At 43.2% G+C, this 72089-nt stretch overlaps 4 protein-coding genes across 4 annotated transcripts; 1 reads left to right on the top strand and 3 right to left on the bottom strand.

Annotated features, from left to right (window-relative positions):
• Positions 1 to 1409: 1409 nt before the first annotated feature.
• Positions 1410 to 3469, bottom strand: LOC127349370 (AAA-ATPase At3g28580-like). Its single transcript, XM_051375109.2, has one exon. The coding sequence runs from the start codon at positions 3192 to 3194 to the stop codon at positions 1752 to 1754; it is 1443 nt and encodes a 480-aa protein (XP_051231069.1). The 5' UTR covers positions 3195 to 3469; the 3' UTR covers positions 1410 to 1751.
• A 20859-nt stretch (positions 3470 to 24328) lies between these two features.
• LOC127347996 (uncharacterized) lies at positions 24329 to 24682 on the bottom strand. Its single transcript, XM_051374117.2, has one exon. It carries the CDS (start codon positions 24628 to 24630, stop codon positions 24331 to 24333), a length of 300 nt encoding a protein of 99 aa, XP_051230077.2. The 5' UTR covers positions 24631 to 24682; the 3' UTR covers positions 24329 to 24330.
• Positions 24683 to 52366: 27684 nt separating this feature from the next.
• Positions 52367 to 55717, top strand: LOC139830817 (uncharacterized). The gene is made up of 4 exons (XM_071819630.1): positions 52367 to 52863; positions 52957 to 53246; positions 53664 to 54732; positions 55252 to 55717. Exons 1-4 carry the CDS (start codon positions 52367 to 52369, stop codon positions 55715 to 55717), a joined length of 2322 nt encoding a protein of 773 aa, XP_071675731.1.
• An 8790-nt stretch (positions 55718 to 64507) lies between these two features.
• Positions 64508 to 65445, bottom strand: LOC127297674 (uncharacterized). The gene is made up of 2 exons (XM_051327985.1): positions 65150 to 65445; positions 64508 to 64883 (listed from the first exon to the last, which is right to left on the bottom strand). Exons 1-2 carry the CDS (start codon positions 65443 to 65445, stop codon positions 64508 to 64510), a joined length of 672 nt encoding a protein of 223 aa, XP_051183945.1.
• Between the last annotated feature and the right edge of the window lie 6644 nt (positions 65446 to 72089).

Here is a 72089-nt window from a genome sequence, read left to right as displayed (position 1 = left end):
TACGTCTAATTGGGCACATACCATTGATACCCCTGGTGCATATTCGGGTGAAGTCCATGAAAAATTGAAGGTTTGGAAGCATCCAAAGCCCACGAACCAGATAAAGAAAGACTCACTTGGAAAACCGGCATAATCATAGCTGTTGTAATAGAACCCGACCAGAACTCTGGACCTAGCCTCTTATATAAAGGCTAGGAGGAGCCGGCAGACAAGATCATCGTAACTCTATTGTTTTGTCTCATACTCAATACAATCATCGGACCACCTTGTTTGTCTGATAGCCGACGAAATCAGCAGCGCAACTCTTTCCCCGAATCCCTAAGTCTGTATCCATGAGCATTGTCGAGGTTAACCCTCGTCAGCACCTATCCTAGATGATGGTCGCTGTGTCCGTGCATGTCTACCACGGAGCCGACGCGCACGCCAAGCTATTATAGTACGTACATGAACTACTAAACACTGACGGCCAAACAGGCTAGCACAATACCGCGCGTGCAGGGTCTATCCGTATGTATCGGCAGATGGCATGAAGAAGAGGCACGCAAGGAAACGTTTTTAGCAAGTAACATTCTCTTGAAGATATGACCGGATAGGGATGTGTAGAGATTTTTTAGTTTTAAGGGATACGGACGAAGTAGGTTCAACACAAAATCACGCTGCCACTTAAGTGTAGTTCTCTTGAGATATAGCTGGACATAAATGTCTAGAGATTTTTTCACAGGGATACACACGTATGGAGAGTCCCTTTCCACCGTGACACAGACCCCAAAGGGTACGCAACTTTTTTGGAGACAGCCTTTTTTTTTCTTTGAGATATATGTTCTCTCATTCTAAAATACCCATATGGTGTTTACGTGCCATAAGTCTATTTTTGTACACGTATAATGTTGTACGTAACACTTTTTATCTTTTAATCTGAGACGTCAAGATTAAAATCACCGGTTTATATTTTTTAAGCATATGTGGATTAACCTGTTGTCTCGAAAAACACCTTTATATTGCTTTTAGTATATAATAGATTTCACAGGGATACACACGTATATATGGGGAGTCCCTTTCCACCGTGACACATACCCCAAAGGGTAGGAAACTTTTTTGGAGATGGCCTTTTTCTTTTCTTTGAGATATATATGTTCTCTTATTCTAAAATACCCATATGGTGTTTACGTGCCATACGTCTATTTTTGTACACGTATAATGTTGTACGTAACACTTTTTATCTTTTAATCTCAGACGTCAAGATTAAAATCACCGGTTTATATCTTTTAAGCATATGTGGATTAACCAGGTGTCTCGAAAAACACTTATATTGCTTTTAGTATATAATAGAATAGATATAGTTAAACCTTAGTAAATTTTAACTTTTGATTAAATTATATGCCCTGTATTTTAAAATTACCGAGGGAATATTGCATATATATACTCATTTTCTCATCGTTTTTTGCCATGAGCATTTTTTATTAAAAATTCTTAGACTATGCACACCCGAGCTTGGAGTCCTAGACCTACACATATTACACAGACTCAACACCAAGCACGTACAGCTCGGACTAGCTCAACAGCACACGTACACGGACATGACCAAGAGACTAACTACTAGTCCTAACGTACCTGACTCAAACACGCGCGCAGAACACACACCTAGCTAGCTCGTACGCACATGCATGCATGCATCCACAGCTCTAACCGACTGCACTAATCAAGATTACCTCTAACACGCACAGTTCAGGTCAATCTCGTTCGCTCTCGGCTTACTCCATCGTCTCGGCTGCAGCTAGCGCGTCTACGGCCGGGGCAGGTGCGTGATCTCTCCTGCGGCGCAGCTCGCCGACGAGCTTCCTCAAGGCGGCGGAGGCGCCCGCGCCGTCGCATCCCATGAACACCTCGCCGATGTCGGCGGGCGTGATGCGCACGTCGTCATCAGCGGCGAGCAGGCCCTCGGCCTGGGCCATGAGGCCGTTCACTGCTTCGTCGTCGGTATCCTCGCCAACTCCGAGGTAGTTCTTGGCGAGCACGCGGAGCGCGGCGGGCGAGCAGTATCCGAGCTCGATCTTGCGGTCCATGCGGCCTGGGCGGACCAGCGCCGGGTCGAGCCGCTCCGGGTGGTTGGTGGTGAAGATTATCAGGCGCTCGCCGACGCAGGAAGACCAGAGCCCGTCCACGAAGTTGAGAACGCCGGAGAGGCTTATGGACTCCTCCCGCCCAATCGCCGCGTTGTTGTCGTCGTCGTCTTGGTCGACGATACTACCGCCGCCCTTCTTCCTGCGGTCGGAGAGGTCGAGGGAGCAGTCGATGTCCTCGACTACGACGACGGACTTGGGCGTGGTGGAGACGAGCAGGCGGCGGAGGTGGGAGTTGGTGGCCACGGTTGTGAGCTCTAGGTCGTAGACGTCGAACATGAGGAGGTTGGCGATCGCCGCGACGAGGCTGGTCTTGCCGGTGCCGGGAGGGCCGTGGAGCAGGTACCCGCGCTTCCACGCGCGGCCGACGCGCGCGTAGTGCTCCCGCCGGGACGCGAAGCGGAGCAGGTCGGCACGGATCTCCTCGCGGAGCGCCGGGTCCACGGCGAGTGTGTCGAACGTGGAGGGGTGGGAGAATGCGTGGGAGGTCCAGAGGCGCTGGTACTCCTCGCCGTTGGTGTAGAGCCTGCGCTCCCGCGACGTGAGCCGCACCCTGGTGGCCTCGTCCATGACGTGGGGGATGTAGCTGTCGTGGACGAAGTCGCGGTGCTGACGCACGAACTGGAGCTCGAGGCTGCGGTGGACGCCGCCACCGCCGGAGGGGCCCTGGCCGCCGCCATACACGTCGACGGGGCGCGCGGTGGAGGTCCACTTCACCGTGACGCCCTTCCAGGTGTCGTGGGCGGTGTGGTCGTCCGGGAGGGAGGCGACAGTGCTGCTCCCCCCGCGCGGCTTGTAGAGGCGCACGGAGTGGGCCGCGGCGAGGCAGCGCGTGCCGAGGTAGAGCTGCGCGGCGTCGTAGAGGTCGTTGGCTACGCCGGTTATGGCGGTACCGTCGGCCTCGTAGATGAGGATGGTGGCCGTGGGGGCCCGGAACGCGGCGGTGACCCGCGCGAGGAAGCGGCGTAGCCACTGCTCGGCCTCCGGCGGGACCAAGTCCCGCATGGCCGCCCGGAACACCATGACCGTCGCGATCAGCGAGCCCACGGAGCGCCAGTCCAGGACCATCTCCATGGCCGCGCGCCGCGTCTAGCTTGTTCACTGGCGTCGCCACGCTAGCTCGCTGCGTCTCTCAGCGGGAGAGTGGAGTGTGGTTTGTCTTTGTTGTTGGGGCCATTGGCCTTTTTTTTGGTGAAACGAGTCGGCCAATGGAGGTGAATGTGGGAAGTCGCCATTGGCTAGTTGGGGCTGCGAGCCAGGTCGAAAGGATGTGCACCGTCGGTCGGTCGTACCTCGGTACTCGCCATTGGCTAGTTGCGGCGACAGAGAGCTCTGCCTTTTGCTACTGTATGTGAAAAGGCACACTTTTTAGCTTACTACTATTACTAGTATTATTATAGGATCTTAAGGTTTTTTTTTTGCAAAGAAAGTCGCAGACCGTAAGGAAAGCAACTGAGGTGTCGATACCATGCACGCTGGAAGACGCTTTGAGCATAAATTGATTAGTTCTCTTTTGCGGGAATATGAATTGATTAGCTGGGATCTGATCTTATCGTTGATTTGAATAAGATATGCATGAAAGCTACACAGATCGATGTGTTTGTTGTCGTCCGTCGGTACGTAAACTACCGTGGCCGTCCGTTCTGATTAATTTGGATGTTTGCGCTAACCTGGTTAGTAGTTTGTTTCACTTTTGCTGGGCTGCTGTCATGTTGTGATATTTTTTAAACATTAGGCCGTAGCCCTGCCTTAAATTAATAAGGCCTTAACGGCAAGTACAAGATGCTGTGAACAGCTTACAACATCGCGAACAAACTGCAAACAAAAGGTAGAAACAAGAAAGAACAGCAAGTAGTTGACGACGCTCTCAGCCGCGAGTGGAGCACCAGGTTAGCGACGCCGCCAATCTTCGTGAGAAGCGGCCAGTGAGGTGAGAAGAGCCTACGTCTGCTCCAGGAGGCAACCATTGCCTGATCATCCTCTTCCATATCTGAAAAGGGCCCCTGCCCCCTCGCCCTGGCTCGGAGGGCGCCGAACCGTCGGCCATGGAGCCGCTCACCCTAGAGCAAAGAAGATGAACTAGGACCAGGCTACCACACGAACCGGAAGCCAACCTTGCCACTGCACTTCACCGCTCCCCAATAGAAGCTTTGCCACGAACACGGAATCACCCACGAAGAGATAAGCTGCTTGGTGTCGTCGTTGATGAAGAAGCTGCGAAGAAGAAGGGCCCCCAGCCATCACCAAGGCCCCCTCCTCAGCGCTGAACAACCATAGCTGGAACAAACCCTCACCCCTCTCACCCAAAAACGGCACCTTCTTCCGCTCAATCCAGAGGATTTGGGATTTGGGATTTCTCCCGGGTTAGTAGAGGGGCGGGAGGGAAGGGAAGAGTACCTCAACAGCGCCTCCAGGGAGGGGGGCGGCGCCCACAGGCGTCGCCGCCGTCGTGGCTGCCGAGACGAGCCAGGGATTTCTCCCGGTCCTTGTCCCACCTCCAACACCAAGCTGGGTGCTAGATCCGGCAGCAAGAAGCTACCGGGAGGCAGCACCAGCCTGCAGCGCCCGTCCAGGGAGGCGTCCACTTCAGATCTGGAGCCGGAGCTGACGAGCAGCCCAAGCTCCACGGCCAGCACCCGTCGTCTCCTCGCCGTCCCCACGGCCAAGGAGACGGCCAGCACCTGCGCGCTGCTTGCCGCAAAGCCAGCGCCGCCTCTCCACCCAGGGCCGCTGCCCCGGCGTCCGAAGAGCCCGCGGAGCCACCACGCCGCCGCAGAACGGCCGCGCCGCCACGCCCCCCGCCCAGCGTCACGCCTCCAAGCGCCGATGCCGCCCGCGCCGCCATCACCGCGAGAAGGGGAGAGGACGCCCCGCCGCCGCCGACGCCACCCAGGCTTCGCCCGGTGATGCCCTCTGGCGGCGGCGAGGCAGGGGAGGAGGAGGGAGGTCGCTGGCGGCGCGATTTAGGGTTTCGCCCTGGGACTCGCGGGAGCCCAGGACGAAACGACTCCAGTCCACCTCAATTAGTCTCGTCATGTTGTGATATGTGGTGTCCTTCAGAAAAGAAGTGCTTGACCACAATGTTTTCAAGGAATCAGCTCAATATGTAGTCCCTCTCCGGATATGTCCATGTCCCAACATCAGAACTCAGAAGCAACATATCAGTACGATGGCATAGCATCCGACAGGCTGCAATATAGTTCGAAAATATTTTTAATAGTATGTACATCACCAAGTACATCAGTCTAGTACCTTTTCTATTTCAGGTACCATGTACATCGCATAGGAAGGCTGTCATACCCAACCCTCCACAGGAAGTGGTGGACTTTGGGTGGGCACTTTGTCGTGTGTCTTGACTCTCTCTGTGTGTTGGTGGATTCGAGCCGCGAGCTGGGTGTCGATATCATGCACGCACGCTGGAAGACGCTTTGAGTGTGCTCTTTCTACACGCCCCGAAAGCATAAATTGATTAGTTTTCTTTTGCGGGAATATGAATTGATTAGCTGCAGGGGTCTCATCTTCTTGATTTGAGTAAGATATGCATGAAAGCTACACAGATTTGTTTGTTGTCGTCCGTCGGTACGTAAACTACCGTGGCCATCCGTTCTAATTTATCATATATTCATACGCCCGCTTTGGGTGTTTGCCTTGAGAAAACTAGTGCTTGACCTCAATTTTTTCAAGGAATCAGCTCAATATGTAGTCCCTCTCCGCATATGCCTCTGTCTCAACCTCACAACTTAGAAGCAATATCAGTACGATGGCATAGCATCCGGCAGGCTGCAATATAGTTCGAAAATATTTTTAATAGTATGTAAAATTGTCATTTTTCATACAAATCTTATTAAAATGCCTTATTTTTTTAAAAAAAAATGGATGCCATAGTGTGGTGACTTTACTTGTTTGTAGAACACAGTTTGCTTTGAAATTAAGGATAGATTGGTGCGTTGATTCTTGAAGAGTCGATTAGGTATCAGGTTTGCACTTGCTACAAAAATACAAGCTGCCGTTTAATCCTCACGGCCAGAAGGACGTGGATCCGCAATTCACGGCATGTGCACAGGACCGTCACTACAGGAAAACAGTCAGACGACGAAGCCGTCGTCACAGCTAAGAAGACGTCGGCGTATACCTGTGCCGACGGCCGCCGTCGGCGTAGCTTCGTCGACACAGATCGGGTCGGCACAGCAGAGGTGGCCGTCGGCACAGCAGAGGTGGCCGTCGGCACAGCAGAGGTAGCCGTAGGCATATATGGTTCCAGTTTTTCTTAAATTTCCCCGTTTCCGCTTATTACAAATCCCCGCCACATATGCATATATATATTAGAATTAAATCATATACACACAAAGCCAAGACAAGTACAACATATCATATAGTCACAAATCACACTGGAGAAAAAGAGGCTTTGGTCGCGGTTCGCAACTGCCATTAGTCGCGGTTGCGCAACCGCGACCAAATAAGCGCGACTAAAGGCCCCCCCTTTAGTCGCGGTTTCTTACGAACCGCGACTAAAGGCACATCCACGTGACCGCCAACAGTCCGTCGGGGCGGAGGACCTTTAGTCGCGGTTCTCCTGGCCAACCGCGACTAAAGGCCGCCGCAGGTTTTGGGTTTTTGCCCCCCCCCCCCCCCCCCCAAACCTGTATTGTTTTATTTATTTTGTGTTTTATTTTAATTTTGAAGGAGTTTCACATATTCTACGTTACTACATACATGCATATGAATGTACAATTTCAATCAAATTTGAAATTAGAACCGAAAAGAATTCAAGAGGAATATACAATATATATTCAATATCATCGGATGACCATATACAATTTTAAACAAGTTTCCATACATAATTTAATGCATATGAAGTTCTACGTCCTCTACATAGTGTTCTCCTTTAGGATCGACGACTTCCCTCCTGAACCATCCAGCTAGTTCCTCTTGAAGTGGTTGAAAGCGAGCTTCTGGACTAAGCATCTCCCGGAGGTTATTCCTCTTGACATTGTTATCAGTCGGAACCCGCTCAGAGGTGTATCTCCGGATCATCTCACAAACATAGTATCCACATAGATTGGTCCCCGGTGGCTGAATATCCCTAGTCCCAGCCACTGAACTTTTAAATTGTAGCCCTTTTTTGAATTCACCGACCTTTTCATTTACGAACCGTCTCCAAACCCTACGAGGCAAAGAAAATTAAATGAACAAGAGAGTTATTAGTTACTTGATATTAGGAAATGAAAGAAATAGGCCGATCGATATAGAGAGCAAATGAATGAAAATAATTACTTCTGCATCATTTTTCTAATGTTGGCCCAAAGCTTTGGATCCATATTCAGAGAGTCGTGGATGAGAACTCTGGAGTCGTGAAATTGAATTACTAGCAGAATCCAGTGGAACATGCGGACACGATACATGCACAGTCATGCATAACTCATCGATTAGCCACATACCATGCATGGAGTAAACAAAAGAGAATGTGCTCAAGACAGAAACACTCACCCAAAATGGTAAGGAAATAGAATATCACTTTTGAGTTCCTGCTTTGTAAGAAACCGCCACAGGTCTTCCTCCACGTCGGCGGGGTGTTTTTCTAACACATATCCATTAACGATGTGTGGGTCAATGAACCCAACATCATGGATGTTATTTACTCTGCATTCCTCAATCTTCATTCTGCATAATAGCGTACACAACAATATAGTTAGGACATATATATAGTGCAGGCAATGAACGAGATGGGGTAGAAATAAATCACTTACAGAACGTAGCAACTGATAATAGATTTGTCGAGCTCGCGCAGATTGAAAAGCTGGAACAATTCACTCATATGAATTGTTACATAGTAATGTTTGAAGTGATGCTCATGTCTAACTTCCGCATAAATATATTCTTTGGCGTTTTTATTTTTTATGTAACCCTTGTACCAATTTAGCAGATTTTTCATTTGTTGAGGTAGATCCTCTTCCTGCGCAGGCTCGACGAGGGGCCCATTCAGCACATATGTAATTACTGGTTCACTCATTGGCGCCTCCTCAAGGCCTAACACTGCACGAAGAGTCATACCTAAGTTGGCCGCTTGTTCTCTGGCACTCGTTACAGTCAATCCCTGTGCTTCCGCAGCTGCTATGATATCGGGGGCATCCGGACCGGCGGCTTCCACTATGAGCGGGGCAATCGATTGTTTACTTTATTCCCCGAGTTGTGCAACTTGTTTCCCGCTTTTTTTACTTGCTAATTCTTTCTCCTTCTTCTCCTTCAACATGAGTGCCTGCCTACGAAGTTCACGTGCATAGTCGTCAGGCAGATTCTTCGCGGCTTGGGACGGTGTGCTCAAAAATGACTTAGCCCACTTCTTTTGGTCATCAGAAAATACTGGCTTGGGCTCGGGCTCTCTTTTCTTCTTGCAGCCCGCCTTCCATTTCTCATAATCAGCAGCCGCGGCCGCGGCAGTTTCCTCGGCACTACGTTCCCAAGACCTTGTGGGGAGAGGCTTCAGTGATGGCTCCGGTACCTTTGTGGTCTTAGGTACATAAGGGTCCGGGTTAATAATCAGGGACTGCTTCTGCTTCTTTGCCGGAGGTGGATTGGGGGGCGGCGTCTGATCACCCGCCGGACGAGGACTGGGGGGCGGCGGCTGATCACCCGCCGGACGTTGTGGACTGGGGGGCAGCGTCGGCTGACGTGACGGAGGTGTAGGTGATCTTGTTGTCCTTGGCGCCTCGCCTGGAAACTTGATAAACTTCTTTTGCCATTGAATGAAATGGCGCTTGACATCTCCAAGTCTTTTCTCCCCTTCAGGTGTAGCAATGTCAATCTCCAGGCCCTCAAACCCTTGGACTATGTCCTCCACCGTGACACGAGCATAGCCATCTTGAATGGGGTTGTTGTGGTGGAGTGCTCCAGGTAAACATGGTAAAGCACTGCCGATGGCTACCTTCATGGACATGTTCCCGATAGGATAATACAGATGACATTCTTTCATCTCCTTTATATCGTCCACGGGGTAGCGAGGAGGCTCCGGTGCAGTAATTTCGACCACCAGAGGCTCCGGTGCAGTAATTTCGATCGTCCGTGCATCTGCACCAGCCGGTGGGGCCTCCGTGGATGCCACGCTGCTTCTCCGCTGCTGGCTTCCGAGATCCGCTGGATGATCTTCATGCTGCGCCCGAGCTGCATCTCTTTCGGCTACTAGTACACTCACGGTTTTCTTCATCACATCCATTTCCGATGCCAACCTCGCCACAACATCTGCTTCCCGATCCATCTTTCTCTTACGGCTTCTGTAACCGTACGGGTCATCGTTCTGGGGGAACCCTATTTTCCACGGAATGTGCCCCATGCCTCGTACACGTCCTCCGTGTTCAGGATTCCCGAGGGCTTTTGTCAGCGTGTCGTTCTCTCTGTTGAACTTGATCTTCCCCTCTTGAGCATCCCTCATTGCGTCAATAAGGGCTTGGGTGGGTTTAATTATTTTGCCCCGGTAAACACACTCCCCTGTCTCCGGGTTCAGCGTTCCCCCATGCCCGTACCACCAGCTTTTGGCTCTTGGGTCCCATCCCTCCGTACCTGGACGGATTCCTCGCGCCCTCAGCTCGTTCTCCATCTTCTCCCACCTAGGCTCCCAAAGGCGATACCCTCCTGGCCCCATAATATGATTGTACTCCTTCTTAGCCGCATTTACCTTATTTTTTTTCGATATTTGAATGAACTGCTCCGATTTCTTTTGCTTCACAAATTCTGGCCAATCATGTTTCAGTTTCTCATATTGTCCTTTGAAATCCGGAGTCTTGTTCTGCTTGACAAAGTCATGGGCTAGATTTTGCTTGAATTTCCGGAATGCGTCGGACATCTTATGAAGAGCGAACTGTTTGACTAGCCTCCTCCTCTCCTTGTTTTCCTCAATCTTGTTACCCTCCTCATCGAATTTGTTGTATTCCGGAGGTAGAACGAAATGTTTCATAAGCTTCTTGAAGTAATCTTTTTTTGTTCTCTTATCGACAAAAGTGAAACCAATTCGTGCCTTCTTTGGCTCATTCCACTCCTGGACGGTGATCGAGACGTTGTCTCTAACAACGGCTCCGCATTGGTTGACAAACTTGGTGGCGTTCTTGCGGGGCTCCAGCGGCCTGCCGGTTGCACTGTCGACAACCTCGATGGTGCATGTTTCTCCTTGTTTCATCGTCTTGGTTGCGCCACGCTTTGACGACGTACTCGATTGTTTCGACGATCCGGCCGAGGGCTAAAATAAGAAAGAGAGTCGCGCGCGTTAGTACACACATATTTATTCAAATCAGTTAGTTTGTATCACCAGAGGCTCAATGTATATATATACCTCGGCGCCGGAGGTGGTTGCTACTTCCATTTGAAGATCGTCGTTTATCGACGTTTGTTCGGCATCATCTTGCTGACGGCGCCCTTCATCTTCACCGTCAAGGTTCAGATAAGAAGAGATATCATCTTCTTCTTGTCCGGTCGGCACATATAGAATATCGCCGTTTATGATGCCGAACATATGGGCTTCACCGTCCGGATCATAGTTGTCCATAATCGGGTCAGCTCTATCATCCGCCATTATGTTAGTCCTGAAAACATGTAGTAAAAACAAATTAATTAAGTGAAGAAGGGGGGCGGTGGCGGTGGCGAAAGGGGGGGCGGTGGCGGTGGCGGTGTGGGTGATCGGTGGCGGTGTGGGTGATCGGTGGCGGTGGGTGATATGCGTTCGAGTAACTTAAAAGGGAGGCTGAGGTATATGTAGCCCTTTATTTTTAAATATTCATAAACAGTATTTCAAAGTATTAAAAGAATCTAGGCAAAAACTTAGAGGTACTCATTAGTCAATCATATATATGGTACAAAAAATGCGAGTGTGGCATTTTGACAAACTCAAATAAATTTTGTAGTCAAATAAACTTAGAGATACCGCGGGAACAAATTTTAAGTTACAAATTTTAAGTTACAAATTTTAAGTTACGAATTTTAAGTTATACAAATTTTAAGTTACAAATTTTAGTGAGGCGGCACGGCAGAGATCGACGGCGCGTGCGCGTGCGGTGAGAGAGAGGCCGGCGCGCGAGAAGGGAGAGGAGGCGGCCGGCGGCGCATGCGCGGTGAGAGAGAGAGGGCCGGCCGGCGGCGCGCGGGAAGGGGAGAGGAGGAGGGCGGCGAGGAGCACGGACGGTGAGAGAGAGAGGGCTCCGTTTTTTTAGTTTTTTTTGTTTGTAACTAAGTTTTTTTGTTACACTTTAATTATACACTTTAATTAAGTTACAATTTAATTAAGTTACCATTTTAATTAAAAAACTTAGTTACAAATTTACAATTTAATTAATTAAGTTACAATTTTAATTAAAAAAACTTAGTTACAAATTAAAAAAAAAACAAAAAAAAAGTGGGCCAGGCGGCGCCCCTGGCCTTTCTCTCTCTGGCGCAGAGAGCGCGCGCGCGGCAGCGGCATGTGGCAGCGGCGGCAGCGGGCTCCGGCAGCGGCAGCGGCGCAACGCGCGTGTGGCGGCGGCGGCGCAACGCGGCGGCCGCCCTCTCTCTACCGGCGAGCGGCGCTCGAGAGCAGCGCGGCGGCGCGGTAGTGTGTGGCGGCGCAGGATCGAAGTGAGAGAAGGGGAGAGAGCGCGGCGGCGGAAGACGGCGACGTACGAGCGGCGTCGGCGTGTGGCGGCGGCAGCGGGCGTCGGGCGCGGCAGAGCTTCGCGTCGAGGGCGGCGGCGTCGAGGGGCGCAGCAGTCTGGTTCGCGCGGAGAAGAAGAAGTGCCGTGGCGGTTCGCGCCGCGCGATTTTATAGGACCCCACCTTTAGTCGCGGAATGGCTTCTCGAACATTTTCCGGCAGGAGCCCCCTCAAAGCAATCGGAAGCAATTGCGTCATAATCACGTGGCAGTCGTGAGACTTCAGGTTTTGGAACTTTTTCTCCGCCATGTTTATTATTCCCTTTATATTGGACGAGAATCCAGACGGGACCTTCATACTGCTCAGGCATTCAAAAAAGATGACCTTCTCTTCTTTGGTCAGAGCGTAGCTGGCACGACCTTGAAACCATTCCGGATGCCGGTCATCAGGGTCTTTCAAACGTTGCTGGTCCTGCCGTGCTTCCTTTGTATCATTTGTCTTCCCATACACGCCCAAGAAGCTTAGGAGGTTCACGCAAATATTCTTCGTAACGTGCATCACGTCGATTGCAGAGCGGACTTCTAGGACTTTCCAATATTCTAGCTCCCAGAATATAGATTTCTTCTTCCACATGGCTGCGTGCCCGTCAGCTCCCTTCGGAACTGATTGTCCGCCAGGACCCTTTCCAAAGATGACTTTCAAATCCTTGACCATATCAAATACCTCAGCACCAGTGCGTTCCGCAGGCTTCGGCCGGTGATCTGCCTTGCCGTTGTAATGCTTGCCTTTCTTTCTTACTGGATGAATTTTCGGAAGAAATCGACGATGCCCAAGGTACACGTTCTTCTTACAATTTGGCAAATGTACACTTTCAGTCTCATGTAAGCAGTGCGTGCATGCATTGTATCCCTTATTTGACAGTCCCGAAAGGTTACTAAGAGCAGGTCAATCGTTGATGGTTACGAAAAGCAACGCTCGTAGGTCAAATTCCTCTTCTTTGTGCTCATCCCACACACGGACACCAGGTCTGCCCCACAGCTGTAAAAGTTCATCAACTAATGGCCTTAGGTACACATCGATGTCGTTGCCGGGTTGCTTCGGACCTTGGATGAGCACTGGCATCATAATGAACTTCCGCTTCATGCACAACCAAGGAGGAAGGTTGTAGATGCATAGAGTCACGGGCCAGGTGCTATGGCTGGAGCTCTGCTCGCCAAAAGGATTCATGCCATCTGTACTTAGACCAAATCTTATGTTCCTTGCGTCAGCTGCAAAATCTTTGAACTCTCTGTCGATCTTTCTCCATTGCGTTCCATCTGCGGGGTGTCTCAACTCCCCGTCCGACTTACGGTCCTCTTTGTGCCATCGCAACAACTTGGCATGCTCTTTGTTCCTGAACAGACGTTTCAACCGTGGTATTATAGGAGCATACCACATCACCTTGGCGGGAACCCTCTTCCTGGGTTTCTCGCCCTCAACATCGTCACCAGGGTCATCGCCTCTGATCTTAAAACGCAATGCAGTGCATACCGGGCATTCATTCAAATTCTCGTATTCACCGCGGTAGAGGATGCAGTCGTTGATGCATGCATGTATCTTCAGAACCTCTAAACATAGAGGGCAGACAACCTTCTTTGCTTCGTACGTACTGGCGGGCAACTCGTTATTCTTTGGAAACATATTCTTCAATATTTTCAGCAAGTTTTCAAATGCCGAGTCAGCTACACCTGTCTGTGCCTTCCATTTCAGCAAATCTAGTGTGCAGCCCAGCTTTTTCAGACCATCATCGCATCCGGGGTACAGCGACCTTCTTTGATCCTCTAACATGCGATCCAAATTCTCCCTCTCCTTTTCAGTTTCGCAGCGTCTCCGTGCATCAGCAATGGTCCGACCAAGATCATCAACGGTCTCATCACGTGCCTCTTCTTCACCTTCGCCTTCCCCTTCACCTTCCCCTTCACCTTCAGCATCCTCCATGAAAGTATCACCGAAATGAGCAAGATAGCTTTCATCGATGAAATCATCCCCTTCTTCATCTTCTTCCATTATAACCCCTCTTTCTCCATGCTTGGTCCAACAATTATAGCTTGGCATGAAACCGTGCCGAAGCAGGTGCAGGTGAACTTCTCTTGAGGAAGAGTAACCCTTCTGATTCTTACAGTCAACACATGGACAGATAACAAAACCCTTCTGCTTGTTCGCATTAGCCACTACGAGGAAATCTTTCAAATCCGTAGTGAACTCGCCGGAGAGTCGGTTACCGTACATCCATTACCGATTCATCTGCATTATTATAATAGTATAAAATATATAATTAACCATCATGCATTTGTTAAATTAACTAACTATAAACAATAGAAATTAAACAATAAACTACACACATGCATATTTTATCAATGACACATATGAAAGGTTCAACTTGCTAACCGCGATCGAGGAGAAAAAAATAAATGAGGAAGCTCAAGCGTGGCTCCGACACTTCATATCATGTTTGTTTCATGCTCTTGGGACATTTCATCAAACACTTTGTGTGCATAAGAGGAGCCAAAAGCAAACCTAACAACCCCTTGTGAAGTTTGTGAAGAGAAGTGGCACCAAATGGCTAAGTGAGTGTGCTGAACTGGTATATATAGGGGAGGAGCTTTAGTCGCGGTTGGCCTGGCCAACCGCGACTAAAGGCCTTCGGGCACCTTTAGTCGCGGTTGGCCTGGCCAACCGCGACTAAAGCCCCTCACGTGCACCAGCTGGCCACCGAGCGCCCTGGGCCCAGGCCTTTGGTCGCGGTTCGCCTGCCGAACCGCGACTAAAGACTTCATTAGTCGCGGTTCCTACAGTTTCGCGATTAATGGGGCTGGACGGAAGCCTCTTTTTCTACCAGTGTCACCACATATAATTAACATCCACAAAGACATGTTCACATGTAGTCATATAGATACATATCTCATGACACAAGCACAACAAGTTCACATATATAGTCACCAAGTACATCAGTTTAGTACCTTTTCTATTTTCTATTTCAGGTACCATGTACATCACCAAGTACGGCAAAACCATTCGATGTTTCAGTTAAAAAAGTTCACCGCTAGTCAACTCCATCCCATTTTCAAGTTTGTCTTCATCACTAGTGCATGTTTTGCATTTTATAGCACATCGAAGATAAATATTTTACACGGGTTTAGAAAACCAGTAACTCCAACCTTACGAATTTAGTCACTAGCAACGCCTAGTCAGTCAATTAAATCAAGAAATCAAGAAAATTGATTTGTGGAAAATTATTTCAATGTTGAATATTAATGTAGAGAAACCAAAGCTGCTATCTTAAAAGTGTGTCATGCAGAGAAATCAATTTCCTCTTTTGTTTTAAAAACTGCATGTCGTATATACCACTTCATCACTGAAAATTATAAGGATTATGCGTGTAAGCAAAACCATTGCTTCAGCTCACAAGAAGCAAATACAGGTAAAATAAGTTTACCATTTCATTGTGTATATATATAACCTAATCATATAGGTTCAGCATATATATTGACTACTGCTATAAAAGAAAACTTTCTTAATGTATCTGCTACAAATTATTCTATGTAAGCAAGCTCAATGTTCCCATAACCTAGATTCTAATTTGTACAAAAAAAGACTCAAAATCCTGCCAATGACATAGAACATTAATTAAAATGATAAGGATAGACATTAAAAGTCAACAAATAAATAGAGAGCTTAGCAAGAAAAAAAATCACAACTTCAACTATGCCCATTTGAAGTGTGATTTAGCAGTCAGAACAAATATATTTACTTGCTTCCCAATTGTTTCGCTATCAAAAACAAATCCCAAAAAGTAGTTTGAGAAAATATTTAGATTGCTACAACCCATAAGTCCTATTTGATATATTTTTCAAAGTATGGTAATTATTTTGGCATGCTTGTTGGGCTGGGACGTGGCTTGCCTGCGCCCTGGGTATGCGCCCATCGGTGCGCCCGGTATACGTGGCCAGCATCTAGCGGTTCCATCTCATGCGCACGATTTTCGGCAAACAAGGAAATCCAAGTACAGAAAATATATGGCCCTGTAGACACTACATCACAGTATAAGATTTGGGGCATTTCAAAGTGCCCTAAATTTGAACCAAAGTGCCACTAATTAGCTATAGGTGCACTTTTTCAAGTGCCACATTTACTTGCGTATCTAAAGGTATTTGGGGCACTACCTAGGGGCACTTCTCAAGTGCGACTAAATCCAATTAGTGGCATTTCTAAAAGTGCCACTAAATCCAATTAGAGGCACTTCTAAAAGTGCCACTAAATCTAACTAGGGGCACTTTGCCAAGTGCCACTAAATCGAATTAGGGGCACTTTGCCAAGTGCCACTAAATCCAATTAGGGGTACTTTGAGATGTGCCCTGATACGTCCATTTTGCATCACTATTTTATATCATAATTTACTGTTATTCATTGATATATTTCATATTTAGAGATGATACTTATGTTATTTCACCTATTTTGCATGTTTCATGATTATTGGAGAATTACTCACCGGAGTCAGGATTCTGCTGGAAAAAGCACCGCCAGGATAGAATATTTCTGAAGATCAACAATTGACGGAAAATATACCGAAGCTCTTATTTTTTCAGAAGAAGGAGCCAGCCAAAAGGGGAGGCCGAGGAGGGCCGCCATGGGCCCTCCCCATAGGCCGGCGCGGCCACCAGGCCAGGCGCGCCGCCACGTGGGGAGGGGGCCCACGACCCCCCTCGGCCATCTCCCTTTCGCGTACTTCATCTACCCGAAACCCTAAGGTGCAGAGGAGGATCGAGAATAGACACAGCCGCCTCTGCGGGGCGGAAAACACCAGAGAGAAAAGAGCTCTCTGGCAGGCTGAAATCTGCCGGGGAAATTCCCTCCCGGAGGGGGAAATCGTCGCCATCGTCACCGTCATCGAGCTGGACTTCATTGGGATCATCATCATCATCATCTCCACCACCGACACCGTCATCTCCACCGCTGCACCTCGTCTCCGCTGTAACATCTAGGGTTGAATCTTGATTATTTCATAGGGGAAACTCTCCCGGTGTTGATTACTCCTTGTTATTGATGCTATTGAGTGAAACCGTTGAACCAAGGTTTATGTTCAGATTGTTATTCATCATCATAGCACCTCTGATCATGTTCCATATGATGTCTTGTGAGTAGTTTGTTTAGTTTTTGAGGACATGGGTGAAGTCTAAATGTTAGTAGTGAACTATGTTGAGTAATATTTAATGGTTTGATATTTAAGTTGTGGTGTTATTCTTCTAGTGGTGTCATGTGAACGTCGACTACATGATACTTCACCTTTATGGGCCTAGGGGAATGCATCTTGTATTCGTTTGCTAATTGTGGGGTTGCCGAAGTGACAGCAACCTAAACCCCCGTTGGTATATCAATGCATGAGGGATAGCAGGATCTCAGAGTTTAAGGCTGTGGTTAGATTTATCTTAATTACTTTCTTGTATTTGTGGATTCTTGCAAGGGGTTTAATCACAAGTATGTATTAGTCCTAGGAAGGGCGGTGCATTAGCATAGGTTCACCCACACAACACTTATCAAAACAATGAAGATTAATCAACTATATGAAGCGAAAGCACTAGCCTAAATCCCCGTGTGTCCTCAAGAACGTTTGGTCACTAGTAGAAAACCTCTCATCCATCTAAGACTTTAATACCGGTTCCCTTACGAACCGGTATTAAAGGTGGCATTTGTACCGGTTCGGACGCTCAGGCATTAAATCGGTTCAGCATTTAGCTTTCGTACCGGTTCGTGTTAGGAACCGGTACGAAAGGTCTTCGGCCAGAATGGCAGGTGAGGGTGGGGCCAAGGTTGGACCTTTGGTACCGGTTTGTGTTAGCAACCGGTACTAAAGGGTGCCTCATATATGCTCACTGCCCCTCCCCTGCCCCCGATCCATTCTCATTTTCATCTCTCTCACATTTCTAAAACTTTTGCACCTCTCACACTCCAACAAATTTTCATTCTTTCTCCACCATTTTAACAAGATTAACGACCTCCATCTATCCAAGGGTTAGCAATATCATCCTTTCTTCCGGCGTTCCTAATTTAGCTCATTTCTTTGGTAGTTTAACTCGTACTATTTTTCTAGTGCTAGCAAGGTGTTTGATGAAATGCCTAAGTTAGGGATTTTACTTTTTTTATAATCAATTTGAGCTGAAATTATGGTATATTTTGTAGGTTTTAATTAGTATCATCCCTGTCCTCACCGCTGTCGATCGCTAGCGTCGTCCCCTAGCCGGCACCGTACAACCTCGGTGAGCCTCTTCTTTTTTATAAAAAAACTTAGTTTTATGTGATGAACTTGAATATTAATTAAGTTGGTCACTCATATATCCATGATGTTGTGTACTTAATGATTTTTGATATACATATAAAATGTAGATGAGTCGACAATGGATGTACGGTGACCGGTGCCATCCCGAGTTCATTACTGGCATGCATTATTTTCTCAACGTGGCTGAGGCAAACAGGCGGTCGAATGGTTTCATGTATTGTCCATGTAGTTCCTGTAAGAATATGAAGGATTACTCTACCTCGAAGACCCTTCATGTCCACCTGCTGGAGAATGGTTTCATGCCCAGCTATAATTGTTGGACCAAGCACGGAGAAAGAGGGGTTATATTGGAAGACAACGAAGAAGAAGAGGATAGTGACAACTATCCCTTATTCACTGAAGACGGTGGTAGTAGAATGGGGGAAGACGAAGCTGAAGAAGAGCTCATTTTCGATGAGCCGATTTTTGATGACCCGGATGACGATTTGGGTCGGGCCATTCTTGATGCGAAGATGAACTGCGGAAATGAAAAGGAGAGGTTGAAGTTGGAGAAAATGTTAGAGGATCACAACAAACTGTTGTACCCAAATTGCGAAAATGGTCAGAAAAAGCTGGGTACCACGCTGGAATTGCTGCAGTGGAAGGCAGAGAATGGTACTTCTGACAAGGGATTTGAAAAGTTGCTGAAAATAATAAAGAAGATGCTTCCAGGGGAGAACGTGTTGCCCTCTAGCACGTACGAAGCAAAGAAGGTTGTCTGCCCTCTAGGATTAGAGGTGCAGAAGATACATGCATGCATCAATGACTGCATCCTCTACCGCGGGGAGTACGAGAATTTGAATGCATGCCCGGTATGTAGTGCATTGAGGTATAAGATCAGGCGAGATGACCCTGGCGATGTTGAGGGTGAGTCCACCCCCAGGAAGAGGGTTCCTGCGAAGGTGATGTGGTATGCTCTTATAATACCACGGTTGAAACGTTTGTTCCAGAACAAAGAGCATGCCAAGTTGTTGCGATGGCACAAAGAGGACCGTAAGAAAGATGTGATGCTGAGACACCCCGCTGATGGGTCGCAGTGGAGAAAAATCGACAGAGAGTTCAAGTCATTTTCAGATGACGCAAGGAACTTAAGATTTGGTCTAAGTACAGATGGCTTTAATCCTTTCGGGGAGCAGAGCTCAGCCATAGCACCTGCCGGTGACTCTATGTATCTATAACCTTCCTCCTTGGTTGTGCATGAAGCGGAAGTTCATTATGATGCCAGTGCTCATCCAGGGCCCGAAGCAACCCGGCAACGACATTGATGTGTACCTGAGGCCATTGGTTGAAGAACTTTTAGAGTTGTGGCGTGACGAAGGTGTACATGTGTGGGATGAGCACGAACAAAAGGAATTTAACCTACGAGCGTTGTTATTTGTAACCATCAATGATTGGCCTGCTCTTGGTAACATTTCAGGGCAGTCAAACAAGGGATACAATGCATGCACACACTGTTTAGGTGAGACTGACAGTAATTATTTGGGAAACAAGAATGTGTACAGGGCATCGTCGATTTCTTCCAAAACAACATCACGTAAGAAAGAGAGGAAAGCATTTCGGAGGTGAGGCAGATAACCGAACGAAGCCTACCCGCCCTACTGGGGAAGTTATATATGATATGGTCAAGGATTTAAAAGTGATCTTTGGAAAGGGTCCCGGCGGACAATCTGTTCCGCATGATGTTGACGGACACGTACCCATGTGGAAGAAGAAGTCGATATTTTGGGAGCTACCCTACTGGAAATTCTTAGAGGTTCACTCTGCAATCGACGTGATGCACGTGACGAAAAATCTTTGCGTGAACCTGCTAAACTTCTTGGGCGTGTATGGGAAGACAAAAGATACACCGGATGCACGGCAGGACCAGCAAAGTATCCACGAAGGAAACAACCTGAATCCAGAGAAGTATCAAGGTCCTGCCAGCTATGCTCTTACGAAAGAGGAGAAGGAGATCTTTTTTGAAGTCCTGAGTAGCATCAAGGTCCCGTCTCGGCTTCTCGTCGAATATAAAGGGAATAATAAACATGTCGGAGAAAAAGTTTCAAAACCTAAAGTCTCATGACTGCCACGTGATTATGACACAATTACTTCCGGTTGCATTGAGGGGCTTACGCCGAAAAATGTTCGAGTACCCATTGTGAAGCTATGTGCGTTCCTCAATGCAATTTCTCAGAATGTTATAAATACACTTACTCTACAAAATTTACAGAAGGATGTGGTCCAATGTCTAGTCAGCTTCGAGTTGGTGTTCCCACCATCCTTCTTCAATATTATGACACATCTCCTAGTTCACCTGGTCGAAGAGATTGGCGTTCTCGGTCCTGTATTTCTACACAACATGTTCCCCTTTGAGAGATTCATGGGAGTCTTAAAGAAGTATGTTCATAACCGTGCTAGGCCAGAAGGAAGCATCTCCAAGGGCTATGGAACAGAGGAGGTCATTGAGTTTTGTGTTGACTTTATTCCTGACCTTAAGCCGATCGGTGTTCCTGAATCGCGCTATGAGGGGAGACTGCGTGGAAAAGGCACGCTAGGAAAGAAATCAGCAACGTGTATGGACGGACATTCTTTCACTCAAGCACACTACACAGTTCTACATAATTCCATCTTGGTGGCTCCGTACAAAGAGGAACACAAGGAGATCTTACGCTCTAAATACCCGGAGCAACGTGAAGATTGGATTGATGGAGAACACATGAAGACTTTCGGCGGTTGGTTGCAAACACGTCTCATGAATGTCACGGATGATGAGCAGCTGTACTTGTTGGCCAAGCAACCATCTTCTACTATATCGACTTTTCAAGGGTACGAGATTAATGGGAACACATTTTACACTTTCGCCCAAGACAAAAAGAGCACCAACCAAAACAGTGGTGTCCGCTTTGATGCAGAAGATGGCAATGGGAACAAGGTCACATATTATGGGTACATAGAGGAGATATGGGAACTTGACTATGGACCTAATTTCAAGGTCCCTTTGTTTCGGTGTAAATGGTTCAACCTGAAAGACGGGGTACAGGTAGACCCGCAGTACGGAATGACTACAGTGGATTTCAAGAATCTTGGGTACGACACCGAACCATTCGTCCTAGCCAGTGAAGTGGCTCAGGTTTTTTATGTGAAGGATATGTCTAGCAAACCGAAAAAAGAAAAGAAAGGCAAGAGGACACATCATACGATGAGCCAAAGCGGCACATAGTTCTTTCAGGAAAAAGAAACATCGTGGGAGTAGAGGACAAGACAGACATGTCAGAAGATTATAATAAGTTTGACGATATTCCACCCTTCAAGGTAAAAATTGACCCAAGCATCATCTTAAACAATGAAGATTGTCCATGGTTGCGTCGCAGTAAGAAGAAAGGGAAACGGGCGAAGAAAACTCAGAAGACTAGAGGAGATGGAGTATAACTTGTGTATCTCAATATGGAAATCACTTTTGTGTAATGATGTTACTGTATGTAAGATATTAACAATGGAGATGGTTGGCTTGTTTTACTAGTTAAGTCACGGGCTTGCAGGGAAATTTTTCCGAGGCGGAACTTCCCAATATGCCATATATAGGGCATGTGCACCAAGGGCATATTCGAGAAGTTCCGCCACGGGAGATTTCCCAACCCTTTCCGCAACATTGTTAGAGGAGATGGAGTCTTCCACGGGCTTGCAGGAAAAAAATTCCGAGGCGGAACTTCCGAAGATGCCATATGGCGTGTGCACCAAGGGCATCTTCGACAAGTTCCGCCACGGGAGATTTCCCAACCCTTTCCCCAACATTGTTAGAGGAGATGGAGTCTTCCACGGGCTTGCAGGGAAATTTTTCCGAGGCGGAACTTCCGAAGATGCCATAGGGCGTGTGCACCAAGGGCATCTTCGACAAGTTCCGCCACGGGAGATTTCCCAACCCTTTCCTCCATCCATGGTGATGAAACTCTCCATCCATGTTGGCTTGTTGAGCTGCTTCCCATGGTGTATCGATGCTCCTTTTATAGGCAGAGCGTCCTTATCCTGCCGACAGCTTTAGTACCGGTTGCAGACACGAACCGGTACTAAAGGTTACCCACGCGTCCTTATCCCACCGACAGGGCATCGTGCGCTACATACTTTATCTCATCGAGCAGAGCGTCCTTATCCTGCCGACAGCTTTAGTACCGGTTGCAGACACGAACCGGTACTAAAGGTTACCCACGCGTCCTTATCCCACCGACAGGGCGTCGTGCGCTACATACTTTATCTCATCGAGCAGGGCGTCCTTATCCCGCCGACAGCTTTAGTACCGGTTGCACCCACCAACCGGTACTAAAGGTTACCCACACGTCCTTATCCCACCGACAGGGCGTCGTGCGCTACATACTATATCTCATCAAGCAGGGCGTCCTTATCCTGCCGACAGCTTTAGTACCGGTTGCACCCACCAACCGGTACTAAAGGTTTGCCTCGATCTGTCTTCCCGCCTATTTTCTTCCCGCGCTTTCCACCGGTTCCCGCCTCTGTCTTCCCGCCATTTTTTCACTATATATATGTAGGCTTGGCCACCATTTACATATCACATCTAGACTCATATCTGCAAACCTCATCATTCTCTCCCATGGCTTCCATCGCATCTCTAACCCCCCGGGAGGCGGAGGCGCTTTGCGCCTCGAACTACCCCTGCACGCCGGGCTACCGCGTCCCGACCGGCTGGTTGCTAAGCGTCGGAGGCGTACCGGTCCCTCCAGTCCCTCTAGGTGTGGCGCGCGAGATGGCCATCACGAACCACTACTACTTCGAGCTCACGCCAGAGCAGCGGAGGAATCCCCAGTGGCATCCCGACTACAGCCCGACTTGGGAAAGCTTCTTCATCAATCGGCGTGAGAGGGCGCTTGCCAGGCACGAGGAGGGCGGCCCGCCTCCTCCGAACATCAACGAGGCCGGCCGTCGGCTGTGGTGGCGCGGCCGAACTCTCCAGGGCGTCATGGCCTACCGTGGTCCCTGCCTGCGCTACCCTCAGTCCCAGCCCACGCGTGCTCACCCGCCGACATTCGAGTACCGCGACCCCGATGCCAGCGACGATGATGACGGCGACTACGACGACTACAGTGGCGACTACTACAGGGCTAGGCATGAGTATGACTGAATGACTCCAACAGTAGAATTTGGCCATGTATCTTTAATTTTCAGTTAAGCTATGTACTTTTAATTCGAGTTCACTCGTAATAAATTTTTATTCCCGCCCTTTCTTTCCCGCCTTTTTTCTCCCACGCGCGGCGTCGTGGCGGGAAAGTTTCCCGCGCGACGTCGTACGTGGCGGGAAACTTTCCCGCGCGGACGGCGTCGTGGCGGGAGTAAAGAAAACAAATAGAAAAGAAATATAAAAGAAAAGGAAAGAAAAGAAATAGAAAAGAAAAAGAAAAGCAATAGCAAATAATAAAAAGAAAAGAAATAGAAAATAAAAGAAAAAGAAACAGAAAAGTAAAAAAAGAAACAGAAAAGTAAAAAAGAAACAGAAAAGAAAAAAAGAAATAGAAAAGAAAAGGAAAGAAAAAAATAGAAAAGAAAAGGAAAGAAAAGAAAAGAAAAGAAAAAGAAACAGAAAAGTAAAAAGAAACAGAAAAGTAAAAAAGAAACAGAAAAGAAAACAACAAAAGAAAAGAAAACAGCAAAAGAAAAAGAAAAAAAATACCTTTGGTACCGGTTGGTACCACCAACCGGTACGAAAGACCTTTCGTACCGGTTGGTGGGGTTCCCCTGTGTTACACTTAGCCGCGCGGGCAAAATTTCCCCCATCTTCTCCATTCTCCCCTCCTCCTCCGGCAGACGCGCAGAGACCCGCGCCCACGCCATCGTCGCCCACGCCGTCGGCCGCGCCCATGCCGTCGCCATCTTCGCCGCAGAGCCGACGCGCCGTCGCCGTCGCCCACGCCGTCGCCTTCGCCTTCGCCCGCCGCTCTCCCCTCCTCCACGCGCCGGCAACCCGGCCAAGGTGAGCACGCCGCCCCTCTACCCCTCCTCCTCCGGCGCTATCGCCCGCCCCTCTACCCCTCCTCCTCCGCCGCGCTCCACGCCGCGCGCGCCGCTGCGAGACCAGGATGGAGACGCCACAGACGGAGACGCCTACGCCGGCGCCAAGGCCAGCGCCGCCGCTCGTCGCCACCGCGCGTAGACTGTTCGACAAAATGTCGATGCGGCCCTCGCCGTCAGCGAGCTGCCGCGGCCCTCCGACACGCGCACCGCCCAGCCCTGCGCCGTGCCCACCCGCGCGCGCGCTGCCGCCGCTTAGGACACGGGGCCGGCGCTGCCGCCGTCGGACACGGAGGCGGCCCACTTGGTCCCCTGCAGGCTGGCGTCGAGTAGCGCGGCCTGCTGGCCGATGTCGGAGTCGGCGACGAAGCCGCCGAAGCGGCGCACGGCGGCGTACCTGGCCCCGGCCCACCTCTGCACGGTCAGGCCGTCGGCGGCCGGCGGGTCCGCCTGGTTCTTGGCCGGCACGTAGAAGCTGACGACGAAGGAGGAGGCGCAGAATGGCCCGTCGCTGGGTGCCACCTTGGTGAGCACCGGCGCCGTCATCTCGATCATCTCGTTGTAGGCGTTCTTCCCCTGGATGTACTTGAAAAGCCTGGCCCGGACAAAAACACGATGTCGCCGAACTGCCGCGGCGCAGTCTTCAGCGTCGTCGTGACGTTGTCGTTGTCGCTGGTGTGCCCAGAGACGACGCGCTTCGCGGTGGGGCGCGGACCCGTGTAGTCGTCGTGCATATGTTGAATTGGAGGTGCGCGGTGGTGGTTGTGCCGCCGGACTTGTTGCCGCTCGCGTCGTAGCGGTAGAAGAAGATGGAGCCAGCCAGGAAGAAGGCCGACGCGAGCAAGAGGGACGAGAGTGAAGCCATGGTCACTAGCCTCTTGCTAGATGTGCTTTACTTAGTTAGACGAGCGAGTGTACATGAGTGGGTGTGGCCATGCCTATCGAATGGCGAGATATATATAGACTCCACATAAGGAGTGGTGTGTGAGTGTGTGGTGCTCCTGCCCATCCCATTGTTCATAAACTCGCCATGTACGTAGTTCCATACTCCGAGAAGGAGTGGCGGTGGCGGAGGAGGAGGGGGAATGCCGAGTGTGTGGTGGATCCAAAGGCCGAGTGTGTGGCGGATCCAAAGGCCGAGTGTGTGGCGGTGGCGGTGGCGGAGGAGGAGGGGGATAGGGTTAGGGTTAGGGTTTTTTGCTTTCTTCATTTCAATTGTTATCCATGATGAATGAAATACAATTGCTTTCTTAATTTTGCAGTGACATTGAGGTATGGAGGACGGCACCTTCGTCCGAGATGAGGAGAGGGAAGAAGCGGTGCAGCAATTGATCTATGAGAGTGCCCGTGGTCCGGAACCCAACGATGGAGATGACAACGATTTCCAAGACTTTCTGAATGATTTCGGCGAGGGACTTGAGTCTGAACAAATTAGAAGAGACAACGAAGTGTCCATCACAAACTCCGGCGAGGTGTATATCTATGTATCAATTAGTCTATATGTTCATCCCTAGATGCATTCATTTATTTGTATTGCACTTATTAACGAATAATTTTTTCTTTTAGCCTTCTGGATCATCGACCAAGTCTGTTAGATCAAAACGAGGCCCGACGCGGGTGCTAAAGGGCGAGGGCAGGTTAGCCCTCACGGCATTCAAGGATAATGGTGAACCAGTGCAGCCCAAGGAGTTTTGCCGCAAATTTACAAGTCAATCCGGAGTTATTGTTAGGGACCATGTACCGATCAGCATTCAAGAGTGGCATAAGCCGAAGAACCCGGAGAGTGGTGCTAGTTATGTCAACGACACGATGAAAAAATTTCTTTGGGACACGCTCATGACAAAGTTCAGCCTACCGGAAGACATGACGGAAGGCCAGAAGAATAAAGTCAAGGAATGGACATGGAAGAAGATGGCCATACAATTCCAGACCTTCAAGAAAAATTTATGGGACAAATATAAGAATGAAGATCCAGTATTCGATAATAATCTAGTGAAGATAAAAGATCACTGGGCCGCATTTAAGGATTATAAGAAATCGTCTACTTTTGTGTCCCGATCGAAGAAAAATACCGAAAATGCTACAAAGAAGAAACTTCCGCATCATTTGGGGTCAGGTGGCTACAAGAGTGCCATTCCGAAGTGGACAGCGTTTGAGAATAAACTGATTGATCATGGAATCACTCCACAGACATGGGACTGGCCCGAACGGTCCAAGTTCTGGTTGTTCGCTCATGGGGCAGGGTTGGACCCAAAGACAGGGCTGATCGTTGCGAAGGGAAAATGGAAGGAAAAATTGAGGCAATTGTACCGAAGCTTGTAGATGCAATTGAAAAGGTCAGAAAGGGAGAGTACATTCCCGATCGAGAGAATGACGAGCTGACACTCGCTCTGGGGAACCCTGAACATGTTGGACGGGTACGAGCTCGCCCAGGTCTCACCATGAAGGAAGCGTGGCCGGAGAGCGCTGACACTTATAGAAGCCGTTCGCGAAAGAAGAAGAAGGACGCCGACATTGTAACGGAATTGTTAACTAGGGTGGAGGCTCTTGAGAGAAATCAGAGGGCACCTGATCAGCCGCTGTTTCTACAGGATCCACAAGCCGATGCTGCCCCATCTCAGCGAAGAAGCAGTGTCGGTTCCTCGCATCTTGACGGATGTGGAGGAAGCTACCCCGTGGATTATGTCACGGAGAAGACAGATTGCGAGCTACATATGTTAATCAGGACCGCGTCTGTTAAGGTGGCGGTCGGCTATGTGTACCCAAGTGAAGATGGAGCAATGCACCATCATATGCCCATTCCACCTGGTTGTGTTCGTGTCGGGGTGGATGAAGTTGTTTCGGGTTTTGAAAAAGTGGAGCTTGATATTCCTAGAGGTGAAGATGAGAGGACACTGGCCGATGTCAAGCACGGTTTCGCCCTATGACCGAAGAAGTACGTCGTCCTTTTGCAAAGGCCACCGACTCCTACACATGAGCAGCAAATGCCATCGACTCCTCCTGGTGGCAGTCCTGGTGAGCAGCCAAGTCCACACCTACCTGAGAGGGACCCCAGCGTGAGTCCACCATCTCGAGATCCTCCGCGACGTAAGACAGCGTCCGTTAAGCGGAACGGTACGCCGCCTAGGAAGAAAGCTAGAAAGGAGAAACAACTGCCGCCTACTGAGAAGTTACCTTGGGAAAAAACTCCAGAGGAAAACGCAGAGGCCGTTCAGGCCGAGTTGAAGAAATGGTTTGCACCGAAAGTGCCAGAGATACCTTTCGAGAAGACACTAGATCCGGAGAAAGTTGTGCGTACCGTTGACAATCTATATGACCCTGTACCATCGCCGCCATCTGACTATGCGCGTTCTATTGAAAGGTCGTATGACAAGATGATCGAGGCGACAAAACCCGTTCAATCGGGTATCAGGGAGATAAAAGGGATACACAGTGTCTACCAGCTCGGACAACAACCCGTTCAATCGGTCGCCCCTCTCAAGGTGTTTGACGGGAAGACCGTTCAAAGTTCTCGACAAGACGCAACTGATTACGCCTTAGCTGAACGAGCATATCAGTTTGTTCAAGGGAAAGATTTGGTCGAGAATCTCAGGAAGGTACCAACATGTATGCGTAACTTGCATTCGTGGTACCTTAAGGCCTCAAAGGAAGGGATCCAGACTATCATGGTGCGAGTTAGGGAAGAGCACTACTTCCAGGAGTACTGTGTGAACGTTGACTTCGCCGAACTCTTTCAGTTATACAATCTCCGGGCCCTCGACAAATCAATCATCAGTTGCTATTGTCTGTAAGTGATTTATTTATTTAATTTGAAAAGTCGTTCATTGTCTGCAGATTATAATCTTTTGTGCGCTATATTATGCAGATCGAAGATGCTCGAATGCAAAAGGGACGATATCACAGACATTGGGTTCATTGACCCGAACACAATGCATGTTAAAACCATAGAGAATCCCCTCTATAACAAGGATACACCGCAGACTTTGCTAAGGTTTTTGAAGCGACAACGTGACAAAAAGCTAATACTTTGGCCTTACAACTTCGAGTGAGTCTTACTGTCTTATAACACATTATATTTTGCTCACCGTATGTCAAAATTTTAACTAATGACTTATGTATATGACACTACATATTGAAACGTGCGTAGGTTTCACTTTATTCTTCTCGTCATCAATTTGGAAATTGGAGAAGTTGAAGTCTTGGACTCACTAAGCAAAACAAAGGATCTATACGTGTCTTGTTTTTTAATGCTCAGAAGGTAATTTTAATTCTTATCGGTTTGTTTCGTTAATTTCCTGCTTTGAACTAATTGATGACTCTTTTATGCATTTTCTTTTGTCGAGCAGCGTATGGCAAACTTTCATCAAGGAAGATACGTCCCGTGAATGGACACCGAAGCTGCGATGGCGTGCGAAAGTAAGTAGTACTACCTAGGTCCACACACCTTTTAATTATCATACTTGACTATTGTTTGACTGAATTATATTCTTGTAAAGAAATGCCCGCAACAACCTCCGGGGACCGATCTCTGTGGATTCTTCGTTTGCGAGTACATCCGCAGAATTGTCAACGAGAGAACGAATAATGAAAGAAATAAAGAGGTACAAAAACAATCTTCACAAATTTGTTTTGTTATCATAAGTTGTGCTGAGTTTCAGTAATAGTTGTTTCATGTATTCATTTGTATCTTATTCTTTTATAGTTGGCAAGAAAGCGGAACAAGCTCTCAATCGATGACCGCTTCATAGCAATAGGCGAGGAATTGGCGGGATTTTTCCTTCGGGACGTCATACCACCACTCGCAGAGTACCACTATGAATGAAGATGTACATGTTACATATATAGTTGACTCGAAGAGTACCACTATGCTACATGTAATAGACATATATAGAGTACGCCTCGGAGAGCACCACTATGCATGAAGATCGATCTTCATGCATAGTGCTACTTAATTTGCGATCTTATGCAATAACATGTGTGTTATATTATATGCACCAACTTGCTATGCATCATCTTGATCTTCATGTACTACCTAAACCCAAACGCGTTTCTGGTGCATCGACGCGATATGAAACAAACCGATATCCCTAAACCCCTCCAAAAACCCTAAAAGCCAATTCTTCGCCGCGGCGCAGAGATTTGGGCAAATTCCCTGCCGCGGGGGGAACCTTTGGTACCGGTTCGTATTACCAACCGGTACCAAAGATCCTTAGCCCTGAGCTCTCCTGGTGGCCCACGTGGAGGCCCCTTTTATACCGGTTCGTAAGCAACCTGTACGAAAGGGGGGGGGGCTTTAGTGCCGGAAGTTTTATACCGGTTGCAAAACCGGTACGAATGCCCCTCTGGAACCGGTACAAATGGACGTTTTTCTACTAGTGGGTCATCATAAGTAAACAAACCGGCTTGTCCTTTATGCTAAAAAGGATTGGGCCACTTGCTGCAATTATTATTCCCGCACTTTACTTACTTGTATTTTATTTATCTGCTATATCAAAACCCCCTGAAAACTTGTCTGTGAGCATTTACAGTGAATCCTTCGTCGAAACTGCTTGTCAACACCTTTTGCTCCTCGTTCGGTTCGACACTCTTATTTATCGAAAGTACTACGATATACCCCCTATACTTGTGGGTCATCAAGACTATTTTCTGGCGCCGTTGCCGGGGAGTGAAGCCCTATTGGTAAGTGGAATTGGTAAGGAAAACTTTTACTGTACGTGCTATTTTTATTTCTGCCTGCTGCCATAATTCATTATGGAGAGATCTTCTCTTGAATTCCTATTTGGAAAATCTACTACCACTGCAAAGGTAGTGGATGAGGCGCCAGGTGAGATAGAAGTTCCATATAAAACACCTATGAAAATTATTGAACGTGTTGTGGATAACCGCTATGAAGGGGATGGAACTGTCCATCCTGGAGATCATTTACTGTTTTTACATGAATTATGCAGGTTATTCAAGTGTGCAGGTATTTCTATGGATGAAGTTAGGAAGAAACTATTCTCTATGTCGCTGTCTGGTAAAGCGGCGCATTGGTATAAATTGCTGAAGAATGGGAATTCTCTTGATTGGAAGGATATTGTGCCTCTATTTTATTCTAAATTCTATCCTCCAAGTGAAATTCACAAAGACCGAAACCGCATATATAATTTCTTGGCTCATGATGGAGAGAGTATTGCCCAAGCATGGGGGAGATTGAAGTCTTTAATGCTCAAATGCCCCATTCATGAGCTTCCTGGTAATATCATCATTGATAATTTCTATGCAAGACTTTCTTTTCAAGATAAAACCTTGCTGGATACTACTTGTTCTGGATCATTCACACGCAACAAAGAAGAGTTTAAATGGGACCTTCTTGATCGGATTCAGGAGAATACTGAAGGATGGGAGAACGACAAAGATAGAGAGTCGGGTATAAATTATGATTATGAATGCATTGAAACTTTTATGGATACTGATAGATATCGTAATATGAGTGCTACTTATGGTCTTGACTCTCAAGTTGTTGCAAACTTTTATAAAGCTTTTGCCTCTCATTTTGAATTGCCTAGGAAGAATTTTAATAAGTATCATGAACCCTATAAAGATAAAACCGATTCACCTATAGGTAAATGTATTGAAGTTAAAACTGTTGATCACATTCTTCCTGAAGCTTATATTGAGAAAACCCCTTTTCCTGCTAAAATGAAGGAGTATTCTGTTATAACTAGTGTGGTTAACAAAAGTGCAAAGAAACCTATAGAACCTGAGGAACAAATATATGTTGAACCTGCTGTTTGATACGTCTCAAACGTATCTATAATTTATTATGTTCCATGCTAGTTTTATGACAATACTCACATGTTTTATATACACTTTATATCATTTTGATGCATTTTCCGGCACTAACCTATTAACAAGATGCCGAAGTGCCAGTTCCTGTTTTCTGCTGTTTTTGGTTTCAGAAATTCTACACAGGAAATATTCCCGGAATTGGACGAAACAAAAGCCCACGGTCTTATTTTCCACGGAGCCTTCCAGAAGACCGAAGGAGAGACGGAGAGGGGCCACGAGGTGGCCACCCCACCTGGCGGCGCGGCCAAGAGGGGGGGTGCGCCGGCCTATGGTGTGGGCCCCTAGGGCGCCTCCCGACTCTGCCCCTTCGCCTACTTAAACTCTCCGTCGCGAAAACCCTAGTACCGAGAGCCACGATACGAGAAAACATACTGTGACGCCGTCGCCGCCAATCCCATCTCGGGGGATTCAGGAGATCGCCTCCGGCACCCTGCCGGAGAGGGGAATCATCACCGGAGGGCTCTACACCACCATGCCCGCCTCCGGACTGATGCGTGAGTAGTTCATCCTTGGACTATGGGTCCATAGCAGTAGCTAGATGGTTGTCTTCTCCTCTTGTGCTATCATGTTTAGATCTTGTGAGCTGCCTATCATGATCAAGATCGTCTATTTGTAATGGTACATGTTGTGTTTGGTGGGATCCGATGAATATGGAATACTATGTCAAGTTGATTATTGATCTATCATATATGTGTTGTTTATGATCTTGCATGCTCTCCGTTGCTAGTAGAGGCTCTGGCCAAGTTGATACTTGTAACTCCAAGAGGGGGTATTTATGCTCGATAGTGGGTTCATGCCTCCATTGAATCTGGGACAGTGACAGAAAGTTCTAAGATTATGGATGTGCTGTTGCCACTAGGGATAAAACATCAATGCTTTGTCTAAGGATATTTGTATTGTTTACATTACGCACAGTACTTAATGCAATTGTCTGTTGTTTGCAACTTAATACTGGAAGGGGTGCGGATGCTAACCCGAAGGTGGACTTTTTAGGCATAGATGCATGCTGGATAGCGGTCTATGTTCTTTGTCGTAATGCCCTAAGTAAATCTCATATTAGTCATCATGATATGTATGTGCATTGTTATGCCCTCTCTATTTGTCAATTGCCCAACTGTAATTTGTTCACCCAACATGCTATTTATCTTATTGGAGAGACACCACTAGTGAACTGTGGACCCCGGTCCATTCTTTTACATCTGAAATACAACCTACTGCAATCATTGTTCTCTGCTGTTCTTTGCAAACAAACATCATTCTCCACACCATACGATTAATCCTTTGTTTACAGCAAGCCGGTGAGATTGACAACCTCACTGTTAAGTTGGGGCAGAGTATCTTGATTGTGTTGTGCCGGTTCCATGTTGGCGCCGGAATCCCTGGTGTTGCGCCGCACTACACTCCTCCACCAACAACCTTCACGTGGCCTTCATCTCCTACTGGTTCGATAAACCTTGGTTTCTTACTGAGGGAAAACTTGCTGCTGTATGCATCACACCTTCCTCTTGGGGTTCCCAACGGACGTGTGCTTTACCGTCACAAGAAGCTACTTTCTGGCGCCGTTGCAATCCCTGTCGCACGTCAGCAGCTACTTTTCTGGCGCCGTTGCCGAGGAGATCAAGACACGCTGCAAGGGGAGTCTCTCACATCCAATCTCTTTACTTTGTTTATTGTCTTGCTTTACTTTATTTTATTTTATTTTCTGTCTTGTTTGCTTTCTTTATATCAAAAACACAAAAAAATTAGTTACTTGTTTTACTTTACTTAATTTAGTTTGCTTTACTTATTTTTATTGCTGTTAAAATGAATACTCCTGAGAACACCAAGTTGTGTGATTTCACTAGCACCAATAATAATGATTTTATATGCACTCCTATTGCTCCACCTGCTACTACAGCAGAATTTTATGAAATTAAACCTGCTTTACTAAATCTTGTTATGAGAGAGCAATTTTCTGGTGTTAGTACTGATGATGCTGCTGCCCATCTTAATAATTTTGTTGAACTTTGTGAAATGCAAAAGTATAAGGATGTAGATGGGGACATTATAAAACTGAAATTGTTTCCTTTCTCCTTAAGAGGAAGAGCTAAAGATTGGTTGCTATCTTTGCCTAAGAATAGTATTGATTCATGGACTAAATGTAAAGATGCTTTCATTGGTAGAGATTATCCTCCTGCTAAAATTATATCTTTGAGAAGTAGCATAATGAATTTTAAGCAATTGGATAATGAACATGTTGCCCAAGCATGGGAAAGAATGAAATATTTGGTAAAGAATTGCCCTACCCATGGACTGACTACTTGGATGATCATCCAAACCTTTTATGCAGGATTGAATTTTTCTTCAAGGAACCTATTGGATTCAGCTGCTGGAGTTACTTTTATGTCCATCACTTTGGGTGCCGCAACAAAACTTCTTGATGATATGATGATCAACTACTCTGAATGGCACACTAAAAGGACTCCACAAGGTAAGAAGGTAAATTCTGTTGAAGAAACCTCCTCCTTGAGTGATAAGATCGATGTTATTATGTCTATGCTTGTTAATGGTAGATCTAATGTTGATCCTAATAATGTTCCTTTAGCTTCATTGGTTGGTCAAGAAGAGCATGTTGATGTGAACTTCATTAAAAGTAATAATTTCAACAACAATGCTTATAGGAATAATTTTGGTAACAACTATAGGCCATATCCTTCTAATAATGGTAATGGTTATGGTAATTCTTACAACAATAATAGGAGTGTACCCTCTGGTCTTGAAGCCTTGCTTAAAGAATTTATTAGTACACAAACTGCTTTTAACAAATCTGTTGAGGAAAAGCTTGGTAAAATTGATGTTCTTGCTTCTAAGGTTGATAGTCTTGCTGCTGATGTTGATCTTTTAAAATTGAAAGTTATGCCTAATGAAGATAAAGATATTAAGTCATTTGCTACAGCAAACGCTATCCAAGTTCGAATTAATGACAATATTAGAATGATGGCTGAATTGCATGCTAGGTGGGAAAGAGAAGAAAAACTAGCTAAAGAGAATAATGTAGCTAAAGTTTGGACTATTACTACCACTAGTAATGTTGATGCTTCACATGTTGCTAAACCTCCTACTATCAATGGTAAAATAATTGGTGTTGGCAATGTTTCTACTCCTAATACAAAGCATGCAAAATTGCCTGAAACTGCTGAAACTGTTTGTGATAAGAGTGCTGAAATTTTTCGGAGTATTGGGGACAATGATCCCATTGCTTTAGATCATAATGGTTTTGATTTTGATAATTGTCATATCTCTGAAGTTATTAAGTTCTTGCAAAAACTTGCTAGAAGTCCTAATGCTAGTGCTATAAACTTGGCCTTTACAAAACATATTACAAATGCTCTCATAAAAGCTAGAGAAGAGGAATTAAAACTTAAAGCTTCTATTCCTAGGAAGTTGGAAGATGGTTGGGAGCCCATCATTAAGATGAAGGTCAATGATTTTGATTGTAATGCTTTATGTGATCTTGGTGCAAGTATTTCTGTTATGCCTAAGAAACTTTATGATATGCTTGACTTGCCACCATTGAAATATTGTTATTTAGATGTTAATCTTGCTGATAATTCTATAAAGAAACCTTTGGGGAGAATTGACAATGTTCATATTATGGTTAACAATAACCTTGTCCCCGTTGATTTTGTTGTTTTGGATATTGAATGCAATGCATCTTGTCCTATTGTTTTGGGAAGACCCTTTCTTCGAACTGTTGGTGCTATTATTGATATGAAAGAAGGAAATATTAAATATCAATTCCCTCTTAAGAAAGGTATGGAACACTTCCCTAGAAAGAGAATGAAGTTGCCTTTTGATTCTATTATTAGAACAAATTATGATGTTGATGCTTCTTCTCTTGATGTTACTTGATTTTCACTTTCTGCGCCTAGCTGAAAGGCGTTAAAGAAAAGCGCTTATGGGAGACAACCCATTATTTTATTTCTGCAATTTTTGTTTTATATTTGTGTCTTGGAAGTTGTTACTACTGTAGCAACCTCTCCTTATCTTTACTTTATTGCATTGTTGTGCCAAGTAAAGTCTTTGATAGTAAGGTTGATACTAGATTTGGATTTCTGCGCAGAAACAGATTTTTAGCTGTCATGAATTTGAGCTGTTCTCTCTGTAGGAGAATCTAAAAATTCTGAAACAATTCGTGAGTAATCCTCAGATATGTACGCAACTTTCATTCAATTTGAGCTTCTTCATCTGAGCATGTTAAGTGCCTCGAAAAAAATCGTCTTTACGGACTGTTCTGTTTTGACAGATTCTGCCTTTTATTTCACATTGCCTCTTTTACTGTGTTGAATGGATTTCTTTGCTCCATTAACTTTCAGTAGCTTTGGGTAATATCCAGAAGTGTTAGGAATGATTGTGTCCTCTCTGAACATGTGAATTTTTGATTATGCACTAACCCTCTAATGAGATTGTTTTGAGTTTGGTGTGGAGGAAGTTTTCAAGGGTCAAGAGAGGAGGATGATATAATACAATTAAGAAGAGTGAAAAGTCTAAGCTTGGGGATGCCCCCGTGGTTCATCCCTGCATATTTCAAGAAGACTCAAGCATCTAAGCTTGGGGATGCCCAAGGCATCCCCTTCTTCATCAACAACTTATCAGGTCACCTCTAGTGAAACTATATTTTTATTCCGTCACATCTTATGTGTTTTACTTGGAGCGTCTGTATGCTTTTATTTTTGTTTTTGTTTGAATAAATTCGGATCCTAGCATTCATTGCGTGGGAGAAAGACACGCTCCGCTGTTTCATATGAACACTGGTGTTCTTAGCTTTACTTTAATGTTCATGGCGAAGGTTGAAAACCGCTTTGTTTATTGCTATTTGGTTGGAAACAGAAAATGCTTCATGTGGTAATTGGTATATGGTCTTGAATAATTTGATACTTGGCAATTGCTTTGAGCTCTCAAATAGATCATGTTTAAGCTCTTGCATCATGTAGTTTGAACCTATTAGTGGAGAATTACTGTAGAGCTTGTTGAAATTTGGTTTGCATGATTGGTTTCTCTAAAGTCTAGATATTTTCTGGTAAAGGTGTTTGAACAACAAGGAAGACAGTGTAGAGTCTTATAATGCTTGCAATATGTTCTTATGTAAGTTTTGCTGTACCGGTTCATACTTGTGTTTGCTTCAAACAACCTTGCTAGCCAAAGCCTTGTACAGAGAGGGAATGCTTCTCGTGCATCCAAAACCTTGAGCCAACACTTATTCCATTTGTGTCCACCATAACTACCTACTATGTGGTATTTCTCTGCCATTCCAAAGTAAATTGCTTGCGTGCTACCTTTAAAATTTCATTCCTTGTCTTTGCAATATATAGCTCATGGGAAAGTAGCTTAAAAACTATTGTGGTAAAGAATATGTCGCTTATGTATCTTATTTCTTAATAAGTTGCTTGTTGAGCGGTAACCATGTTTCTGGGGACGCCATCAAATTTTGTTGAATATCATGTGAGTTGCTATGCATGTTCGTCTTGTCTGAAGTAAGGGTGATTTGCCATGAGTTGTATGGTTTGAGTATGCATATTGTTAAAGAAGAACATTGGGCCGCTAACCAAAGCCATGTATCATGGTGAAAGTTTCAGTTTGGACATTAATCCTCAATCTCTTATGAGAATATTATCTGTTGTTGAATGCTTATGCATTAAAGAGGAGTCCATTATCTGTTTTCTATGTTGTCCCGGTATGGATGTCCTCAAGTTGAGATCTATCAAAAACGAGAAATCAAATGCGATCTATCTCCTTGGACCTTTGTACAGGTGACATAGAGGTACCCCTTTGTGACACTTGGTTGAAACATATGTAATGCAATGATAATCCATGGAAATCCGAGCTAATTAGGACAAGGTGCGAGCACTATTGGTATTCGATGCATGAGGCTTGCAACTTATAGGATGTCTTATGTATAACACATATGAATTATTACTACCGTTGACAAAATTGTTTCCATGTTTTCAAAATAAAAGCTCTAGCACATGAGTAATCCCTGCTTCCCTCTGCGAAGGGCCTTTCTTTTACTTTATGTTGAGTCAGTTTACCTACTTCTTTCCATCTTAGAAGCAAACACTTGTGTCAACTGTGTGCATTGATTCCTACATACTTGCTTATTTGCATTCATCATATTACTTTGTGTTGACAATTATCCATGAGATATACATGTTGAAGTTAACTCTTATGCAAGACTTATTGATGCTTGTCTTGAAAGTACTATTCATGAAAAGTCTTTGCTATATGATTCAGTTGTTTAGTCATTATCTTTACCATTGCTTTGAATCACTTCATTCATCTCATATGCTTTACAATAGTATTGATCAAGATTATGATAGTAGCATGTCACTTCAGAAATTATCCTTGTTATCGTTTACCTACTCGAGGGCGAGTAGGAGCTAAGCTTGGGGATGCTTGATACGTCTCAAACGTATCTATAATTTCTTATGTTCCATGCTAGTTTTATGACAATACTCACATGTTTTATATACACTTTATATCATTTTGATGCATTTTCCGGCACTAACCTATTAACAAGATGCCGAAGTGCTAGTTCCTGTTTTCTGCTGTTTTTGGTTTCAGAAATTCTACACAGGAAATATTCTCGGAATTGGACGAAACAAAAGCCCACGGTCTTATTTTCCACGGAGCCTTCCAGAAGACCGAAGGAGAGACGGAGAGGGGCCACGAGGTGGCCACCCCACCTGGCGGCGCGGCCAAGAGGGGGGGCGCGCCGGCCTATGGGGTGGGCCCCTCGGGCGCCTCCCGACTCTGCCCCTTCGCCTACTTAAACTCTCCGTCGCGAAAACCCTAGTACCGAGAGCCACGATACGAGAAAACATACTGTGACGCTGTCGCCGCCAATCCCATCTCGGGGGATTCAGGAGATCGCCTCCGGCACCCTGCCGGAGAGGGGAATCATCACCGGAGGGCTCTACACCACCATGCCCGCCTCCGGACTGATGCGTGAGTAGTTCATCCTTGGACTATGGGTCCATAGCAGTAGCTAGATGGTTGTCTTCTCCTCTTGTGCTATCATGTTTAGATCTTGTGAGCTGCCTATCATGATCAAGATCGTCTATTTGTAATGCTACATGTTGTGTTTGGTGGGATCCGATGAATATGGAATACTATGTCAAGGTTATTATTGATCTATCATATATGTGTTGTTTATGATCTTGCATGCTCTCCGTTGCTAGTAGAGGCTCTGGCCAAGTTGATACTTGTAACTCCAAGAGGGGGTATTTATGCTCGATAGTGGGTTCATGCCTCCATTGAATCTGGGACAGTGACAGAATGTTCTAAGGTTATGGATGTGCTGTTGCCACTAGGGATAAAACATCAATGCTTTGTCTAAGGATATTTGTATTGTTTACATTACGCACAGTACTTAATGCAATTGTTTGTTGTTTGCAACTTAATACTGGAAGGGGTGCGGATGCTAACCCGAAGGTGGACTTTTTAGGCATAGATGCATGCTGGATAGCGGTCTATGTTCTTTGTCGTAATGCCCTAAGTAAATCTCATATTAGTCATCATGATATGTATGTGCATTGTTATGCCCTCTCTATTTGTCAATTGCCCAACTGTAATTTGTTCACCCAACATGCTATTTATCTTATTGGAGAGACACCACTAGTGAACTGTGGACCCCGGTCCATTCTTTTACATCTGAAATACAACCTACTGCAATCATTGTTATCTGCTGTTCTTTGCAAACAAACATCATTCTCCACACCATATGATTAATCCTTTGTTTACAGCAAGCCGGTGAGATTGACAACCTCACTGTTAAGTTGGGGCAAAGTATCTTGATTGTGTTGTGCAGGTTCCACGTTGGCGCGCGGAATCCCTGGTGTTGCGCCGCACTACACTCCTCCACCAACAACCTTCACGTGGCCTTCATCTCCTACTGGTTCGATAAATCTTGGTTTCTTACTGAGGGAAAACTTGCTGCTGTACGCATCACACCTTCCTCTTGGGGTTCCCAACGGACGTGTGCTTTACCGTCACAAGAAGCTACTTTCTGGTGCCGTTGCAATCCCTGTCGCACGTCAGCACTGTTGCAATAGTTAAAGACCTTGTGACTGAAAATGTAGAAGATGGTCACATCATTTTCTGTGAAGATGCTTCTAATATTGTTTCACATCCTAGTAAGTCTAGGAAAGCCAGTGTTCCTATGCTCTCTGTTAGAATTGGTGATCATTGTTATTATGGTTTATGCGATATTGGTGCAAGTATTAGTGCCATTCCTTATGAGCTTTACAGGGAAATCATGCATGAAATTGGTTCTTGTGAACTTGAAGATATTGATGTGGTTATTCGGCTAGCTAATAGAGAAACTATCTCTCCTATTGGTATTGTTCGAGATGTGGAAGTTCTATGTGGTAAGATTAAATATCCTGCTGACTTTTTGGTACTTGGTTCTGCTGTTAGTAAGACTTGTCCTATCATTTTTGGTAGACCTTTTCTAAATACTTGTGGAGCTATTATAGATTGCAAGAAAGAGAAAATTGTGACTAAATTTGCTGGTGAATCTTATGTGTTTAATTTCTCTAAATTTGCCAAAGTTCCTTATGAAGCTGAATTGCCTAATGATGATTTTAGAGTTGAACAGCTTGCATCTATTGCTCTTGCTGCTAATAATCCTTTGCAGCAACATTTGGAGGATCATGAGAGTGAAGTCTTTAGGGAAGAAAGGAATGAGCTTGATGAAATTTTCCTTCGTCAACCTATTCTTAAACATGACTTACCGGTTGAAGATCTAGGTACAACACCACCACCAAAGGAAGATCCTGTTTTTGATTTGAAACCGTTGCCTGATAATCTTAAGTATGCATATATTGATGATAAGAAAACATATCCTATTATTATTAGTGCTAAGCTTTCAGATTTTGAGGAAGAAAGGTTATTGGAAATATTGAAGAAACACCGAGGAGCTATTGGCTACACTCTTGATGACTTGAAGGGGATTTCTCCCTCTATTTGCCAACATGCCATCAACATGGAAGATGATGCAAAGCCTGTTGTTGAACATCAGCGTCGTCTAATTCCTAAGATGAAGGATATGGTAAGGAATGAGGTATTAAAACTTCTTGAAGCTGGCATTATATATCCTATTGCTGATAGTAGATGGGTTAGTCCTGTGCATTGTGTTCCTAAGAAAGGAGGAATAACTGTTGTACCTAATGATAATGATGGGCTCATCCCTCAAAGAGTAGTTGTAGGATATAGAATGTGCATTGATTTTCGAAAAGTTAATAAAGTTACTAAGAAAGATCATTACCCTTTACCCTTTATTGATCAAATGCTAGAAAGATTGTCTAAAAATACTCATTTCTGCTTTCTTGATGGTTATTCTGGGTTTTCACAAATTGCTGTTAGAGCTAAAGATCAAGAGAAAACCACTTTCACTTGTCCATATGGAACTTATGCTTATAGGCGTATGCCTTTTGGTTTATGTAATGCTCCTGCTACTTTTCAAAGATGCATGTCTGCTATTTTTCATGGCTTTTGTGAAAAGATTGTAGAGGTATTCATGGATGATTTTTCTATCTATGGGAATTCTTTTGATAATTGTTTGCGAAACCTTGATAAAGTTAAGCAGAGATGTGAAGAAACTAACCTTGTTCTTAATTGGGAGAAATGTCACTTTATGGTTAATGAAGGAATTGTATTGGGACATAAAATTTCTGAGAGAGGTATTGAAGTTGATAGAGCTAAAGTCGAAGCAATTGAGAAGATGCCCTATCCGAGGGATGTTAAAGGTATTCGTAGTGTTCTTGGTCATGCTGGTTTTTATAGGAGATTTATTAAAGATTTCTCTAAAATTTCAAAGCCTCTTACTAATCTTCTTCAAAAAGATGTACCTTTTGTTTTTGATGATGATTGTAAGGAAGCTTTTGAAACTCTAAAGAAAGCCTTAACAACTGCTCCCGTAGTTGAACCTCCTGATTGGAATTTACCTTTTGAAATTATGTGTGATGCTAGTGATTTTGATGTAGGTGCTGTTCTTGGACAGCGTGTAGATAAAAAATTGAATGTTATTCATTATGCTAGTAAAACTCTTGATGCTGCTCAAAGAAATTATGCTACAACTGAAAAAGAATTATTAGCTGTGGTTTTTGCTTGTGACAAGTTTAGACCTTATATTGTTGATTCAAAAGTCACAATTCATACTGATCATGCTGCAATTAGGTACCTTATGGAAAAGAAAGATGCTAAGCCAAGGCTTATTAGATGGGTGCTTCTTTTGCACAAATTTGATTTACATATTGTAAATAGGAAAGGTGCTGATAATCCTGTTGCTGATAATTTGTCTAGATTGGAAAATATTGTTTATGATCCTGTTCCTGTTAATGATAGTTTTCCAAATGAACAATTGGCTGCAATAACGGTGAGCTCGCGAGATAGTCCTTGGTATGCTGATTATGCTAACTTTATTGTTTCCAAGTACTTGCCTCCAACCTTTTCAGCACAGCAAAGGAGGAAATTCTTTTATGACTTGAGGCATTATTTTTGGGATGACCCACACTTATATAAAGAAGGAGTGGATGGTATTATGCGAAGATGTGTCCCCGAATATGAACAACAAGAGATATTGAGTAAGTGTCATGGTAGTGTTTATGGAGGACATCACGCCGGAGATAGAACCGCACAAAAGGTTCTACAGTCAGGTTTTTATTGGCCAACTCTCTTTAAAGATGCAAGAAAGTTTATTTTATCTTGTGATGAATGTCAAAGAGTTGGTAATATCTCTAGACGCAATGAAATGCCTATGAATTATACTCTTGTTATTGAACCATTTGATTGTTGGGGATTTGACTTCATGGGTCCTTTCCCTTCTTTAGAAGGTAACACTCATATACTTGTTGCTGTTGATTATGTTACTAAATGGGTGGAAGCCATACCCACAAAAAGTGCTGATGGTGAGACCTCTTTAAGAATGCTTTTAGATGTTATTTTTCCTAGATTTGGAGTACCTAGATATCTTATGACTGATGGAGGTTCTCATTTTATTCATGGTGGTTTTAGAAAAACTCTTGCTAAATATGGTATTAATCATAGGATTGCTTCCGCTTATCATCCTCAAACTCGTGGACAAGTAGAATTATCAAATAGAGAAATTAAATCTATCTTGCAAAAGACTGTTAATAAATCTAGGAAAAATTGGGCTAGTAAGTTGAAGGAAGCCCTATGGGCTTATAGAACTGCTTATAAAAATCCTATGGGTATGTCTCCTTATAAAATGGTTTATGGAAAAGCCTGTCATTTACCTTTAGAACTAGAGCACAAAGCTTATTGGGCTGTAAGAGAACTTAATAAAGATCCTAAACTTGCCGGTAAGAAAAGGTTGCTACAATTGAGTTCTTTAGATGAGTGGAGGAGTGAAGCTTATGAAAATGCTAAACTTTTTAAGGAGAAAGTTAAGAAATGGCATGATAGAAGAATTATCAAAAGAGAATTTAATGTTGGAGATAAAGTCCTATTGTATCGGTCTCATCTCAGATTTTTTGCAGGGAAATTACTCTCAAAATGGGAAGGACCATATGTCATTGTGGAGGTGTATCGTTCAGGGGCAATAAAAATTGGTTCTCTGAAAGGTGATGCCACACAAGTGGTGAATGGACAAAGACTCAAGCATTATATCTCTGGAGATTCTTATAATGAAGATGTTGATGTTATTCGAGTGGTGACTCCGGAAACTTTCATCAATCAAATTGATAGTTCTGCAGAGTTCGACTTCGAATAGGTAACAGTTTTGGTAATAAAAAGTTCGCGTTTAACTTTCCGAACAATGTTTTTGCTATTTTTAGAAAATATGAAAAATTACGAGATCGAATCGGAGCGGAGGAGACGCACGAGGGCGTGTCCCCACGTGGTGGCGCGGGCCCCACCCTGGCCGCGCCGCCATATGGGGATGGCTCCTCGGAGTCCCTCTCCCACTCAGGTTCGACCTGGTGCTTTCCTTCTGTCGTGAACTTTTTTGCTATATAATCCTCCGGATCCCCCGAGGTCCGTATATCGTCTTCTCGTCGTGTTTTGTTTCAAGCTATTTTCTGCCAGGATCTGTTTTTGATCTAGAAGCACCATGGTCTCTAACAACAAGGGCAAGGAGCCTTTTGAGGAGGATATTCAAGGCCCCGAGTTGAAAGAAGAAGTCGAGAGTGAAGATGAAGGAGAAGTGGAGGAAGATCCGCGTGTATACCCGCGTGCCACCGTCGCAAGCAACGGGGTAGTGGCAAACCCGTTCAACCCCAAGAGAAGCGCACGAATTAGCACCGGAGGAAAAGTCCCACGTCGCTTCCTAGCTCCAAGGACATCTCCTCCAGGCATCGACAACCCCTTCTACACTCTAATTCATAATAGTCAAATTGAAAGGATTCCCAAGGCAGTATTGCCTAGTAGTTGGGATATGGATCGTTCTAATACTGCAGGAAGGATGAAACCTGAAGCTGAGGAGTGGGGAAACAACTCTAAGAGTTGGGACTCACCGTCTGACATACTTCTTAACCGCGTCGAGCACAACTCGGAGCTGATCCGCAACCTCACTTACGAGATTGATGAGCTAAAGGAGCTTGTTAAGAAGCTTATCAAGAATTCACCACCACCACCGAAGGAGTAATTCATCATTGGTATCGGCACCCCCTTGGTTTGTTCCAAGCTTGGGGGAGTGCCGCGGTATCACATCATCACTATCTTTTACCTTTTTACTGTCAAGTAGTGTCATATCATGAGTAGGGAAGTTATCATATAAGATGGTTGCAGTGTGGAAGTATCTCTCTTTTAGTTGGTTATCTATGTATCCCTTGGTGTGAGTTATCGTTATGGAATATTAATGAGAAGTTTTATCATTTACATTTTGCACACCTTATTTTAGTTTGCAATTTCTGTTATATGATTGATCTTGTTGTTAGTATTGGTATCACTTTGGGAGCATTAAGTAAATCTATTTGTTTTTGGCAAACTTAGCATTGGTCAACAGCAACAATACTTTGAGGTTTAAGTAGAAAAGAGGGAAATACATGTAGATATAGTATTTCATTATCTTTCTTTCTTGTTAGCTAATGAGTTTAGTATTCTGAAGTTAAAATTGTTTGTGCTTACAAGGAAGATGCATGATTGTTTCTATCACATGTATATTTGTTTGTTTCCCTCAACTCTTATGCTTGCTTCAAACAACTTTGCTAGCCAAAGCCCTGTACTGAGAAGGAATGCTTCTCGTGCATCCAAAACCTTAAACCAAACCTATGCCATGTGTGTCCACCATAACTACCTACTGTGTGGTATTTCTCTGCCATTCCAAGTAAATACTTCATGTGCTACCTTTAAACAATTCAAAAAGTTAGTATCTATTATTTGTGTCAATGTTTTATAGCTCATGAGGAAGTATGTGGTGTTTTATCTTTCAAATCTTGTTGGGCAGACTTTCACCAATGGACTAGTGGCACATCTGCTTATCCAATAATTTTGCCAAAATAGCTGGCAACGGGGTTCCTAGCCCCAATTAATTAACTTTCATTGATAATTCTCTTCACATGTTTTGCCCTGATTCATCAGTAAGCAACTTAATTTGCAAATAGACACTCCTCCATGGTATGTGAATGTTGGAAGGCACCCGAGGATTCGGTTAGCCATGGCTTGTGTAAGCAAAGGTTGGGAGGAGTGTCATCCTTAAATAAAACTAAAGTACATGTGTAAACAAAAGAGAAGAGGGATGATCTACCTTGCTGGTAGAGAAAACGTCCTTCATGGGAGCCGCTCTTTGAAAGTCTATTTGGAAAGGGGGTTAGAGTGCCCACTACCATTCATTGACAACAACAAACACCTCTCAAAACTCTACTTTTATGCTCTCTATATGATTTCAAAACTTAAAAAGCTCTAGCACATGATTTAATCCCTGCTTCCCTCTGCAAAGGGCCTATCTTTATTTTATGTTGAGTCAGTAAACCTATTTCCCTCTATCTTAAGCAAGCAATTGAGTTGTTGTGATCCAACCATTTATATTGTGATCTATTTAATCATGTCTTTTATTCTTCCTTGTTTAGTACAAATTTTATCTGAATGAATATAACTTTGAAGGTTATCAATGATTATGAGGAGATTGTCACGATTGAGCGCGTAAGTTCTGCCATATAAGCTCTAATATAAAGGCTCTACTCGAAAGATAAGTACAATCTATTAATTGTTCTTTGACCAAGAACGAAGTTTGCCATCACCAATTATGATTTCCTATGCACCTTTATTTGTGATTTCCCTCTACTTGTTTCAAGTTGAGTTATATGAGGAAGTTGTTCACTAGAATGTCTTGTGTGAATTAATGTGATGCTTCTTGTCAGTATTTCATTTATCGACTCTTCACTCCATAAACATGTGGTCTTGTTTACTGAGTTCAGTTTCGCTTGGGGACAAGCGAGGTCTAAGCTTGGGGGGAGTTGATACGTCCATTTTGCATCACTATTTTATATCATAATTTACTGTTATTCATTGATATATTTCATATTTAGAGATGATACTTATGTTATTTCACCTATTTTGCATGTTTCATGATTATTGGAGAATTACTCACCGTGAGTCGATTCTGCTGGAAAAAGCACCGTCAGGATACAATATTTCTGAAGATCAACAATTGACGGAAAATATACCGAAGCTCTTATTTTTCCAGAAGAAGGAGCCAGCCAAAAGGGGAGGCCGAGGAGGGCCGCCATGGGCCCTCCCCATAGGCCGGCGCGGCCACCAGGCCAGGCGCGCCGCCACGTGAGGAGGGGGCCCACGACCCCCCTCGGCCATCTCCCTTTCGCGTACTTCATCTACCCGAAACCCTAAGGTGCAGAGGAGGATCGAGAATAGACACAGCCGCCTCTGCGGGGTGGAAAACACCAGAGAGAAAAGAGCTCTCCGGCAGGCTGAAATCTGCCGGGGAAATTCCCTCCCGGAGGGGGAAATCGTCACCATCGTCACCGTCATCGAGCTGGACTTCATTGGGATCATCATCATCATCATCTCCACCACCGACACCATCATCTCCACCGCTGCACCTCGTCTCCGCTGTAACATCTAGGGTTGAATCTTGATTATTTCATAGGGGAAACTCTCCCGGTGTTGATTACTCCTTGTTATTGATGCTATTGAGTGAAACCGTTGAACCAAGGTTTATGTTCAGATTGTTATTCATCATCATATCACCTCTGATCATGTTCCATATGATGTCTTGTGAGTAGTTCGTTTAGTTCTTGAGGACATGGGTGAAGTCTAAATGTTAGTAGTGAACTATGTTGAGTAATATTTAATGGTTTGATATTTAAGTTGTGGTGTTATTCTTCTAGTGGTGTCATGTGAACGTCGACTACATGATACTTCACCTTTATGGGCCTAGGGGAATGCATCTTGTATTCGTTTGCTCATTGTGGGGTTGCCGGAGTGACAGCAACCTGAACCCCCGTTGGTATATCGATGCATGAGGGATAGCAGGATCTCAGAGTTTAAGGCTGTGGTTAGATTTATCTTAATTACTTTCTTGTATTTACGGATGCTTGCAAGGGGTTTAATCACAAGTATGTATTAGTCCTAGGAAGGGCGGTGCATTAGCATAGGTTCACCCACACAACACTTATCAAAACAATGAAGATTAATCAACTATATGAAGCGAAAGCACTAGACTAAATCCCCGTGTGTCCTCAAGAACGTTTGGTCATCATAAGTAAACAAACCGGCTTGTCCTTTGTGCTAAAAAGGATTGGGCCACTTGCTGCAATTATTATTCCCGCATTTTACTTACTTGTATTTTATTTATCTGCTATATCAAAATCGCCTGAAAACTTGTCTGTGAGCATTTACAGTGAATCCTTCATCGAAACTGCTTGTCAACACCTTCTGCTCCTCGTTGGGTTCGATACTCTTATTTATCGAAAGTACTATGATATACCCCCTATACTTGTGGGTCATCATGCCCCAAAACCTATTTTGTGGTACTTTCCAAAATTCCTCAAAAACCATTTCATGTGCTGCTCACTGTCATACAAGAATGAGCACACAATATGAACATTGTGTCATACAAGAATGAGCACATACTGTCATACAAGAATAAGAACACACAGTACCAACATATATACTATCATACACACTGTCCTACAAGAATCCAATGCACTTTGTTGCGTTCAACATAATATCTCACTATGTTTCACAGAGCAAAACGGAGACGAAAATTATGACACTCTCAGTTTGTAGTAATTTGATTCAGCAAAACGGAGACGAAAATTATGACACTCTCAGTTTGTATACTGTCAAAATCATCACCATGTTTCGACTTCGAACATCATCACTGATCAGGATCACCTTCAGTTGAACCCAGACGACTGGGATGGTACGGCATCAGTGATCAGCATCACCTTGAGTATTCAACATTGTACCTTGAGAGAAGTAGTAATTTGATTCAGCAAAATGGAGATGAAAATTGTACTACCAAAAAGCATGTTTTAGCCAAGTAAACAGAGGTAATAGCAGGTAGGCTAAAGCTACAGAATTGATTTCAGCAGCAATTCACCAGGTGCACACTAAATTGTACTGTATGATATGTAAAAAACGGGCTCTGGGAAGGGGTACAAGCGCCTCCTGTATAATAATCCCTGCGGCTCTTTCTACAAGGTTGGATAAAATGAAAAACTAGTATACACGCAGCAACAAAGGAGGGAAAATGAAAGGATAATCGGGCATAAAATCTGCGGACATGTTAAAGCACAACAGGTAAGCTACTCTCACCAATGAACCGGCTGGGCAACAAGGAAACAATCTTACAGATAAAGAACAAATCTTTAAAAATAAAGGAAACGTCAGTAATGCCGGATTAGCTGGATGTCAATACCATAGAAAGAGAAACAGGGGCTTGGATTAATGCAAGTAGCAGCCTGCCCATGTGAAGTACGTTTTCCTAGCATGCAAATTGAGTAGTAGTAGCAGTATATTACAGTAGATGTCCTGTATTGTTTAATCTTGTTCCACTTGTGCTTATTATGAGCCAAGTAGCTCTAGTCTAGTCATCAGCGGTGCATCCATTTAACAGAAAAAACAAATGACAGATCCCGGTGGGCAATGTGCATCCTAGTATATACTACTAGTACTAGAGCATAGTAGTACCTCTCTGATGGATGGAACCAGGATCCAGAAGATTCCATCCAGCCCACAAGAAGCTTTCCCACCTAACAGACTCTCCTAACCTAGAATTCTACTGTTGTGATCATGGATGGGCATAAGCAAAGCCCCAGTTAACAAAGCAATAAACTTACTCCAGCATTCCCCGAAACGAGACTACAGGAAACCACAAGAACAACTGTGCCACTATGAAACGACTCTGAAGTGTCACAGATGTGTATCACAACTAAAACAAGGTGGTATTTACTGTTTAGGTGCTTTGTGCACGGAATTAGCTAGGAGATACTTCACCATGGTTCAAAAATAATGCAGTGAAAATTAACCATGAAAAATAACAATAGTTCATAAATTTATATCACTAAATCCACTGCAAATGTCAATAAGAAGGTCTGTGTGAACTATCAATCTATGATGATTTACATTATATCTCAAGAACATGCTGAGACTTAAAGAGAACATCAATGGTCGATTTTGGTCTGTACATCAATGTACCTGGAACTAGCCACTTTTGGAATTCAAAAGAGAATTATATTTACAATAATTAACTATCTGCAAATACCAACAGGAAATCCCACTGAAGAATATGTAAAGCTCGTTTCATGTTCCATTTAGATCGAGCAAGCACTTAACTGGTTACATGGAACCAGTTCCATCTCGGACATTACAAGGTCCTGAACTTTTTGCAGTGGGCAATGGTGAAGGGTTGTCAATTACAGCTATGGCAAGGGTTGTCAATTCACTACGCCAGATATCATATTCAGTGACAAATTTCCTGATGACAAATGTCTGGTCTGTCATGTATTAAGGTAAGTAGGTGACGGATTGGCTTTTTTGTCACGTATGATCATACATGCATGACGGCATGAAATTGTGTCATGGTTAACCGTCACGGATAATCCTGATGACGAAATTGAGTTCGTGGTACATTAGTCCGTCATTGATTAGTGGTGGGACCAGGTTGTCAATGTGAATGTAGAAAAGCAATAAACTAGTTCAATAAATAGGAAAAAAACATGCCTATAAGGGAATCGAACTAGGGACGTTTGAAGTGGAATTGATTGGGAAGTACTACCGTTATACTACAATCCGTTTGTGTTACTAATTTCGTACGTAATAATTTTTATATAATTATTTACGGCAGTATAGGGCAATGATATAATAAAGTCTATGGCTCAGTAGCAACTGGATTAATGGACAGGTTTTTCATAACAGGAAAAGATATTTTGCAGAAATATTTCGTGATATTGTTACCTGTAGTTGCTTGTATTTTTCTGATTACCATGACAAGTACACACAATAATTTAAAAGCAAGAAGAAGAATTAAAAGTAGATAAGATAGGTAGTCGAAGACTGCATATAAGTCGCGCACAAACGGAAGTCTTACAAGCTACTTATTACATAACAGTAGGCAGAGCCATGGTACTGATACTACATAAGCAGTTTCATACTAGATAGGCAGCTTTGCTTTGTTTATATGCAAAGCAAAAGCTGTGGGATCAGGTAGTTCCATGGTTGAGCCAGTACATATTTATATACAAAATATCGACCATCCAACATTACACTGTCACTCAAGACACATTCTGGAAGTTGATGTAGACGTTGTCATTGATCTTGTGAAATGTGATCGCGTGGAGTTCAGCAATATCAACTGCTTGATCATTTGTAAATTCAGACCAGCCATCCCTGAAACGGATCCTACCAAAGTAGGAAGCTTCCCAAGTTTGTTCTTCAGACCCATCAATCTGCAGAGTAGCATGTCCACTGCGGGGGATATCCAGGCTTGTTGCAATGTACTTAGGGATGTGCTGTGCAAAAAACATGGTACCATGATTAACCAACATAGATTGTATTTATGAAAACAAAACTTGAAAGTAACAACAGCAACTACAAGTCCAAAAAAGGAGACATAAAACTAGTAAACTTGTAGGACTAAGGGTATTTACCATGCTCTTTTGATCAACATCTGATTTAGTCATGCAGTGAATGAAAACTGCGCCTAGACCTATTCCAGAGTGTTCAACATGATGATTAATGTTGCTAATCTGGCTGTTGGTTAGGTCAACACCAGGGGCTACAGAAACAGCCCGAGCTACGTCCATGAAGTCAAAATGTTCTGGAAAATTAAAAGAATTGATAGAAAAGAAAAGGATTAATATAACTGTTATGAAAAGAGAGCAGGGAATAGTAATGCAAAATCAATAAGCGGGTAAGAAAAACAAATGAGTAATTTACCATCAACTCTAATTTTCGAGAATCCTTTCTTGTTAACTGGATGCAGTAAGATATAGTGGTCCTTAATTTCCAAGGTCAGCTTAACCTTGTCACCATGCTTCATGTTGTAGTCATACAAGAACATCTGATAATCGCCTCCGAATATCATTGTGTTGTTGTATCCATGGGCCACATTGAACACATAGAGCTCTCTTTCTTTAGTTTCCGCAAACATAACAAGCTTGTTCCCAATTTTGTCACGGAACTTGTCCCTTGCGAAACAAGGCACGCTCTGCATTTAATTGTAAAAGAAACATCAGGGGACAATGTTAAAAAAAAGAAATACAAGACTTCATATTTGAACAAAGTACTAAAATTATGATCAGCATGCTTGTTGGAAAAACAATAAGACAATTACCATGTGCTCACTGAAGTTGCTATGCAGACAGATGAAGAAAGAGCTCCTCTCAGTCCTCCTGTTCCCGCACGGTCCAGCGTGACTATGGCACAACCGACACTTGTATGCCATCTATAAAAAGTAGTATAAAGGATCAGGAAATGATCCTACAATAATCCTACAATTTCCAAAAATCGAGTACACGGAAAAATCCTTTGTAAAATGTAGTAATTAACAATTAGAAATCATATTGACAAAATTGCCAATAATTAACAGTTAGTACTGCATAAAACAAACTAGTATAGCAGAAAAGACAATGCTTATCAATTCATGAAATAGATTTGATAAGCCACTAGTGCATGCGATTACAATGCTATATCTAGTAGATAAGATGGCTCATCAAAAAATGATAAACAAAGACCAGTGCATTCATCAAAAAATCAATAAAATACTTGGATCCAGGAACAAGATATAAATGCAGTACAGAAAAAATTTGAGGACAATGTAGATGATATATTGTATCCCCATATGTGGACACCAAGGTATGTAGCACATGTAGTCCCTCGAAAAGGACAACAAGCAGATCTACATTACTTAAGCAACTACTAGATTTGTTGACCTAATGACTAATTAGTTAATAATTTGTTGAAGGAGTCAAATGAACAAGCATATCTACTTTTAACAAGCTTAGAAGACCAGATTACGTTGACCTAATGACTAATTAGTTAAATCGAAAAGTAAAAAAGACCAGATGAGGTGGATAGTATGTACCAGATCTATCCTACTAGTAGGAGATCCAAAAAAGGAAAGAGGAAGTACAAGGTTCAAACAAACCTGGACAACGACGGTAGACGAGCCTGCCCTTGCACTTGCCTCTGCGTTGGCGTCTGGTCGTGCCGTCGGTCCCTCCGGCAGCAGATTTTCTTGGTCCCTCATGGCAGCTGCTGTTCTAGGTCCCTCCGGAAATATTGATTGCAGGAATGAGAGAGGCATGTGAGAGAGACGATTGTGGGGTTGGGGTTGAAAGGGTTAGGGCTTTTACACATCACCTGTCTGCCTAGCCGTCCCCGTCGGCAACGAACGCCGTCGTCGTTGCCCTGGACACAATGAGACAAGCACAATGGCCCAGACAACGACCACGGCCCAAGACGGAATAAACGGGCCTAAACTAACCCAGTAGGAGGAATACCGAATCTCAAAGCACATAAATAAATGTTAAGTTCCTTTGTCTGATTGATAACAGAATCAGTTCGTTAGCCTTTTGCAACTCATAACCGCCAACGCGATCTGATCTCGGATCCTAGGGTTTTGGCGCGGCGATCACTTAGACGGAGGGTGGCCTGGGGAGGGCGGCGCACGTCTTTGGGTACAACACATGTGAGTTCCTCTTTGATGTGTGTTCATAGTTTTTTGGGTCTGTGGTTAGTTTTATCTTGTGTTGATGGCAGTCATAATATAGATTTGTAATATAAGCCCTTTTAAGCTTTTAGATTATTAAGTGGTAATTACTTATGTTGTACATTGTTCACTAATTTAAGCCTTATTTCATATTGTAGATTTTTAAGCGGTATTTTCTTTATGGATAGAAATTGGATTACTGATGGTGTTAAGTTTACACCTCAATACATGAGAGGGGTGGCAGCGTTTATGAATTTTGCGCGACAACATGTGAAGGAAGGTGAACCAATGTTGTGCCCATGCACCAAATGCCTGAATTTGCTGCGGCAGAAGGAAGACATTGTTGAGTCTCACATTAACTGCAATGGTATGACCATGCACTATAAAAGATGGATTTTTCATGGAGAACCATTTAGTGATGATGAAAGCAATGAAGGTGCTTATGAAAGTGACGATGATGATAGCAGTGAGCAAGGCAGTGACAATTTTCATGATGATGTGGACACTATGGTACATGATCTAGAAGAGTCTGGTAAGAAAGGTAGTTCTGAACCTAATCTTTACGCTAAGCTGAATGAAGAAGCGAAGCGAGAGCTTCATAAGGGATGCAGCACTACCTCTAGGTTGATGTTCATTATAAAGATGCTATACATCAAATCATACAACCGCGTCACAAATAGAGCTTTTGATCAATTTTTTGGTGTCTTATGTGATTCTTTGCCGGGGGTGAGTTTTCCCAGAACTTACGTCGAAGCTAAGCGTGCCCTTTCTGATGTTGGGCTTGGGTATGAAACTATTCATGTATGCAAGCATGATTGTGCTCTGTTTTGGGGAGATCATGCTAAAAAATCCCATTGCCCTGTGTGTGGACTTTCTAGATGGAGGGACATGGAAGGAAAGAGAAAGGTTCCTCATAAGGTGCTTAGGTACTTTCCTATAATCCCAAGGTTGCAAAGATTTTTTGTTTCAAAGAAACTGTCAGAGAACACAAGGTGGCATAAGGACAAGAGGATTGCTCAGGACAATATAATGAGGCACCCAACTGATGGTGAGGCGTGGAAGTTCTTTGACAAAGAGTTTGATTGGTTTCCTAAAGATGCACGCAACATCAAGCTCGGGATTGCGACAGATGGTTTCAATCCATTTGGAAATATGAGCGCCTCATACAGTATGTGGCCAGTATTTGTTATTCCATACAACTTCCCACCTTGGATGTGTATGGATCAATCAAATTTCATGATGTCATTGCTTATTCCTGGAAAATATCAACCCGGAAAGGATTTTCATGTATTCATGCAACCACTTATTAAGGATATGATTAAGCTCTGGGATGGTGTGGATACTTTTGATGCATGCACAGGTAGGGATTTTTAGTTGCATGCTGCGTTCATTTGGTCAATTCATGACTACCCTGGATATGCCACATTATCTGGCAGAAGCACGAAAGGGTATTACGCATGTGTACATTGTGATGAAAATCCTTGCTTTGAGAAACTAACCAACAAAATTGGTTATGTTGGCCATCATCGATTCCTTTGCAAAGATCATCCTTACAGAAAGTTTAGAGTTTTCAATGGTAAAATAGAGGACAGAGATCCACCAAGAAAATTCACACAAGAAGAAGTATTGCAGAAGATAGACATAGTTAAGGATACAGAACCTGGCAAAAACCCTGATCGTAGGAAGCGAAAACGTACAGTGGAAGGTGAACCGAACTGGCACCTCAAGGTTAGCTTCTTTGATCTACCATATTGGTCAAAACTGAAATTTGTGCACAACCTAGATGTGATGCACATTGAGAAGAATATATGTGACAGTATCCTTGGTACCCTTCTTGAACTAGAGGGAAAGAGTAAGGACACACATAATGCTAGAGTGGATCTTGAGACATTCAAAATAAGGAGAAAATATTGGATGGAACCTGTGGGAGGTAGATATGCCAAGCCAAATGCACCATGGACACTTACTAAAGAAAAGAAAAGAAAGTTGTGCAGGTATCTTGCCAATACTAGGTTCCCTGATGGATTTGCTGCAAACCTATCAAGATGTGTGGATGTGGATGGTGGTAAAGTACACAGTTTGAAGACACATGATTGTCACATACTGTTGCAGCGTGTGTTGCCAGCTGGTCTTAAAGGTGTTGCACCAAGTGAAATGTATGAGGCAGTAGCAGAACTGGGAAGATTTTTTAGAGAGTTGTGTTGCAAAACACTGAGAATTGATTTGCTTGAAAGAATGAAGGTTGAAATTGTTTTAATTCTTTGCAAGCTTGAGAAGTTATTCCCCCCTGCTTTTTTTGATGTCATGGTCCACTTAGCAATTCATCTACCTAGTGAGGCAATTCAAAGGGGCCCTGTTCACTATGGATGGATGTATCCTATTGAGAGAAGACTAGGGTACCTGAAGAAAACAGTGCGCAACAAATCTAGGCCAGAAGGTTCAATTGCCGAGGGATATATTGTTGATGAGTGTTTGTCATTTTGCTCAAGATATTTAGATGATCACAATGAAACGAGGTTAAACAGAGCTGAAAGAAACCAATATGATCGTCGAATAGTTGGACCACATGAGTTTGGTATCTTTTCTGACGGGGCTAAATGCTTGGGGAAATCATCTTTGATGCATTTTGAGAAAGAATTCGACAGCATGGTTTGGTATGTTCTATCTAATTGTGATGAGGCTCAGAGCTATATAGAGTAAGCTTCATTTATCTAATTCAATCTTTATTCACACTTTTGCATTATACTGATTGGTATGATTAATACTTATGTATTTCATTTATAGTGATTTCCGTGATGAATTAAGGAGAAAGGGGGTAAATAACCTGGAGAAGGCGGTTCGGAAAGAATTCCCAGGCTAGTTCAAAAACCATGTGAGTAATATGGAAAATGCACCAGAAGATTTGCGCTCACTAGCAAATGGGCCAGAACCAAGGTAGTAGTACATTCAATCTGCAATGTTAATGGTGCAAGATTCCGAACAGTAGCTCATGAGAAGCATCTAAGCAGTCAAAACTCAGGAGTCATGACTACGGCATCTATAGGTGACAATGAACAAGAAATGGAATACTATGGTGTTCTCACTAAAGTTCTTGAGTTGCGTTACATGGCGAATGATCATGGAGATAGATCAGTATTTCTTTTTCGCTGTAATTGGTTTGACCTTGCAAGCAGGACTTCGAAGATGAAGGATGATGGATTCTTCAAAAGCGTGAACACTGCAGTTTTATGGTGTAAGCATGCCCCTTTTATTTTGGCTAGTCAAGCTAAGACATGCTTCTACTTGGATGACACTGAATTTGGGGAACCTTGGAAGGTGGTTCAACTCTTCGGAGATAGAAATGTGCACGATCTTCCAGAAAAAGATGCACAAGGGAGCAACAATGCTTACCAAGAAGACAGTTTTTCAGAAGATTTCATTGTCCATCAATCTGAGAACAATGAAGATGAAGCTGAATTCGAAGATCAAGAGGTTGTTTCATCTGATGAAGTGGTACATGTCGATGCTCATATTGTTCATGAAATATTACAAGGAAGAAATCATGAAGTAATAGACAGTAGTGATGATGAACAACAGGTTGACAAAGCAGCTGATGAGGATGCAAGAAGTGAAGATTTTGACAGTGATGATGACCAGTAGTCCATGTAGTTTTGAAACCTAGATTGTACTTTTCTTTTGCATGAACTTCACAACTTTATCAGTACAATTCAGCACATCATAGTTAAGAACATGTAGGTGACATATATAACTTGATCCAAACTTACATTACCAACACTAATTTGTTCTGTTCACATAGTAATACTAGCAGGTCCACAAAAGTAAGATCATAAACACACATATTTGTCTTCACCGCTCACTGAACTATAATTACAACTTAGTTGTCTGATACGACTCCAACGTATCTATAATTTCTGATGTTCCATGCTTGTTTTATGACAATACCAACATGTTTTGTTCACACTTTATATCATTTTTATGCGTTTTCCGGAACTAACCTATTGACGAGATGCCGAAAGGCCAGTTGCTGTTCTCTGCTGTTTTTGGTTTCAGAAATCCTAGTAAGGAAATATTTTCGGAATCGGACGAAATCAACACCGAAAGTCTTAGAATTCCCGGAAGCTTCTGGAACACCGAAGGAGAGTCGGAGGCGGGCAGCAGGGGGCCCACACCATAGGGCGGCGCGGGTGGCCCCCTGGCCGCGCCAGCCTATGGTGTGGGGGCCCCAGCCGCCTCCTTGCGCCGCCTCTCCGCCTATATATTCGTCCCTGACCTAAAAACATCGACCAGTTCGACGGAAACAGAGAAAACCATCCAGAGCCGCCGCCATCGCGAAAGTCCAATTCGGGGGACAGAAGTCGCTGTTCCGGCACCCTGCCGGGACGGGGAATTGCCCCCGGAGCCATCTCCACCGCCGTCTCCGCCGCCATCTTCACCTCCATCGCTGCCTCCATGATGAGGAGGGAGTAATCCACCCCCGAGGCTGAGGGCTCCGCTGTAGCTATGTGGTTAATCTCTCTCCCATGTACCTCAATACAATAATCTCATGAGCTGCTTTACATGATTGAGATTCATATGAGTTTTGTATCACTATTCATCTATGTGCTACTCTAGTGATGTCATTAAAGTAGTTTTATTCCTCCTACACGGTGTTATGGTGACAGTGTGTGCATCCGTGTTAGTACTTGGCGTAGGCTATGATTGTAATCTCTTGTAGATTATGAAGTTAACTATTGCTATGATAGTATTGATGTGATCTATGCCTCCTTCATAGTATGATGGTGACAGTGTGCATGCTATGTTAGTTCTCGGTATAATTCTGTTGATCTATCTTACACTCTAAGGTTATTTAAATATGAACATTGAATATTGTGGAGCTTGTTAACTCCGGCATTGAGGGTTCGTGTAATCCTACACAGTTAGTGGTGTTCATCATCCAACAAGAGGGTGTAGAGTAGTCCTATTAAGTGATCGTTGTTGAGAGTGTCCACTAGTGAAAGCAGGATCCCTGGGCCTTGCTTCCAAGCATCGAATCTCCGTTTGTTTACTGTTTTGTTGAATGTTTACTCGCTGCCATATTTTACTCAGATTGCTATTATCACTCACACTCATCCATATTACTTGTATCTCACTATCTCTTCGCCGAACTAGTGCACCTATTGTATTAGGTGTGTTGGGGACACAAGAGACTTCTTGCTTTGTGGTTGCAGGGTTGCATGAGAGGGATATCTTTGACCTCTTCCTCCCTGAGATCGATAAACCTTGGGTGATCCACTTAAGGGAAACTTGCTGCTGTTCTACAAACCTCTACTCTTGGAGGCCCAACACTGTCTACAAGAATAGAAGCTCCCGTAGACATCAAGCACTTTTCTGGCGCCGTTGCCGGGGAGGAAAGGTAAAAGGCACTCATACTTCGGTTCCAGGTAACAGTACTTTTCTGGCGCCATTGTGTTTGTGCTCGAAGCTATTTCCTTTAGATCCTGCAATTGCATCTTTTTGTTTCTTGTTTACACTAGTAAGGCATAATGGACAACAATGAGCTTCTTATTTTATTTCCTAAGTTAAGACATGAATTGTGTGATGCGAAAATTAAAGAACCTATGGAACCTCATTTGCATGCTAGTAGCAATGTTATTAGTATGAACGCAATCACTGCTAATGCTATGGATAAGTCTAAGCTTGGGGAAGCTAGTTTATATAAAAATAATATTTTTTTGCTCCTCGGCTTTGGAAGAAATATTTTGCTCTGATAATGCTTTATCTCCCATATGCGATAACTCTAATAATGCTTCTGATATTTTAAATCCACCTGCTGAAAGTATTCCGTATAAAATACCCATGAAAATTATTGAACGTGTTATGGACAACCACTATAAAGGGGATGGAACTGTCCATCCTAGAGATCATTTACTGTTTTTGCACGAATTATGCGGGTTATTCAAGTGTGCAGGTATCTCTATGGATGAAGTGAGGAAGAAGCTATTCTCTGTTTCACTGTCTGGTAAAGCGGCGCATTGGTATAAATTGTTGGAGAATAGACATTCTCTTGGTTGGGAGGAAATTGCATCTCTCTTTTATTCTAAATTTTATCCTCCTCGTGAAGTGCATATTGATAGGAATTATATTTATAACTTTTATCCTCGTGATGGAGAGAGTATTTCTCAAGCGTGGGGGAGACTGAAGTCACTAATGCTCAAATGTCCCATTCATGAGCTCCCCCGTAATGTTATTGTTAACAATTTTTATGCGAGGCTTTCAGGACAACACAAGGACTATCTGGACGCGTGTTCGGAGGGATCTTTCACAAGCAAGGAGGTTGAAGCTAGGTGGGATCTTCTTGATCGGATTGAGGACAACGCTGAAGGATGGGAGAACGACAAAGGTAAAGAGTCAGGTATAAATTATGATTATGAATGCATTGAAGCTTTTATGGATACCGATAAATTTCGAAATATGAGTGCTACTTATGGTCTTGACTCTCAAGTTGCTGTAAATCTTTATAAAGCCTTTGCTTCTCATTTTGAATTGCCTAAAAAGAATTTTGATAAGTATCATGAACCTTTTAAAGAGGCTTGCATGAAGAATGAAATTGTTGTTAATTATTGCAATAAGCATGCTCAAACTCCTAAGAATGCTATTTCCTATAAGCATGTTAATTTTTGTGGAATGCATAGACCTTGTGGAATTAATCAAGTCAAAGATGAATATTGCATCCATCATATTAATGAAAAAACTAGAAAGTGGCTTAGGGCTCTAGATGATCTTGGTAAAAAAGTTTGTGCCCTCTATCCTTTTATTTGTGAAGTTTGCCATGAAGTGGGTCATTTTAATTTTCAATGCTCCTCCAATGATAATTTGAACCCAATGAGTGCTGCAAATTTGTATTGTGATGATGAAATTACTCCTAATCAGCATGATGAACTTACTTTATTTTTGGGGTGTGAAGAACTGTCGAGAAAAATCTCTTTGTTACATATGAGTGATCTTGATATTGATGATGTCCTGCATGGGTGTTTTTCTTATTGCATTGATAATAGCCATACAAATACTTACATACAAAATATTTTAGAAGATGACACCTTGCCAAAATATGATAGGACCGCCATGTGTTTTGAACTAATTAATGAAAAGGAGGAATCCTCCCAAGTTTCTTCTATTGTTTCTAAAAGTAAATCAGGTTATGCGGACAAGCCACCCTTCAAGCCTCTTCCTCCTAAAGAAGGAAATGAGGAGAAGGAAGAGAAGAAGAAGAAGAAGAAGGGAACGAAGAAGAAGAAGAAGAAGAAGAAGAAGAAGAAGAAGAAGAAGAAGAAGAAGGAGAATAAAAAGAAAGAGGTAACGGCGTATCCCCGCGTGAATGAGATAACGCTAAGTAACTGTAAGTATGTTGCTCCTAATGATTATTGTGATACTGAATCTAAATATGATGATCTTCCTATGCCCTTTACATACATTAGAGATCATGATTTGAATGAGCACACTACTTTTGATATTGCAAATCTCTGGGAAACTAATTCTGAAAATGATGATGATAATAATTGCCATAGTGTCAGTGCTATCCATGCTTCCTCCCATAATGATATAGAAAGCTCTAAGCTTGGGGAAGAGGTGTTTGAAAATCCTTTTGCTACTGATCATTATGTGTTTGATACATCTCCTTCTAATAACAACGATGGTATGGTCATAGATAAACTGACTGTGAAAGATAACTATTCTATTTCTTATGATGACACTGTGCCTCCGATCTTTGATGATTATTATAAAGAATGCTATGATATAGGTTATAACTACCCTTATGAAACTTGTCATAGTCATGATTGGATTACCAAAAACAATTCTTTTAATATGCAACTTGTTTACCATGTTCAAATTCTTGATAATAATCTTGCTCCAATTACTATTAATGAGAATAACTCTTCTTATGCCAAAATTAATGATACTTCTATGCATATGAACCATGATAAGAATGTTTTAAGTGATGGGTATATTGTGGATTTCATCAATGATGCTACTGAAAGTTATTATGAGAGAGGGAAATATGGTTTTATGCATCTTAATAATATTAAGTTTCCCCTCTTTATGTTGAGAATCTTGAAGTTACTCGTGTTTTATCCTCTTATGCTTGTCACTTTGTTCTTCATGAATTCATTTGTGTACAAGATTCCTCTGCATAGGAAGAATGTTAGGCTTAAATGTGTTTTGAATTTGCCTCTTGAAGCTCTCTTTTGCTTCAAATACTATTTCTTGCGGGTGCATCACCAAAACTGCTGAGCCCATCTTAATGACTATAAAGAAAGAACTTCTGGGGAGATAACCCATGTATTATTTTGCTACAGTACTTTGTTTTATATTTGTGTCTTGGAAGTTGTTTACTACTGTAGCAACCTCTCCTTATCTTAGTTTTGTGTTTTGTTCTGCCAAGTAAAGTCGTTGATAGAAAAGTTCATACTAGATTTGGATTACTGCGCAGAAACAGATTTGTTTGCTGTCACGAATCCGGGCTAAATTCTCTGTAGGTAACTCAGAAAATTAAGCCAATTTACGTGAGTGATCCTCAGATATGTACGCAACTTTCATTAAATTTGAGCATTTTCATTTGAGCAAGTCTGGTGCCCCAATAAAATTCGTCAATACGAACTGTTCTGTTTCTGACAGATTCTGCCTTTTATTTCGCATTGCCAGTTTTGTTATGTTCGATGGATATTTCGATTCCATTGACTTTCAGTAGCTTTGTGCAATGTCCAGAAGTGTTAAGAATGATTATGTCACCTCTGAACATGTATATTTTGATTATGCACTAACCCTCTAATGAGTTTGTTTCGAGTTTGGTGTGGAGGATGTTTTCAAGGGTCAAGAGAGGAGGATGATATACTACGATCAAGAAGAGTGAAAAGTCTAAGCTTGGGGATGCCCCGGTGGTTCATCCCTGCATATTTCAAGAAGACTCAAGCATCTAAGCTTGGGGATGCCCAAGGCATCCCCTTCTTCATCGACAAATTATCAGGTTCCTTCTCTTGAAACTATATTTTTATTCAGTCACATCTTATGTACTTTACTTGGAGCGTCTGTGTGCTCTTGTTTTTGTTTTTGTTTGAATAAATACTTGTGTGGGAGAGAGACACGCTTCGCTGGTTCGTATGAACACATGTGTTCTTAGCTTTTAATGTTCATGGCGAAGGTTGAAACTGCTTCGTTAATTGTTATATGGTTGGAAACGGAAAATGCTACATGTAGTAATTGGTATGATGTCTTGAATAACTTGATACTTGGCAATTGTTGTGCTCTTGTTTAAGCTCTTGCATCATATACTTTGCACCTATTAGTGAAGAAATACATAGAGCTTGTTAAAATTTGGATTGCATGAGTGGTTTCTCTAGAGTCTAGATATTTTCTAGTGAGATGTTTGAACAACAAGGAAGACGATGTATAGTCTTATAATGCTTGTAATATGTCTTTTATGCAAGTTTTGATGTACTAGTTTATGCTTGTGTTTGCTTCAAACAACCTTGCTAGCCTAAGCCTTGTATCGAGAAGGATTACTTCTCATGCATCCGAAACCCTTGAGCCAACCACTATGCCATTCGAGTCCACCATACCTACCTACTACATGGTATTTCTCCGCCATTCCAAAGTAAATTGCTTGAAGTGCTACCTTTAAATTTCTATCCTCTACCTTTGCAATATATAGCTCATGGGACAAATAGCTTAAAAACTATTGTGGTATTGAATATGTACTTATGCATTTTATTTCTTATAAGTTGCTTGTTGTGCGATAACCATGTTCCTGGGGACGCCATCAACTACCCTTTGTTGAATATCATGTGAGTTGCTATGCATGTTCGTCTTGTCTGAAGTAAGGGCGATTTACCACCTTATGGTTAGAGCGTGCATATTGTTAGAGAAGAACATTGGGCCGCTAACTAAAGCCATGATCCATGGTGAAAGTTTCAGTTTTGGACATATATCCTCAATCTCATATGAGAAAATTAATTGTTGCTACATGCTTATGCATAAAAGAGGAGTCCATTATCTGTTGTCTATGTTGTCCCGGTATGGATGTCTAAGTTGAGAATAATCAATAGCGAGAAATCCAATGCGAGCTTTCTCCTTAGACCTTTGTACAGGCGGCATAGAGGTACCCCTTTGTGACACTCGGTTAAAACATGTGCATTGCGATAATCCCGGTAATCCAAGCTAATTAGGACAAGGTGCGGGCACTATTAGTATACTATGCATGAGACTTGCAACTTGTAGGATATAATTTACATGATACATATGCTTTATTACTACCGTTGACAAAATTGTTTCTTGCTTTCAAAACCAAAGCTCTAGCACAAATATAGCAATCAATGCTTCCCTCTGCGAAGGGCCTTTTCTTTTACTTTTATGTTGAGTCAGTTTACCCATTTCTCTCTATCTTAGAAGCAAACACTTGTGTTAACTGTGCATTGATTCTTACATACTTGCTTATTGCACTTGTTATATTGCTTTGCATTGACAACTATCCATAAGATATACATGTTACAAGTTGAAAGCAACCGCTGAAACTTAATCTTCCATTGTGTTGTTTCAATACCTTTTACTAAGAATTTATTGCTTTATGAGTAACTCTTATGCAAGACTTATTGATGCTTGTCTTGAAAGTACTATTCATGAAAAGTCTTTGCTATATGATTCAATTGTTTACTCATTGCATTTACATTGTTTCGAATCGCTGCATTCATCTCATAAGCTTTACAATGGTATGATTAAGATTATGTTGGTAGCATGTCACCTCAGAAATTATCTTTTATCGTTTACCTACTCGAGGACGAGTAGGAACTAAGCTTGGGGATGCTGATACGTCTCCAACGTATCTATAATTTCTGATGTTCCATGCTTGTTTTATGACAATACCAACATGTTTTGTTCACACTTTATATCATTTTTATGCGTTTTCCGGAACTAACCTATTGACGAGATGCCGAAAGGCCAGTTGCTGTTTTCTGCTGTTTTTGGTTTCAGAAATTCTAGTAAGGAAATATTTTCGGAATCGGACGAAATCAACACCGAAAGTCTTAGAATTCCCGGAAGCTTCTGGAACACCGAAGGAGAGTCGGAGGCGGGCAGCAGGGGGCCCACACCATAAGGCGGCGCGGGTGGCCCCCTGGCCGCGCCAGCCTATGGTGTGGGGGCCCCAGCCGCCTCCTTGCGCCGCCTCTCCGCCTATATATTTGTCCCTGACCTAAAAACATCGACCAGTTCGACGGAAACAGAGAAAACCATCCAGAGCCGCCGCCATCGCGAAAGTCCAATTCGGGGGACAGAAGTCGCTGTTCCGGCACCCTGCCGGGACGGGGAATTGCCCCCGGAGCCATCTCCACCGCCGTCTCCACCGCCATCTTCACCGCCATCGCTGCCTCCATGATGAGGAGGGAGTAATCCACCCCCGAGGCTGAGGGCTCCGCTGTAGCTATGTGGTTAATCTCTCTCCCATGTACCTGAATACAATAATCTCATGAGCTGCTTTACATGATTGAGATTCATATGAGTTTTGTATCACTATTCATCTATGTGCTACTCTAGTGATGTTATTAAAGTAGTTTTATTCCTCCTACACGGTGTAATGGTGACAGTGTGTGCATCCGTGTTAGTACTTGGCGTAGGCTATGATTGTAATCTCTTGTAGATTATGAAGTTAACTATTGCTATGATAGTATTGATGTGATCTATGCCTCCTTCATAGTATGATGGTGACAGTGTGCATGCTATGTTAGTTCTCGGTATAATTCTGTTGATCTATCTTACACTCTAAGGTTATTTAAATATGAACATTAAATATTATGGAGCTTGTTAACTCCGGCATTGAGGGTTCGTGTAATCCTACACAGTTAGTGGTGTTCATCATCCAACAAGAGGGTGTAGAGTAGTCCTATTAAGTGATCGTTGTTGAGAGTGTCCACTAGTGAAAGCAGGATCCCTGGGCCTTGCTTCCAAGCATCGAATCTCCGTTTGTTTACTGTTTTGTTGAATGTTTACTCACTGCCATATTTTACTCAGATTGCTATTAACGCTCACACTCATCCATATTACTTGTATCTCACTATCTCTTCGCCGAACTAGTGCACTAATTGTATTAGGTGTGTTGGGGACACAAGAGACTTCTTGCTTTGTGGTTGCAGGGTTGCATGAGAGGGATATCTTTGACCTCTTCCTCCCTGAGATCGATAAACCTTGGGTGATCCACTTAAGGGAAACTTGCTGCTGTTCTACAAACCTCTGCTCTTGGAGGCCCAACACTGTCTACAAGAGTAAAAGCTCCCGTAGACATCATTGTCCTAGCATTTCCATAAACCATGTACCTGATAAGTTAGATCAGTTGTCATGACCACGGCGACGCTTGCGCTCATTGTTGTCCCAACTTGGGATGAGTGGCCTCTGGGGATGCAGTCCCTAGTTCACTATAGTCACAATGCGGGCGAGTTCATAGGCGACATAACCATCAATGGAAGCATACTCCAGGTTCATATCGGATAGAGGCTTCCATTCCCGGTAATTATGGCCTTCGAATTTGTCGTAGTCCGTCACAAACTTGTCCTTCATGCCGATGTACTTGGGGTGGATGAGCTCGGAAGCCATAGTAGCCATGCCAGCCCCGTTACCATAACCTGGTATTTTCAATATATCCTGGAGGTCCAGATGCTTTCCAGGTGGAATATACAGCCATTGCTTGTAAAGCAACTTGTGGTCAGTCCTTATGTCCACACCTACAAATGTGACATCCTTATTCTTCAGGAATTGCCTTAGCGGGTATATATTGTCCTGGCACCTACATTGCAAAAATTACAATAAGATTGTTTACAATATTGTGCAGTAAGAATTAGCAATATGGAACTCATAGGTTCATGAAAAAGCAAGCCGGGCTTGCAACATTTAAAGATCAAGAGGTGGAGCATGTTTTAGTTCGAAGTGTTACATATTATGCAGAGAACCCATCAATAGCAGTACAACCAAATCGGCTGAATATATAGAAGTACAACCAAATCAACAAGATATCATATTACCTAAGAACAGTCGAATCTCTAGAATACATACCTGATCAAGTGGAAGACGAGAACGTGCTCCCTCAAAGCTATCTGCATGACCGCAATTTTTTCCTGCCAGAAGTCATACTCAAGATCGAGGCCGACAAACCGGTACCTCTCATCCTTGAGCCACTCCAGGTACATGTCGAGGATGCTTTCGACGGTGCTCATCTCGTTCGTGTACACAGCCTGGATCGAAGTGTCACCATGCGCACGGAACTGGTGAACCTCCGTGGTCCGCTTGCCATCGTCCTTCTCCCGGAAGACTGGCTGGAAGTTGGCGGTGGATGATGCTGCCCCTCCCATGGTGTGTCAGCAATGGCAGAGAGATAGGAGGAAGAGGAGAAGGCAACCGGCGCTATTGACAACTGCTGCCTGGCAAATCGGAACTACCAAGAGAATAAGTGGGGATGAAAATGAGTGGGGTTTTTTTACAGTCGTTTCACGTGTGGCAGAGTCTCTGCTGAGGAAGACGACTTAGAGGAGAAGGCAACTCGACGACGATTCATTTTTTTCCAAGTTTATTACTTTTTGCTTGCGCATTGAAACCAGGTTAATTGACTCCTATCTACCCTGCATTAATCCAGGGCTGTAACTACCGACCGAACCTTACATTTAATTATTTGTTTGTCATTTTAGTACAAGTATAGTAGTAATTAACGAACTCCCACATTAGTTGTACACCAGTATAACTGCACACATTAACTAAGTTAAGTAAAACTTTCAAACGATAATTTCATAGCACAAGATCACACCTCAATGTCTTACAACCGATAACCCATCTTGTAATGGTGCACAAATAAAAGTCTTTAACGCAAATATGAAATTATTCAGGACAAATACAATTTCCCTAAAACTACTCAACTTCAATATCTAGAATGTGGAAAACAAACAGATAGGTGCCATGATCGCCAAGGTAGAGAATCATGAGCACCTTGTGTCCAATTTGGAATTTAGCTTCATGCGCCATGAACTTGTCCCATCTATTAATGCAGACATGTCCATAAACTTCAAGCTTGTTCACGTTCGTAATGACCGTTTCCATCATTTTCCAATTAACATCGGTTCCAACAGTTGCAATGAGGTTATCAACTATTAGTCTATCTCGAGCACCCAAATTGTAGTATGCTACAAATGAAATGTGGTGCACAAATTAAATTATGCATACATCATTTGACACATTAAATTAAATCAACAAGTATATATTTAGGAAACCTATAATGGAATTAATTAAGAGATAGATATATTACTTGGATGAATGATAGGGTAATGTCCAGAAACAACACGGCATGAATCCAAACCCTTCAATTTATCAATGGAGAAAAACACCTTCTAGCCAATATGAACACAATATATTCTACAAAATTCCTCCCATGCATCACCACTAACGGTAGTTGTTTCTGCTTCATTCGTAACCATGAACACAAATTTAAAATTCTCTGGTGTAAGAAATGAAGCGTGGAATATCTTCTTTTCATCTTTGTTCACTCCATATTTTTTGAGGAAAAGTGATCTTGCGTAGCATGGTAGAATCTACATGTATAACACAATTAGAGGAGACAGATGCTTGAATGGAATAATAATAGATCACCGCCTACAACATTTCTTTAGTACATGTAAGTCCCCTAGATATGAAATAATAGATAAATGAACATACGTAAACAATGTAAGAGTTCATATGGATTTGGATAACAGATCGTACTGTCTTCTTCTCGAATCCAGGACGTAGGGTAAAATCGAAAAACTTTTTCATCAAAGTAGCGACAGCGCACAAACCCTTAGTGTCAAAACAAACACCACATTACATAGTACACAAATAGGATTGTGAGTACAATCGCTCAGATCTACAAAACATGCCGACTATTTTCAACCCACAGAAAAAAGTACCAACCAGACGGAGGTCATCTCACGCTGGGAAACACACATACTTGCACATTCGCCATAGCTCTCCTTCTGTACGTACTACCACTGCGACGACGTCGGTAGATGAAAGAGAGGGAGGACAGAAAAGAAGAAGATGGCTGCGACTTCGGTAGAGGAGCATGCGATCCAGATCGTCAACGGGCCATATATATATATAGCTCCCAAGATTGTGTGTATTGCTCCGAAGATTGTGGTTATTGTTTTTTTCACCTAACAACGAAATTTGCTCCCCCAACCCACAAAAAAAAGTCATGTTATTCATTTCCATGTCTATTTTGCGGCCGATATTGTGCCAAAAAAATTAAGAAATTATTTTTGGAAACTAATAACTACTAACCTTTTGCGACAGATTTTCCACTAGTGCTATGATATTCTCCATAACTTTTTCTTGAGTGTGAATTCAGTTTGGTTTGATCGTGTTCAGTTTTAGTTTTTGTTGAGTGTGAATTCAATTTGAGTTTTGAGTGTTTCCTTTTTGGAGTTCATCAAACCAAAATGGCTACATATCATGGTTTCATCATTACCAATGTGGTGATGCACCCCTGTGCCAAATTTCACACCATTTGGACTAAGATAGATCAAAAACGTGTGCACGGGTGCCTGTTTAGGGTAGACGGGCATGACCGTTGAACTACACACTCATCACTTCCTCTAGTGCTATGATATTCTCCACATTTTTCCAAGCATGCTATTTATTATCCAACTTACTATCCACACATTGACCAAAACTCAAGGTTTCACAACAATTCAACCTCTTTTTCATTTTTTTTGAAATTTAAAGTGTTTGGTCAAACCTAGGTTGACCAGAGCCTACAAAGAGCTTGCCAATGTTTTTTTAATTCACACACACTTTTCTGGGATAATATGGTGATGCCAAATCGAACCAGCATGTGCTCCCAATTCTATGAGTATCCTGCTTGGTACTTGCTTCACAAATGGTAGCCTCCAGTTTGAGTTTGATTGTGAATTCAGTTTGGTTTGAGTTCATCAAACCAAAATGGCTACATATCATGGTTTCATCACTACTAATGTGGTGATGCACCCCTGTGCTAAATTTCACACCATTTGGACTAAGATAGATCAAAAAAGTGTGCACGGGTGCCTGTTTAGGGTAGACGGGCATGACCGTTGAACTACACACTCATCACTTCCTCTAGTGCTATGATATTCTCCACATTTTTCCAAGCATGTTATTTTTTATCCAACTTATTATCCACACATTGACCAAAACTCAAGGTTTCACAACAATTCAACCTCTTTTTTTTGAAATTTAAAGTGTTTGGTCAAACCTAGGTTGACCAGAGCCTACAAAGAGCTTGCCAATGTTTTTTTAAATCACACACACTTTTCTGGGATAATGTGGTGATGCCAAATCGAACCAGCATGTGCTCCCAATTCTATGAGTATCCTGCTTGGTACTTGCTTCACAAATGATAGCCTCCAGTTTGAGTTTGATTGTGAATTCAGTTTGGTTTGAGTTCATCAAACCAAAATGGCTACATATCATGGTTTCATCACTACCAATGTGGTGATGCACCCCTGTGCCAAATTTCACACCATTTGGACTAAGATAGATCAAAAAGTGTGCACGGGTGCCTGTTTAGGGTAGACGGGCATGACCGTTGAACTACACACTCATCACTTCCTCTAGTGCTATGATATTCTCCACATTTTTCCAAGCATGTTATTTTTTATCCAACTTATTATCCACACATTGCCCAAAACTCAAGGTTTCACAACAATTCAACCTCTTTTTCATTTTTTTTTTGAAATTTAAAGTGTTTGGTCAAACCTAGGTTGACCAGAGCCTACAAAGAGCTTGCCAATGTTTTTTTAAATCACACACACATTTCTGGGATAATGTGGTGATGCCAAATTGAACCATCATATGCTCCCAATTCTATGAGTATCCTGCTTGGTACTTGCTTCACAAATGGTAGCCTCCAGTTTGAGTTTGATTGTGAATTCAGTTTGGTTTGAGTTCATCAAACCAAAATGGCTACATATCATGGTTTCATCACTACCAATGTGGTGATGCACCCCTGTGCCAAATTTCACACCATTTGGACTAAGATAGATCAAAAAAGTGTGCACGGGTGCCTGTTTAGGGTAGACGGGTATGACCGTTGAACTACACACTCATCACTTCCTCTAGTGCTATGATATTCTCCACATTTTTCCAAGCATGTTATTTTTTATCCAACTTATTATCCACACATTGACCAAAACTCAAGGTTTCACAACAATTCAACCTCTTTTTCATTTTTTTTTGAAATTTAAAGTGTTTGGTCAGACCTAGGTTGACCAGAGCCTACAAAGAGCTTGCCAATGTTTTTTTAAATCACACACACTTTTCTGGGATAGTGTGGTGATGCCAAATCGAACCAGCATGTCCTCCCAATTCTATGAGTATCCTGCTTGGTACTTGCTTCACAAATGGTAGCCTCCAGTTTGAGTTTGATTGCGAATTCAGTTTGGTTTGAGTTCATCAAACCAAAATGGCTACATATCATGGTTTCATCATTACCAATGTGGTGATGCACCCATGTGCCAAATTTCACACCATTTGGACTAAGATAAATCAAAAAAGTGTGCACGGGTGCCTGTTTAGGGTAGACGAGCATGACCGTTGAACTACACACTCATCACTTCCTCTAGTGCTATGATATTCTCCACATTTTTCCAAGCATGTTATTTTTTATCCAACGTATTATCCACACATTGACCAAAACTCAAGGTTTCACAACAATTCAACCTCTTTTTCATTTTTTTTGAAATTTAAAGTGTTTGGTCAAACCTAGGTTGACCAGAGCCTACAAACAGCTTGCCAATGTTTTTTTAAATCACACACACTTTTCTAGGATAATATGGTGATGCCAAATCGAACCAGCAGGTGCTCCCAATTCTATGAGTATCCAAATTGTAGTTGCTTCACAAATGGTAGCCTCCAGTTTGAGTTTGAGTGTTTTCTTTTTGGAGTTTATGAAATCAAACTACTTTTCTGGGGTAATGTGGTGATCCAAAATGCCAACAGCATGTGCTCCCTATTTTTTGAGTTTCCTAATTGGTACTTGCTTCACAAAACAAACCCTATCTTTAGTTTGAATTTGAATTTTTTGATGCAGAGATCGTTTCGTGGAAAAAATATTCCCTCCTAAAAATTGACTAAAAATTTGTGGTTCCCTCCCTTTTTTCTTTTCACTAGGCCCGCCAAAAACAACACTCACGTAATTATCTCCTCCCACCACCTCTAAATATAAATACTCGCGCCCACCCATCCCGCAATTCAGTTCCAGCACCGTCTCAACCACGATCTACGCTGCTTCCCTCCACGGCGCGAAACAAGATCTCGCAAGGGACATCGGTGCCGATAGGCGGCGGATCTCGAGTTCATCTTTGATAACATGGCGCCCGGAGTACTTCGAAGCGGGACCGTGCGAACCACTCCTAACCCTACACCTAAGAAAAAGGCTAAAGTCGCAGGTCAATTCCATGTACTCTTCCTACCTTCTGATTCATGTGCTACATCGATCTACAGATTATGTGTGTGTTTTGTAAATTTAGCACTGCATCGATTCACCTTGTACTGTTAGTCCTGATCATCATTTTGTAAATACCATAGATCAATTATATGAGAACCAGGAAAGTGGAAGAAGTTGAAATCCACGCAAAAAAGATCTGAGTCTCTCACATAAGAAGTTTCATACTAGATAGGCAGCTCTGTCTCTCATTTTCTTCACTTTTATAAGTCGTTTTCAACAGGTTTATCAGTTAAATGTACAACATATTGTGCCTACATTCAACACAACTCTTTTTCTCAATTTGTACATAGGTCGTTTTCATCTTAAGTCGTAGATCCGGATAGGACAATGTGTTGGATATTTTTAGATCCTTTACTGAATGTACTAAACAAACATATGTACAACTAGATGGATAGGTATAGCACTGTAGTTTTTCATTCTATTGTCATACAAATTAAAACTGCATCTTTAACTACAATGTTTCAATTTGTATGCAGGTACTTCATGCAAAGTTCCAGATATTGACATCACAGTTAATGCTAATAACATTACGGCAGAGGAAGCTGCTTCTCGGTTTGAGAAAAGCAAGAAATACCTAGCCTTTAGGGAAAAAAATATGGAAGATACTGTTGCTGGCATGGCTGCCAGAATGCTAGATGCACCTGTCTTTCAGAGTTCCACTAAGGATCAAATCATGGAAGCAGCGCATTCCTATGTCTTTGGTGCAAAGAATGTACCAGAGAAAACCAAAAACTCTAAACCTCAACAGGTAAAGTTAACAAAGGACCCTAACTATGAGCCAGATGATGCAGAGATGGCCAACGCGGAGGAGGAAGAGATTGTTGCTGATGAAGAACAGGGTTACATTGCTGAAAACTTGTCTAATAAGGTCAGAATATCTTGCATTCCCATACATACATATGGTCGATTCGCAAATTAATTACATACTAATGTCTCCTTCTTCTTGGAAGTAGGAATTGAGTGTTTGTACAGAACAGACACATCAACAGAAATCTACCACTGTTGTACCTACGTCCAAAGTACCAACAAGATCAAGAGCTAATGCAGATGTAGGAAAAGAAGGACAGTCTGCAGAGGAACCAAATGGAGCAGCACAATCTAAATAAAGTAACTCAGTATAGAGCAACACAATCATAACAAATGAAGAGCAGCGTATGCACTTATTATGTAACCTTTCTTCTCTTATTTATTACAACCTCTTCAAATATTCATGTTGTTTGTTTTCTCACTTAACAGAGCTGATCACAACCTCTAACGGACCCAAGAGGAAGCGAGGTGGAAGCAGACCTACTATGGGTCATGGACTACACGAGTATACTAGAAGACATGGAGGTCCTAAGATGCAGATTGAGTTCTATGATGGCGCAAGAAGACCGAAAATTCCAGTTCAAGCTGCTAAACTTAGTTCTGCATGTGGTATTCACATTCGCAGCAGCATGCCCCTAGCAAAACGCTGGAAAGAGTACAATCCTAAAGATGGTGCTC

This window comes from Lolium perenne, chromosome 4 (assembly GCF_019359855.2).
Source record: "Lolium perenne isolate Kyuss_39 chromosome 4, Kyuss_2.0, whole genome shotgun sequence".
NCBI classification, from domain to species: domain Eukaryota; kingdom Viridiplantae; phylum Streptophyta; class Magnoliopsida; order Poales; family Poaceae; genus Lolium; species Lolium perenne.
Note: the sequence above shows the minus strand (reverse complement) of the source record. Positions and strands in the feature narration are given on the sequence as shown.

Bases quoted from the DNA above. Each gene is read 5' to 3' on its own strand.
- LOC127349370 (XM_051375109.2), bottom strand. From the start codon at position 3,194: ATGGAGATGGTCCTGGACTGGCGCTCCGTGGGCTCGCTGATCGCGACG.
- LOC127347996 (XM_051374117.2), bottom strand. From the start codon at position 24,630: ATGATCGAGATGACGGCGCCGGTGCTCACCAAGGTGGCACCCAGCGAC.
- LOC139830817 (XM_071819630.1), top strand. From the start codon at position 52,367: ATGTTGTGCCCATGCACCAAATGCCTGAATTTGCTGCGGCAGAAGGAA. The intron at 53,247-53,663 runs GTATGTGGCCAG...ATGGTAAAATAG, and splicing joins AAATATGAGCGCCTCATACA to AGGACAGAGATCCACCAAGA. The intron at 54,733-55,251 runs GTATGTTCTATC...CCTTGCAAGCAG, and splicing joins GAATTCGACAGCATGGTTTG to GACTTCGAAGATGAAGGATG.
- LOC127297674 (XM_051327985.1), bottom strand. From the start codon at position 65,445: ATGGGAGGGGCAGCATCATCCACCGCCAACTTCCAGCCAGTCTTCCGG. The intron at 64,884-65,149 runs GTATGTATTCTA...TTTGCAATGTAG, and splicing joins CTCGTCTTCCACTTGATCAG to GTGCCAGGACAATATATACC.